General features: G+C 44.9%; 2 protein-coding genes across 3 annotated transcripts; one reads left to right on the top strand and one right to left on the bottom strand.

Annotated features, from left to right (window-relative positions):
* The first annotated feature begins 892 nt into the window (after positions 1-892).
* On the top strand, positions 893-44,861 carry SMAD9 (SMAD family member 9). Of its 2 annotated transcripts, XM_052812734.1 has the most exons (7): positions 893-994; positions 15,571-16,197; positions 22,798-23,055; positions 25,915-26,052; positions 27,868-28,089; positions 32,482-32,738; positions 37,106-44,861. In XM_052812734.1, the coding sequence occupies exons 2-7, from the start codon at positions 15,786-15,788 to the stop codon at positions 37,247-37,249; spliced, it is 1,431 nt and encodes a 476-aa protein (XP_052668694.1). In that variant the 5' UTR covers positions 893-994; positions 15,571-15,785; the 3' UTR covers positions 37,250-44,861. The 2 variants fall into 2 exon arrangements, with proteins under 2 accessions (XP_052668694.1, XP_052668695.1); XM_052812735.1 differs by lacking the exon at positions 893-994 and having other exon boundaries at positions 15,549-16,197; positions 25,915-26,025.
* Positions 44,862-45,881: 1,020 nt separating this feature from the next.
* Positions 45,882-54,246, bottom strand: RFXAP (regulatory factor X associated protein). Its single transcript, XM_052812413.1, has 4 exons — positions 54,016-54,246; positions 53,251-53,898; positions 50,495-50,602; positions 45,882-47,486 (listed from the first exon to the last, which is right to left on the bottom strand). The coding sequence occupies exons 1-4, from the start codon at positions 54,244-54,246 to the stop codon at positions 47,376-47,378; spliced, it is 1,098 nt and encodes a 365-aa protein (XP_052668373.1). The 3' UTR covers positions 45,882-47,375.
* Between the last annotated feature and the right edge of the window lie 6,702 nt (positions 54,247-60,948).

Genomic DNA, 60,948 nt, shown 5'->3' with positions numbered 1-60,948 from the left:
CGGGTGGAGAAGCCGAGGGCCCCCACACAGCCCGCTGTGGGAAGGCGCAGCCTGGCCCCCAGATCCCGGCACCTTCCCACTCTCTCCCCGCAGCCGGGGTTTGTCCCCCGCGTCCCAAAAGCCCGGCCAGCATCACCCAGCGCGGCGCGGGATGGAGGTGAGGATGCCCTGCGCCCCGCTGGGCCCCTCGGGCCGTCCGCGGGTGCTCGGAGGCTTGCGTGAGGGGCCACAGGCGAAGGGGCTGGCTGCTGAGGCGGCAGCGGGCAGAGGCTCTGCCCCGGGGCGGAGGGGGGGGGGGGCCTCGGCCGTCCCATACAAAAGCCTCGCCGACCCCGCACGGCCCCAGGCCCGGCCTCCGCCGCCGGCCTCGCCTTGGGCCGCGGCGGGCAGGGCAGGGCAGGGAGCGGGGCGTCCCCTCGGCGGGGGCAGAGAAATGGCGGCGCCCGAGGTGGCTGCCCTCCCGCGGGGCGCTGGGCTGGGGGCGAGCGTGCGTGTGCGGGACAGGGAGCGCGCGCGTGTGTGCGTGTGTGTGAAGGGTGGGCTGTGTGGGGACGGGCGCGCGTCGGCGCCGTGGGGTGAAGGCTGCGAGGGGGGGCGACGGCGACGCCCGTGGTGGGGGCGAGCTCGGGGGACGGGGAGGGGGGGGCCAGCGCGCGGCGGGGTGCGCGGCGCGCGCGGGTGCTGGGGGCGCGCTCGCGTGTGCGTACAAGCGCGTCCCCGTGCGCGGCTGCGAGCGCGTCCCTGTGTGCGAGTGTGCGAGCGCGGGGCGGCGCGGCGGGGGGGGCGCAGGGGCGGGCCAGCGGCAGCGGCGCTGCTGGCCGCGGTCCAGCCCGGCGCACTAATACAGCCTGGCGGCTCCCGCCTGACTGACGCCGGCCGGGGCTGCTGCCGCCGCTGCCGCCGCTGCGCCCTGGCCCCGCCGCCGCCGCCGCGCAGCTGCAGCCCCGCTCCCGCCCGCGGCGCGCCGAGACCCCCAGCCCGCGCCCGGTGGCAGGTAAGAGCCGGGGCTCCCGGCCGCGTCCCGGGAAGGGCGGGACGGGGGACGGGACGGCACGCGATCCCGCCGCCGCCCCAAACTTTCCCGCCGGGGCTGCCCCGCATCCTTCCCCGAGCCGTGCCGGGTCCCGGGGCGGCGGCGGCGGGCCGCAGCATTCCTCCCTCCCCCCCCCCCCCCCGGTGCGCCCAGCGGGGCAGCGGCGGCGGCCCGGTGCGGTCCGGTGTGCCCGGTGCGGTCCGGTCCGGCCCGGTGTGCCCGGCCCCGCGGCGGTGGGGCGGTGTGCGGGCGGGGGCTGGGGCCGGGGCTCCGGCGGCGAGATGAGACAGACCGACGCCAGGACTGGGAGCGAAAAGGAGGAGCGCGGGGAAGAAAACGCTTTTTATGGATGGCTAAACGCTGACAAGTCTTCCCGCTGTTAGGATTTCTTTCCTTCTCCTTTAAGGAGGAGGAAAAAAAAAAAAAACCAAACCAAACCACCAAACCCAAAAAACCAAACCAACCAAAAACCCACATGACACGTTTGGAAATACTTTTCCTTTCAGAGGTTATTTTCTGTTCAAGAAATCCCGCTCCTGGACACGCTCCCAGGCAAAACGGAGCAGAATTGCTGGGATTTGGGGTTGTATTCCAGCTACAAACCGGGACTCTTTTTTTTTTTTTGGCTCCGAAGTTAAAATGTTACATGTTAGCAAGTAGCCGACGTTTCCAAAAACGATATGGCAAATTATGAATTGTTGTAATTTTATCTCCATGCCCGGGCAGCTCTAAGGGGAGGGAATTCAAAGTTCGACTCATTCGTAACAATTCAGATGCTGTGCGGTAACTGTGTTTTCCTACTTTGATTTTATGGGTAAATTTATTTGATGCTAGCCAGGTCTACTTTAAAACAGGCATTAGCGGGAATAAAAATAAATGACACACACATGGATGCGCACGCACACGCATGTGCGCACTGTTAATTACTTGCGTTTTATAAATTAGTGAAAAAAAAATTTTCAGCCGAGAATGGTCGACTTCTCAGTGAATGAGCTCTCCTTTGGCAGAAGTGGGAAATGATGTGCAAGGCTCAGGAATGTGTTCAAGTTTGCGGCGATTTGGGAAGGACACTGCAGATAATGCAAGTTTCAGTACTTTGTATCTCCGATGCGTGGAAATGTGCATCTTTATATGTGCATGTGTTTGTGTGGTAGGAGTAATCTTCTCATCTTCAGGAGTATAAGCTGAAGAAAGAGCTGCAAAATTCTTCCCCTCAGCAATGGTAGGACAAATGTCATCACTCAAACAAACCTCATCCGTTTTAATCCAGCCAGACAACTCCCTTCTTTCAGATTTGATAAGTACCAGTGTCTGGCTGGTTTGTGTTTGCTTCCTGTTAGATTTTAAAGCAGAGGCTGGGGATGTTTGTGGTTTGTTTGTTGTGTTTTTTGTTTTCTTTTTGATATTGAGTTTAATTTGACATAGTAGCTAAAATAAACGTGCCCAAAAATAGATTTAAAGTGAGTTGTATCAAGAAGGATATCTTGTATTATATTTACTGAGTTTAGCAGTAGTTCCCATTCTTGTCTGTCCTTTGTGATGGAGTTAAAAACATTTTCTTCTTCACTTTGTTAACTCGCACATAAGCTGATAAACAGTAATTCTGCAAAAATGACTGGAATAAGGGTCAAGTGTATTTTATCATGAATCCTTATGATAATCGGGATTTGTAAATTGATACGAGTTGGAGATAGAAGCTTTCATTTACGTGCAGCAGCTGAAACGAATACGTGCAAAGCTGTCAACTACACAACTTTGTGAAGAAGTTGAGTATTAATATTTTATTAACACACTTGCCCAAGGCTAAGAGGCATGCACACACGTGCCAGATATCTGCAGAAGGTGGGGACGTGTGTAGAGGAACTGGGTAGCACCTCGGGTTTGGAAGCTGCTCTCACTGAAACTGGTAGTAGTGCCCCAAGTTGTCTTCAGTGGGTACAAGAGGAGGCCTGACTCACTAAAACAGGAGTGTAGAGGTGTCAGTATCATGTATCACGTTAACATCTGGACAGTTAATCCTCCTTTCTCTCCTTTTATTCTTTTACAGACTTTCTGCGTCTGGCATCTGAATCCTTAGCTATCTGCTGTTATCAGCCTGCGAGATAGTGTGTCATGTAATCCTCTCTCCTGAATGCTAAAGTACTGTAATTTTGATGGCCGGGCTAATCTGTTTCTATAAAGTTTTATTTTTCCATTGTTAAATTCAAAGGACAATGACTACTAATTACAAGTGACCTCTAACCAAAACACTAGCTACGGTTTATCACCGATGCTGATACTGGCTAAGAGTCATTCCAGCATCAGCAGTACTAGGGACCCCATTTCAAAGAAACTTAACAGAATAAGGGGAGCCAGAAGGGAGAAAATGTGTGTGCTCTGGGTAATTAGTCTGCTGCAAAAAAATGTAGTGGAAGTGTAGAGAGATTCCATTTGCTGTGCAATATACCCCTTACAAATAATAATTACAGGGATGGGGAAGAAAGAAAAAAAAACATCATAAATATTTTAACTGAAAACAGCACAGCAAAAACATACATAGGAAAGGTTGTTCTGGTAGACTGGCTGGTTTCCTGCTGCAGGCAGGTATAAAGAATCATTAGTGTTATTGTATATTAACAGCAAAAGGTAGTAGTAACAATGACAATTTGAGAGAATCATTGCTGTCCTATTGCTGTCTTTGAGAGCATTTGTTGTAAGGAAGCATTAGACTTTGAATACAGTATAATGAAATTAATTTTTCAAAAATATCCCAAATTATTTCCCATCTTATATTTTGTCTGTAATGTTTGAATGGTTAATACTGTGGAAATTTTACAGATGAAGAGGTGAATTAAAGAGTCTACGACCCTGTGTATTTATTATAGCAGCTGAAAACCTTGCTGTGCTTTTGCAGATGAGTGGATCTAATAGACTGCAGGATCAGAGCCCAGATGGAGATCCTGACTAATACATGTATGTGTTTAAATCGAAGCAGGTGAAACATCATCTGCCCAAGTTTTGTGCAGATACCTGTGATTTTTAGGCAGATCATTCTGCAGGACCGCTTGCAGGTTTCTGCAAGAGCTATTGCAACATCATAGACAGATGTTAAGGTTGAGCAGTTTGCTTTGAGGTTCAGCTCCTCTGGACAAGGGCACAGCAAGGATACGGTGGAGGTGGACATGGACTGGAGTCAATTTCCCCATTTATGTCGTCACCCCTACATAAAAACACAAAACAAAACAGAAGAAGAAAATCTGATAATCGATCTCTGTTTTTCTGAGACAGCATTAAGATCGAGGTGTGTTTCTGACTGGGAGGAGAAATGCCTTATCTTTCCCTCATCCTTCTCTCCAGAACTTGTTTCCTTCCCACTCTTCTTCCTTGTCAGTAGCATCACCATCCTCCCCTCTGCCAACCTTAGCATCATCTTTGCCTCTTCTGTTTCCTCACAGGTCTTGGTACTCCCAGATACCTCTTGACACTTTTTCTTCATGTTACTTCTTACATTCCTCCTTTCTTTTATCTGCAGCTGCCAAAGCATTAGTCCACACTGTGGCAACCTTCCAGCTTGATACTGCAACCTCGCGTTTCCCAACAAGCTCTTTTCTCCCACCTACATTCTGCTCCCAGTCAGCATGACCCCTGCCAAAATCCTGCGTCTTTTGCTTTTCTTTCTGAAACATCTCCATGCAGACTCCTGTTCTGGAGTCTCTCTATGCGCCTGGTCTTTGTTTAGGCTTTGAAAATGTTCCCCACTTCCAGAGTTCCCCAGAACTATTGGCCTCAAACTCGCTCCTCCACTGAAAGAGAGAAATGAGGAGGAAAGAAAATTAGCAAACCCTTGGGTCATTAACAGTTTGTTCTGCTTCAGGCTTCCTTTCACCCTCATTACCTGGCTACAACAGGAGCCAGATTGGCCATTTCTTGATAACGGTTACTCTGTGTTTGTTTGGTCTGGCGGTGTACTCGGTCCTGCAGCCGTGCTGTGAAGGACAGCAGGCAGGGAGCTGGCGGTGGTGGTACCCGTTCCAGAAAGTGGTGTCTGCTAATAGCAAAGCTCAGTGTAACGAAGAATCCTTTATAACGCTAATAGCCCTGCTGCTGAGGTCAATACATTTCAACAATACTTAATCTTTTTTTTTGTGTATTTTCTTGCTGTGCCTTTCCTTAACAAAAAAAAAACCTTTTTTTTTTTTTTTTTTGAAGCATTCCTGTGTAGCGTTCCTCGTAGAGTTTTACAAAGCCATCCCCATCAGGGTACCTGTATGACAGATGCAAAAATCAGGGCACCTGAGGGAAAACCATTTACCCAGCGGTCTGTGGCAGGATGCGATCCCACACGCTGCCCAGTAGGCGCAGAACTGACCGGAGGCACAAGCAGTTCACGTGGCTTTTTGAGACTCCCTTAGGGTTACTTGCTGGCCTGGCCTATCCAAACCTACTTGTCTCTGTCAAATTACTCTGGCCCAGCTGCCAACGTGCAGTTTCTTACCCTGCAGCACATATGAGGTAGCTAATTTATCTCTCCCTCATCAACAGATCTTGAATTACTTCACGCAGGGCATGAGGCCTCCACAGGGACACCTAGAGTAGAGAAACCAGAATTAATTCCTGTGGGAGGCAGAAGCCTGCGGCTCCCATGCCTGCCCTGCTGCACGTCCTACAGGACTGATGCTGGGACCAAGGCTTCTTGGTGGTAACCTGCTTGGGAGTCTTGGGCTGGAGGGGCTGCGTGAGGCAGAGCCGACTGCTAGGAGGGGAGAGGATGGGGAGAAACAGCCCTGAAGAGATGGGGTATTACTCGGACTCCTGAGGTGGGTTTGCAGAAGAGAGATATGTTTCTTTTAGAGACTCAGGGCCCTATTTCTGCCTTTTGCTCAGTGTTTTCTAAAGCTGGTTGTTAGCATGGCGTGTTATCTTAAATGCTAAAGAGAATCCAGCCTTCGTTTTATACTCCCAGGCACAAATGTAGGCATATGAATCCTGTTTAATCTCATAAGCAAGTGTTCTGGTTTACAGGGAAGCGGAGCACCCACATCTTCAGCAGAAGCCACTGGGAATGGCCAGCCATCTCCTCCTTTCCCCCCACAGGAGGGAACTAGATAGACAAGTTCTTGCTCCTTTTGTTCTTAGTCCTGTTGTTGTGAAATAACTTCTATAGAGAGTCCAAGCATGTACAGATACTTTTCATGGAGAATGCCTCAGTGCTGTTGCTTGGGAGCATTGGCCCCTTGTCCAAGGCAATCCCTGCCACTGAATCAGATCTTTACGTGGATAAAACACACTAATATTAGTGCTTACCTGTCCTCTACGCTCTTATTTTTTGCAGTTCTCCAAGATGTAGGGCCTGTGGATGCTCCACCCTTCCTCCCCCCTGCAGGGTTTCACAAGCCACTGAGGGCTCAATTAGCACAGATCACTGCGGGTGTTCATGCAGGAGAACCTATACGTCAATCTTCTTGCATTAGCAGTTTCCCACAGTGATGCACAATCAAAGCCTTTTAGGAAAAACAGATTTGAATGTGATATGGTTTGAACACAATGAAATGCTAATGTGATTCCATGGAAAACTGCTAACATGATGTATATGGAAAGCCTTTTGTGTGTGAAGTGTATCATCCCCCTGTATGCACTTGGCCAGGCTTTCTCACCTGGGGGCAAGGAGAGGTGGCCGGCAGTACTGCTGCCCTCTCTCCAGGCCTGCTGTCAGTCAGAGGGGAAGCTCTTCTGGACGTTCTTCCTTTTGAGTATTTTACTGAAGATCTTTATGATCTATTGATCCATATTTCACTTGCAAAGCTGCGTGATGCTATGTTTCTGCAAAAGATGACTGCTGCCTTAACACCGTAACTGAGTAAGTAACCCTTCAGGCAGACTTCCCGGGCGTCTGTCTCTCTCTCTGGGACCTTGGGTGTTAGGCAGGGAGCCTCTGTGCCGGGCTGCAGCCAGGAGCGTGGCAGCGGGTGCCCTGTCAACATGGGGTGCTGAGAGGCAACGGACTCCCCGGCTAACTCCCGGTGTCACAGGTCATCTCTGACTTTGTGGCATTAGGTACCTGGCACAGCTAGGCAGCAGGTCTCAAAAGCATGAGATGCAGACCTTGCATGGGGAGAACTAGGCGCCAGAGTTTCCATTGCCGGGATCAGACCTCGCAGATCTGCCAGCGGGAGCCAGCCCGTCAGTTCTCTGTATTTCCCCAGGAAATGAAGGTATTTGGCACCACGCTGAACCTCACCCAGCTGGCCCTCAAGTCTCCTGTTAGGTAGATGGGGTGTGCTACCATACAACATGAGAAGAACATTTGCTTTATCCTTTTGCCCTGTGTGCACTGTAAATGTACAGCCAGAGCTCCAAAAGTGCATTCCTTTCTAACAGCTTAAGACACTAAACTTTCAAGATAGGGTCCAAGACTTGAGTACCACATCCTTGGTGAAGTAATTGTTCTTTGGATGTATCCTTATTCACAACATTCTTAACATCTAACTCCAAGCAAATCCTTTTCCTAGAATTGGTGCATTGGAATAGCTCCAAGAATGCTAGTGATTGATAACGAGGATTACAGGATCTGATTAGTGTGGATATAAACTTTAGGCCCGCAATGAAGCTGAAATTCTTTTCTAGTCCCCTTCTTCCTTTGTGAAGTGTTTGTTCTGGAGGCACTTGGCTGCATGCTTTGTATTAGAGACGAGTCAGCGTTTATTTTAAAAGCAGGAATTCTATTTTTTGCGTATTTCCAACCATTCCATTTTTAGAAACACCGATGGGCTTTGCTACAGTTTCTCTGGGAATGGTGGGTATGTGAGGAATGCAGGACCGACTGTCTATAAAATGGGGATAACCAGAGCCATGAGAAGGCATTTTGGCCCCCCAGGGCAGGTTGATGCACCTCCCCATCCTACCCCACTGCCTCCTGCCTTCTCCCACAAATACATCCCCGGAGCTCCCCCATGGCATGTGTGCTCCTCCGCCTCTGGCTCTGCGGGAGGAAGGCAGCTGAGAGAGGGGCTCTTCCTCAGAGCTGCCGGTCTGAGCCTGAGCAAGGCAGCCGCAGGAAGGGATAAGGCAGGGACTGGGTGAACGGGTCTTCCTCCTGCCTGCGGGGAGCCGGGCGTAGGGCAGAGAAGAGGATGTGTCCCTGTGGGATTGCATCTCAGAAACTTTGGTGTGGCCCAGCCAGGGAACGCAGTGTGGTTCACTCCATATAAACATCGCAGTCGCTGGTTTCCTTTAAAAATTAATACCAAGGAAGGAAGTGCAGTCAAAGAGAGATCACAGTGATAAATTGGTCCGTTTTCATATTTTTGCACAGGCTTTGGTTGTGGTGATTTTGTGGGGTGCCTTCAAACATTGTGGGAGATTTTTCAAAGGCAAAAATCAGTGAGAACGTCCAGCCCTCTGGTTGGGGTTTACCCTGAGCACCAGGATGCAAGTAGCCCAGGGGCCAAAGCCAGCGTAGCCACGTTAGCCTGGTGCTGCCCCTGAAGAGGGAGGCTCTTTTGCTTGGTCATAGTGGAGGACATAGGGTTGGAAGGGCTCATCTCAAGGGATTTTCCAGTCTCTTCTTCCTCTCTAAGGCCAGCGCAGTTATTCTTGAAGAAAACTGCGTAACCTGTACTCATACCTCCGGCAGCGGTAACTATCCCAACACGTAGCTATCCTATTCATATGTTCTCCCTGTTTCTTCAAGTGGACATGAAAGGCAGATTGCCTCTGTCTTGCTTGCAACAGCCTTTTGCACATCGGCGTATTGTTACCATGTCTGTGCCCCTCTGTTCTTCCCATCTTAAGTCACACTAACGAAGCTTTGTTGAAGCATCTGTCGATGTGCTCACCCAGAGCGGTTCCACCGCAGGAGTCGGTATATCCTTTCCCAGTCAGGCATCATGGGCATACCAAAAATGAGCTGGGCACTTAATTTTCTTTTGTGGTGGAATTTATACCTCTTAAACACATCCACAAGTGTTTGGCCTGTGGAAATTTATGTAGCTGTGTTAAGGTGTGCAGCTTATATACTTGAATCTTTCCTTCTTTATATCAAATGAGAATGTGTTATTCCTGTCAAGAGAAGCTGAACAATGCTGAGTAGATGAGGTAATATTTGAGTGATTCCACAAGCTCAGAGGAATTATTTGGCTGTCCTAGATTTTTAGGCACTGACATCAAATTTTGTCCTTATTTTATCCTGGGGGCAATGAGTTCACTGAAGACTCCACAGTGTGGGTGAGTGGCCGGAGAGGCATGAAGCGCTGTGAGATTTGCTCTTTGATATTGATGGCTTCACCTAAAGTTCAGTGTAGGAGGGCTTTCAGAACAAACTTGAAAAGAGCCCAAGAAAATGAGTTTCAGAAGTTTGCATTATTCATTTAAGCTTATAGGAATAAACAATGAGGTGTTGCCAGGGATGTGTGAAACATGGAGGATAAATTTGAGTCCCAAGTACTTTACCTCCTATCATTGCAGCTGTTTTCAATTGGAGCAGTCCAGGGTCAAACCAGGAAGAAATTTAGTTAATTAAAAAAAAAGAACAACCTTCTTTACATGCCATTTAATTAAAATCCTGGGTGTCAGGTTCTGTGGTTGTGGAAGAACTTGGTAACATTGTAATGAATAATTCGTTCACGGTATTTTGTTGGGTGCAAAAGACTGTGGTTTCAGATAGGTTCATAACAGCACCCTTGTCTGGCGAGTCCCCAGCACGACAAGAAGCCCCAGGGGATCCCAAATGAAGCCATGGGCGCCACGAGTGGAACATGAGTCTTTTCAAGTGATTTACGTGCATCAGGATTAACATGTGGCCACCGTTCCCGAGCCATGAGCTGGTGACTGGAGCGGCAGCAGCGGTAGCTGTGCAGCTCAGGCGTACACTTCCACGTTGCTCTTCCCTAGCAAATGCACTTGTGAAACCTCTCGTGCCCAGCTCCCATCGGCTGTGCCTGCAAAAAACCCTGGTGCCAGGATTGGTGCTTCAGGCTCGGGGTGTGGGAGCAGGCCCAGGGCAAGGTTGGCGAGGTCCCAATATATAATAACATACTTGGTCCAAGTATTTGTAAACACACTTTTGTTTGTTTGTTTATTTTAAAACCCTTTCCCCTGCTAAGGTGTGGAAGATCCCCACAGCGAGTGGCAGTGATGATGTGACCTGGGAAGTTCTTGGCTAGCCCGGGTGAGCGCTGGCTGCTGCCAGCTGGGCATGTTTGAAACTAAATCAGGACTCAATTACACGGAGAAAACTTGCATGCTTCTCTCTTCCATAGTAGGTAGAAGTAACTGAATCAGTGCTAGGTAAAAATAACTAACCAAGTGCGTGTTCACAGCATTCCTCTTTATGTTGTTTGACTGAAGTAATTTTCTCCCTTCCAATTCTGTTGTGACTTAGCCACCGAGCGGCAGACTTCCAGCTATAATTGTCTCGCTACTCCATTTTCCAGCCGCATGCATCTCCAGGAACCGCACGGCTGATGTCTAGACGACCCTCTGAGAACTCTCCCTCTGTGGCCTTACTTAGCTGTTGCAGTGACACCGAGACTGATGATGTCAGCCGTTTTTGAGACCGATAGCCATCCCTCTCCCGGCTCAGTTAGCCCAGGCAGGCGCTCTGAGTGGAGGCAGCGTCTTGGAGCATTATTCCGAGACCGAATGCATACACACATCTGCTTACACACACGTGCACAGGTACGCTTTTGAGGGAGGCTGGACGCTGTGCTTTTATACAGCTGTGTTTTAAGCCTCTTTTCATTAGCATCCATGAGGTTTTCCTTTTTGACTTCTGCATAAAGCTTAGAGTGAAGTGTAACGAGGATTGGTACAATTCCTGAGCTGCGCCCATGGGAATTGAATTAGAGGGAACTTCATCAGCGTGTTAGCCTGCACAGACATTCTGCTGAGGGGTGATGCAAGTCTTCCCTGACCCAGTGGATCCTTTTTACATTAAATGCAATCTAAATTTCCCCAAAATCTTTCCATAGTGGAGGTGTCAGCATGCTGCCATGTGAGACACAGAGGATGGCACGTTTAATTTCCAGGAGCTATGGAACCCCCTCTTACTGACTTAAGCAGGACCTGGCTCCAGTTAGGAAACAGTTAAGCTTACAATGATGGTGTTTCATCTCCTTTTCTCCGCTCTTGGTGTGTCAGGCTCTTTAGTAGCACAGTGGAAGTTACTGCAGTGAAGTTCCTGGAGGAACACGTTTTTCGTATTGACCTAAGGACCTACAGGCTAATTCTACACTGGAGGGTGAAGAACAGGTTTAGGAGTACGAGAAAGTGTCCTCGTCCCTTTGTGTCCATGTTGCTGGGTCTTAGCCTAGCAGTCAATTCAGACTTGAGGTGAGACTCATCTTATCCAACATTAGCTGTATGCAGTGCCTGATTTTGCTTTTTTTTTTCTAGATATTTCCTTTTAGGTGGAATGGTCCATGCCACGTACACGCATGTTTTTCTCAAGTAGGTATTTAGGGACTTGAGGGTGAGTAGGTGAGATACGAGTGTCAACAATTTGGACATGTTTATGTGGCCAAGTAAATTCTACTGAAAGGCTGTTTCCGTACTAATAAATTAAACATGCCTAGTACTGTTCTTGGCCTTGAGGCCAACTGGGATGGAGAGTCTTACTTCCATGCAACTGCTGTCTCACCCTCCAAAACAAGGTGGCTCTATGCAGACTTCTTATTAGGAGTGACCCGTGGTCTCTGCTAACTCTTGTACTACACACAAGAGTTATCTGAGAGAGTGCTACTGGCACAGACCAAAGCCATTCCAGATACTGTAGTAATAATTTATGCTATTGATAATCAAGTTCCCGTGCCCAGAAATGTTCCTTAGTGTAGCCATAGCTAAGGTAGGCACCCTATATTTAGGGAGCATGGAGCCAGTGAACTGGGCTGAAGGATTTCTAGTCCCACCTTCCAGTCCCACCTTCTCCTGCAGACCACAGAAGCAAAAGGGTGGGTCCATGCTCACGTGCTACAAGTCTTCTGCCTCTTCTCTAAAGCAAGCTTCAGACCTTAGGCTAAACTCGGTGATGGAATAAAGATTTACAGCGTGGAAGATTGACCATGTTTGGTGTTGACCAGTCACTTACCTTACAGATAGATAAAGCCTTCCTTGTGGTCCCAGAGGAGGGAATCATGTTAGGGATGTGCCTTGAATGATACCTGACTCATACTCATGATAGCACATCATACTGTCGCTGAGGCAGATAGAGGTGACCAGACCAGAACTTCCATCATGGTATGGCCCAGGGCTTGGTACGTGCAGTTGGGATATGGATCAAAACTGTAACACTTCCCTCCCCGCTGCCACTCTAAAGCAATGAGCATTGAGAAACACGATGGATTATCAGCACAGAAAATACATCAAACATGGTTTTGAAACATTTCAATGTTGGAAGTTTCCTGTTGGGTAAGCAGGTTGCCTGTTACAAAAGGCATACGGCTTAAGCAACTGCTCTCCTTAAAGATTGTTAAAATTAAATTGTGAATTGACATCTCTATCATTACAGCCCTGGAACAGAGTGGCTGCCTAGGTATTTCATAATGGAGTGTCTAAACCTAGCAACACAGGGCTTAGTCTGCTGAATAGTATGCAGTATTATGTAATTTAATAACATTAAACTAGGATGTTCTGATAATAGTATTATTTGAAAGCTGTTTAGTTTATTTAATACCATTTGTATTTTGTATGTCAGTTGATTTGGGGGAAAAAAAGATTTTAGAAGAAACTGGGGGGAGCACGGTAGGAAATTGTGCAATGTACTTTTATCTCAGTCTACATCACATGGTCTGCAAAGCACGGCTTTTGCTTTTATATACATAGTCTTGGCGACTCTCCCACTAGCAACAATAGTGCTCAGACTCATACTGATGTCACTGTTGAGTTATTTAATTTGACTGAAAGAGATTAATGTGTTTATTTAAAACCTTGGTCAAAATGGAAAAGAAAATCTCAGGACAATACTTTTACGTGAACATGTATGTTTTCATATCTGATCATTGTAATGTTGCATTAACTTATCAGGAGCAGTTGTTTACACACGCTAACGCTCGAGAGACCCCCCCAGATAAGAAGTGTGAGCCATTTTCCTTCTCAGCCGGGAGCAGAGACTTTTACACCACTACTGGTCCTGTGGGTTTTCATCCCAGGCTCTCCTCACCTCCTGCTGCTGCTTTCAGAGCTGATCCACAGAGGTCCCGGCACTGTTTCATTTTCTTCTGCGAGGATGGGGTTTGGTGCCGCCGAGCAATGACAGCAGCGCGGTGGTGGATCCTCCCCAGGTTCTCACCGGGGCAGCGAGGAACAGACACTTCCACTGCACGGGATGCCTCGATGGGGCTGGCGCTGGGCTCTGTAGGCTGAGCTTGCTCCTGCGAAGGCTGGAGGCTGCTTGCCTAAATTTTATCCGCATTATGTTTTACAAGCAGCTTGAGGGTTTTTTCCTGTGATAAATCATTCTGAACTTATTTCATTCTCAAATATACCACTAAGTGTTTGGAATAGACTTTGTTTTTGACTAAGAGGCATTAGTAACTATCCAGCTAAATGCTCCAGGTCATTGGATTTTTACTAATATAGAGCGGGGAAAAAATCTGGAATCTGAAGTTTCTCTTTGTGTAGTGGGACAAGTTCGGGCAGTTCCATGGAATTGATCGTTGATTGCTGCATGGTGTGAGTGAGGGGATTTCTGCTGTGCTCTGTCAAGAGCCTCTCTTGACTGTTGAGGACAACTGGACATACACATAGTTTGATAATGTAGAAATTGCATAAGCCAGAGCTCAGTGCTGTGGTGGTTGCCTGAAGCAAAGTGTGCCTGCTCTTCCTCCCAGTTTTGTAGTCCCTCTGTTCATATTTTCATGCAGCCTCACGTTCACTGGTGCTTGGAATATGAATCTCTTGGGGGAATAGCAGCTGCTGCTGGGGCTTGTGACATGCCAAAGAGTCACTTTTGTGCTTTCTCTTCTGTGGGGCCAGGTGCTTCCATCTCCCTAGCTCTGTGGAAGGCTTTGGGGAATTTGAGCGCCTGCCCTCATCATTGCCGCTCTTGTGGAAGAAGGGAAAAAGCTCCTTATGTTTACGTGTATCTGCATTTCTCAGGGTGCTGGGCGTCGTAAAGGATAACGCAGTGGGGCAGAGGAATGGGCATGAGAACAAAACAGAAGGGCTAGGAGGAAAACAGCTCTAGGCGGTCACTGGTCCTCAGCAATCATTGCATGTTGTCCAAGAGGCTCTGATGCCCTGGGCCATGCGTGCTTACCCTGCAGCATGCTCCGGAGCTGTGTGGTGTTGAGAGGATCAGACTATGCCAAGGAACCAGTCTTTGGGATTGGACTGCTGCCTCAATATGTTGTACCTGTGCCTGCATTCGGTGTCCCCAGGTGCCCTTTGAACTCTTACAAGAGCTGTTGTGCATTTAAGGAAACTGCAGAATAACATGGTTTGATTGCCCCAACACAGGGCGATATCTCTCTGTCTCCTCAGTGGCTGCATATAAGCAGTGCTGAGGACTGTGATGTCCTCTGATGGGGAGCAAGAAGGACCCAAGTCCTCCCACAAGGGTGGAGTAGGGCAGTCATGGAGCTGCTTCTCTGGAGGCATCCGTTTAGAAGCTGCCCCCACCTCCTGCTCTAAGTGCCCTCTGTATAGTTCAGACCTTTGGACTTGGTATGCACAGGGGGTCCATGAAGTATATTTAAAGCAGTAAAGAGCTTGACATACAAGGACGTTCTTCCTCAGAGTTCCAGTCGGTGGAAATATGTCATTTTCAGCTAAAATTAGACTGGCTCCAGCTACATTAAAAAAAAAAAAAAAAAAAGAAAAACCCTCAAGAACTAAATTCTTTCTGTTGGACTTTGTCAGATGTAGCAAATCCTAGCAGAAATAACTCAGGATCCATCCAGCACAAACCATGTCCAAAAGTCTGTGATTTTCATCCAGAAAACTGTGAATTGTTGGAGACAGTGAACCAGGCTGGCGAGGCAAACAAGGTTTTTCTCTTGCACGTGAGAAAATGTAAATAAGCTTAGAGAATAGTGATACATCTTTCAAAGGCACTAAATGAAATCTGGAAGTAGTTGAATTTTAAATTAATTTTGCAGTTAATATTGCACAACTCTTGACAGTAGAGTGAGATAGGAGGGGCAGAGAGGGAGTTGAAATCAGAAAAATATTCTACGCATTACCTCCATAAAATTTGATATTATAGATTTAATTTCGTAAAAGATGCTTGAGCTGAACCTACAGCTACCAGCATTAAAAAAAAGGTACATTTTCTTCTGTAGTAAGTATAACCCCAACCCTGCAACAATTTGCCTAGTGCGTTAAACTCTAAACACAAATTGAAGTGACTGGACACTTAAATGCTTTCCGAGGTCCAACTCTAAAATGAGTGCGGGACGTAGTGTGGAGGAGAGGCTTGGACCCAAAATAAACAGCAAAAAACAAACAGAAAACCATTGAAAATGAAATACACATTTTGAATAATTTCTCTTTTGAAAGATTTTATTGAAGGAACAATGAAAGGAGTGTGTGAAGCCTAACTATGTATTGTGTTGTTATTCCAGGCTTCATCAGCAGTTTCTTGATGCTTGGAAAATTCTGACACCCACCCTGTTGGACTACTTGTAACCAGTGCCTAAGACTACAAAAACGTATGTGTGGAAGAACCTTTCCTTGAAGGAAGCGTCCATCTCAATACTGTAGAAACTCTGTGCAAGCCTTGCAAGGCAGGAGAGCAGTTCGTGCTTCCGTTGACGCTCGTGTGTAATCTCTGCTTCTTATGCACTCCAGCACCCCTATCAGTTCCTTGTTCTCCTTCACCAGCCCCGCAGTGAAAAGGCTGCTGGGCTGGAAACAAGGAGATGAAGAGGAAAAGTGGGCAGAAAAAGCTGTTGATTCCTTGGTGAAGAAGTTAAAGAAGAAGAAAGGTGCCATGGAAGAACTGGAAAGGGCTCTGAGCTGCCCAGGTCAGCCCAGTAAATGTGTCACGATCCCACGTTCCCTGGATGGGCGGCTGCAGGTGTCTCATCGCAAGGGGCTTCCCCACGTCATATACTGCAGAGTGTGGCGCTGGCCTGATTTACAATCTCACCATGAGTTGAAACCACTGGAATGTTGTGAGTTCCCATTTGGCTCAAAACAGAAAGAAGTGTGCATTAACCCCTACCATTACCGGCGGGTGGAAACCCCAGGTAATTATATCATCTGCAAATCATTCACATCTCTGTTAGCTCTTGCACTGGCAGGTCTAGTCTTGGTGCATCCCACCAAGTTGCGATCTGAAATCTCTGAAATCTGAAAAGGCAGGCTTCATTGGATGGAAGGACCCTGAGTCTTTCCCTGCATGGTGGCATCACAGCTCCGGCAGCCAGGAGTGAGGAGGGAGTAGGGAGCGCCTTGTCCCGTGGGGTCTGCGTCCCCTCGGACCCCCGAGGGTGCCCGGATCTTGTCCAGGGTTCTGAACGCGAGCTTCCTTTCCATGGGCGGGGGTGCTGGCTGCCCCCCGAACCCTCCCCCTGCAAACTGGTGTCCATCTGAATGAAGTCCAGGCACCATCCTAGACTTACCGCCCTGGCTAGATTTATGCCTCGTTGTCTGAAAACCGACAATCGACTCATTAATCCACAGGAAAAACCTATCACTAGCTCTGTCTTTAGAGTTGCCGTAAGATGGCTTATTTTGTGGTGGATATGAAACCAGGTCAGTTGATTCTTCCTAAAATGCCTGGTGGCCTGCCTTCAGTGGGACTTACCTAAATGGGTAGTTTATGTGAAATAAGTCCCCCAAGTTCCCATAAAACTTTGAATTTTTCCACTGGTGATCCTCTTTAGACTGGGCTTGGTCAGCACTGAAAACTTATGACCCCACTGAAGGGTCATTTAATTGGGCTTTGTGTCAATGAAACAGCTGTTAAAAAATTGTAGTGTTCAGTGTTGACTTCTATAGGCATCTTAGAAAGCAGGGCTGGCAGAGATCTTGAAGACTTGTCCTGCTCTCCGCTGCCCCGACTCCCAAACCAGAACAAATTACCAGGTGTGTTCCTGACAGATCTTTTTCTAATGAGCTCTAAAAATCCCATGTGATAGAGGCTCCACAACCTCCCCAGGCAAGTGAATCTATTGCTTTGCTATCCTTACAGTTCAAAATGATTTCTAATGTCTAACCTAGCTCTCGCTTGCTGCCAAAAATCACAGTAATTTAATTTACTAATGGATACAGTTGGTAAGTGTATACTTATTATTCTGTGATTACTCTTTGTCTGGCATGAACTTTACTCTGAGGTGACATTAGGATCAGATAAGTGAACTGTGGGATGTTTCTTTTCACGCAGATAAAATAAGGGAAGGACATTTGTTAACATTTGTTAAACAACAGGGGCTGCTCCCTTTTCTGACAGTCCTTCCACTGCAGCGGAGCTGTCATTTTGAAGTTGTGTCTGCACTGCTGTAAACATTGTCACAACTAAAATTTTACAGCTGCCGTGAGTAGTGCTTGTTGTCAACAGTTTTCAGTGGAAAGAGCTGATCTCCTGCCTTCCTAAAATAAACTCTTCAAGAATCTAAGAAAAGATGCTCATAAAATACCCAATTTTGTGTATCTTTCTCTTTGAAGGCTGCGGTCTTTAGTGTCTTCTCGTTTCTTCTGGCATACCTCCAGTGCAGTTAATGGAGTGTCCTCAGCGCAGCAGCTGATAGCACTGCACAGTGCTGTTTTCAGCCCCGGTCTTCTGCTCTGTTCAGTGTCAGCTAACAAATGCTAGTACTGGGATAGTCCAGCAGCTGCTAAATGGCTGCCAAACCTTGTTGTTCTGACCCTGAAACTCAGAAGGTTTCAGCTGTGAACATGTCTCTATCATTTGTCTGTGCAGCAGATTGGCTACATCTCTACTAGTAAATGAGACGGAGCCACGGTGCAGGTCTGAGTATTGCTGAATTGGTAGCGTGCTCCCAGGCACAGCTTTGACCCGTGCAGACTCACATGGAGTAGCAGTTCTCTGGGTGCAGGAGTTAGCCCACAGAAGGGACTTTGGGCACTTTGGATGTGACCACCTTGCTTTGTAGGTGAAAGGGAGCACAGCTGCGAGGATGCAAGCTGTGCCATGCCAGTTCTTCACAGAATTGTTCTGGGAATTGTTCTTGGGCTGTTGTATTCATCCCTACCGCTCTTCTTACAGGGACAGCTTAGAAGCTGAAGCTCACAAGTGAGTCACCTCTCTGCTAAAGATGAGGTGCAGCGAGGAGTACAACCTACTCGGGTGTGCTGGGGCAGCGGCAGGAGAGAGAACTTACACCACTGCAAGTGGCAGTAGTGCAGCTCCAGGCCAGAGGCAATTAGAAAGCAGTGCTGCAAGGAGGTGGTGGTGATGAGGCAAGAGAAGAAATGAGCTTCAAGAGAAAGTGGTAGCAGAGGGATCACCACAGAAAAGGCTGGGAGCAATTGGTCTAGGTGCCGGTCTGTTTAAACAACAGTCCTGTTAACTACGGGAAATCTTGTGCATCTTGGCTGTTGGTGATTTTAGGCTTATGTGAGATTCTCTGAGTCTCATCCTCTGGAGCTAAAGAATCCACCCACGCAATTAGTCAGCAGTGCATTTTTTTATAAGCCACAAGCCAGTATTATTTTCATACAAATGTCCATCCTTTTGGGGCTTACTTTCCATTGCTGCAGTCTGTCTTGCTGAGTCAACCACTCTGTGACCAGATCCATTAACTTTTATTCAGAATGAATGAGTTGTGTCAAAGATGGGAGAGCCTCACCCTTTCTTTAATGGCCTGGCAGATCCCTAGGCCTCTATTACTAGAGAGCAGCTTTAAGCTCTGGTCTGAGATTCAGGGGTTTCATTGCCTCTGCTGTGTCCTCAGGCTGCCCAGCCACATCCTAGTCTGTGCTGGCCAATACTGCACAGATTATGCATAGCTTTTATTGCTGCTACCAGTGTCCCCAGCGGATTTCTTCTCAGGTCTGCTGAGCAGCAGGCGTCATTTAGAAAAAAGCAGCAAGTATTTCCTCTATTTGTGCAACACCCACTGCAGAGAGGGGCTAGGCCACCTAGCCTAAAGGAGATAGGTATGGTGGTTAGGCTCTGCTTCTCCCTTCATTGCTTTGCCTAAAAGAGCTGGTCAGAAGTCTTGAATGGTTTGTTGTCAGGAGAAGCTGCAGTTTCAGAAAAATAGAGAAGCTGCCTAAACATGTACCCTGTTATTTTTATGTGAGATCATTCATGTGTAGATACTGCAAATTCTAGTGTGCACCATTGCTGTAGACAGCAGGAGCCTAAATGAACTTTTGATTTAGACTAACTGCTCTCATCAAGCCCGAGTAGGACTAAGATGTGGTAGCCTCCCAGTTGGAAGACCACCTGATGATCTCAGTGTTGGCCATGTGTTTGGTGTTTGTGAATGGGCATGGGCATAGGGAACAGATGGATCTCACTGCAGGGTAGGTCTCCAAAGGTAGTAAAATCTGCAAAGATGGGCTGATGTGTGAGAAATCGCAGTGTGGATGTTGTACCTGGAATTAAACTGTGAGGCAGATAGTTTGCTTGCTAGCACCTGAAGTCACAGGCTCTGGACACAGCCACGTTTCTGCAAGAACTGTTGCAGCTAAAGGGAACAGGAGGAAGCCTAGTGCAGGAAAGGTAGTGGCAGGACTTGGGACATGACCGTATGTGTCTTCAGTTGAACAAAGAACATCAACGCTTGGGCATGCATAGAAGGAAGGATCCGCCCCTGGCTCTCAGTGGGGAGTAGCAGGTAGAAGAAAACGATCCCATTGAGTGGAAACAACACAGGTAAATTATGAGGACAGACAGGTCCCAGTGTGCTCCGTCACTCAGTTTTGTGCCTCTCGTCACACTTCCCTCAGAGTGGTTGAGCCCTGGAGAGTGACATCTGTTACTAAAAGAACAAGGAGAACAAGGCCCTCTGGGGAATTTTTAGCCCCAAACAAGAAAATCTCTGAATTTCTCACCACCACAGAGGCTTTAGCCCTCTAGGCAGCCACAGAGCAGTCAGTGGAAAGATTGAGTGAGGTGGCAAAAACTGTACAGCAGAGCAGAAATTAAAAGTACCCTGGTCAGAGCTGGGAAGGAGTTCAAGGCTTGAAAATTCCTCTTGCTGACTCACTCAGGGCAAGTCAAAGGCTTTCCCTGGCAAGTGCTCTTCACACATCCAGATTCTCAGCTTTCATTTGGAGAAGGAGTTCCACTGAGTTCTCACAGGACTGAAGAAAGCCGCTTCCTTAGCGGTGGTACCCGCAGCGAGGTGCCAAGCTCCCAACGCTGCACGTCATTGCAGTAGCACAGCTGTCCTTTGCTCAGCACCTCTGCTGGGTGCAAAGGGATCACCAGTTCCCCGTTTTCTAAAGCTGCTGGTCAGAGCTGGCTGAGCAGCAGCAGACCTGGCAAGCATCATACCAGTTTCATGGAGCAGCAGAGGAAAACTCCAGAAGCAGCAGCAGCTCACAGCCTGGAGCTGCTCACGGGACCATGGGACTGGAGGGATCCAGCTCACCAAAACCCCATCTGCAGTGGCGGTACTGGTCTTGTCCCAGTATAGAGTAGATGAACTGACCAGTAAGAGAGTCTGTTTCTCTCCACTGGCTATGAAGAGATCCATGGGGGACTGGGCAATGCATCTCCGATGTGGATACCTGTGTGGCTTGTATGAGTCCTACCGGGAGAGTCTAGGAAATCCAAAAAGCTAAAGAAGTGGTAAAGAAGCAGAAATACCTTTCTCTACCAAAGGACTTAAGAGGGTGGCAATAAAATCTTCATCCCACAGGTAGCAGCATATCAGAGGCAGAAGGAAAGAAACTAGTCTCCAGAGCACCATCCTTGTGCTGGCCAGAAGCTAAATAGAAATGCATTGGGCCAGAAAAGGGCCTCCGTATAGGCTCTTAACAGGTATCCCAGTGCATGTGTTTCCAGGCAGGTAAGAAGATAACTTCTGCGGTGAACGCCCTGTCATCAGTACAATCTTTTGTATGTTTTTAGGGCTCAGTTCTCCAGTTCATGGGTGACTGGCAAATTCCCAAATGGTATATGCCACTGGACGGGCAGGAGTGTGGTTTAACCCTGCCCCAGCTGTGGCATAGCGCTACATCAAGCAAGAAGGTGTAAACCTGCCGTTGGTACCAGGCACTGCTCCTCCTCCTCCTGCTTACACTGCCCCAGCTCTCTGAGCAGTCGATGTGCACTGAGAGTGCACTCCAAGGAGGATGTTCCTACAGCCTCTTCTCATGCACATGTTTTGCATTGTCTATATATTATTTGCTTTATAGCAATTACTCCATTCTTTCAGTACGCTGGATAAACGAGAGTTTGCTGTAATTAAAAGGTGTTAGCTAACCTACCTAAAAAAAATTGGCCTTACCTAGACAGAGCTTTTGGGCCCAAACAATACGTTAAAACACGTTCAAACCATATATTCTTGTCAGCATTTATAACCAAGAGCGCACGGTGCTATTTGTTTCCATAAGCTAGTAAGGATAGACTGAAAGATTACATGCTGCTGGGTTTTAGGCCAGAGGAACTCTGGACACTAGGTCAATCAATACAAGCCTGCTGAATTGTTCCCAGTGTTGGGACAATTCATCCTTGTCACAATAACTCAAATTGCCTCCTTATCTTCTCTGGTGGCTTTTAGATCTGCATGATAGCAACTGGGGATTCATTCTCCCTACCTATGTTTAAGGCCTTAAGAGAATTAGGCACTATGTGAGCTAGTAACTAATAGAGAAATCTTGGGGTATGTGAATCGCCCATTGTAGGTGCTGTTCTCCCCCTGAGGACTATGGGGGACCCAGTTAAAGCCTCAAGTTGAACTCCCGTATGCAGAACTACTTAGCAAGCCCATTTGTATTCCAGCCTAGGGGCTGCATCTTCATAGGTAGCTCACTAGTCGTGTTTTCTGAAGTTTTGACTCTAGTTCTGCTCTCGCTCCTGATATGTCAGAATTCAAAATAATTTGAGTCAACTTTAGGTTTCTTGGTGCAGCAATGCTGTTAACAGCACTGACAGTATAAGATGTAAGTGAAGAGAGTTTGTGCAGAGAGGTTATATCTTCTTTAGGCCAATTTTTACATGGATGAATTTGGATTTCAGTTTTCTGACCTGTCTTTTTCATGTCTTAACTACTGACCATTGACATTTGCCTCCTCATGCTAGATCTTTTCTAACTATATTGCAAGAGCTAAATTAATACTGCTGCAATATTTGAATTGCCATTTACATTTCCTTTTAAAAATCCCACTGTCTGGCTGGCAGCCTTGTCAAGTATCTGAAAACCTTTTAAATCTGGTATCTAGCTTCAGGTCTGTGCTTCCTTTTGCCCATCTGTAAAACACTGGTAGTAAAATATGCAGTGTATTGCAGAACACTATTAATTGTTATCAAACTTGGCTGTGGTTTTGGCAAACCCTGGTGATAATATTTAGCAAACTCCTGACATGTTCAGTCTTTCAGGAAGGAAGGAATAGGTAATTTTGAGAGGGAGAAATGTGCCACTTGCATTTCTGTAAGAGAGCTGTGTGCGCATGCTGTACCTGTGAATTTTATGGTACCTTGCTCCAGTCAGGAATAAGTCCATATTTTGCATATGGAATTGCTGCAAATCTGGAAGAAAAAAGGTCCAAGAATCAGCTTTTGGACAGGTTTGTTGCCCTTAAATGACTTGTATATAGACAACAATATTTGGGCAGCATGGAATATGCCTTTTTTTAACTTACAAAGAGATATACTTTCAAGAGTGCAGTTTTAACCAGATTTTTTCTGTTCTTGTTTTTATTTTCAGTTCTACCTCCTGTACTCGTTCCAAGACACAGCGAGTTTAACCCTCACCTCAGCCTCCTCGCCAAGTTTCGCAACACTTCTCTGCACAGCGAGCCGCTGATGCCGCACAATGCCACCTATCCTGATTCTTTCCAGCATCCTCCATGCACCCCTTTTCCATCATCACCCAGCCACATGTTCTCCCAGTCGCCTAACAGCATCAGCTACCCCAACTCACCAGGAAGCTCTTCTGGACCAGGAAGTCCCTATCAGCTCATGGGTAAGAATGAGCTTTCAGACATCCTGACAGGCGGTCCAGGTTCTTGCCAGGGCCTGGGGTCAGGTGCCAATTCTGCGTGCTCCCCGCAGGCTGCAGCTACAGGTTGAACTGTTGGACAGGGCGTATTTGGAACGTGATTTCTTATGACTGTTTCTTAGTATTGTCTCCCAGTCCTTCTGACGGATGCTCAAGGAAAAAGACTTGTAGCCATCCCACTCCTAGAAGTGCCTGGATGAGATTTTGTGATTACTGTAAGGGGAGGGTTGAGGAGAAGAGCAGGTGTGCAGGGCCACATTCTGCCTAAAGCTGCCCATCCAAGCTTCTGATGCAATCCACAGAAAAGAGCATTTGCAACACCTAAGTTAGGCACCTCTAATAGAGATGGTCAGGGTAGGGACCTTTAGAAACTCCATCAAGAGAGACAGGATAAAATGGGGAAATTGGTACGCAGAAATATTTTTTAATGTATGGTGATCCCGCTGACTGTATAAACTTCAGGAAATAAAGGCGTTTAACAATCTGGCCCAATTCTTGGTGAAGCCACCAGGCAAATTCCTACAAGTTTGGAACGTGTTTCATCAGCTCCATGGTTCTGAGGTCGGCAGGGTTATGTCACTTAGATGGTTTGCGTTGTGAACTCCTTACTTAGTACTGCTCTAATTACCTGAGAATTTAACTATGCTTTTGCTGTTAAATATACCAAGAAGGTGTCGTGCAACACAGCTGAGAGCAAGCTTTAGTGTTGAAACATGGTTCAGATTCACTTCTGCACTTTGTTGTAACTCTCAAATAGTTTCAATGATCTCAGCTTTTTCACAAAGATTAATTCAGGTCAGAATCTTGTAGCTTAATGTTTTAATGTCTCAACTACAAAGCATTGAAATACATGTCCTTAATGATACGCCTATTTTGATTTTAAGTGCAAGAAAGGTGTTTATTTTTACAAGGTATTTGTAGTATTTGAACCTCCTTTTAAGCTGGACACTTTCAACACAGTGTGATGTTTTTCCTTCCCTCTCCATTCATTGAATGGACCTTCATTCATTTCTTCACTAGATCTGTACTTCAGATTAAAACATACATAGCAACATCGAAAGATTTCAGCAAGCAGTAGGACTTGTTTGTCTTCTCCCATCTTTTTCTTTCACCTCTGCGTAACCAAGCTGGAGCTGGTCCTGACAGGTAAATCAGGCCCATTCCAACTATGTAATGACTATGACTCGTGTATTTAACTGAACTTGGGACCTTGCAAAGCTACTTAAAAATGGCAGTGGCTCAACCTGAGCTTCAGTATATCACAGCACACGGCATGCTGATAAGCATAATTTGCCTGCGTAACAATCAGGGATGGAAGACTATCTAAAGCAAACTGGAGTTACATCAAGAACCTTGAGTGGGATTGGTGTGACCAAATATAGATGTCAACGATGCAAATTTCTACATCTCATGCAATTGTCTATACTCTCTCTGTAATCAGTGGAGAAAAACAGGCACTCCTAGAACAAGATTCATTGCATCTTAAGGTATATGTCTAAATTAGCCGAGATGCACTGTGTCTACAGGTGCCTATTTTTCTTTAGTGGGTATAAGGAGAGCTTATAGTGACTAGCTTAGGTATAGACATCAAAAATACCTGTATAACCACATTATATTCTTTTCTGTGACTTGTATTCTCTTCCACTCTTTCTTGATTTTGTTTTACTCTTCTAGCTTGTTGCATTTTCTATGGGAGGGTTATATCATCTATATATTAGAAATATCATAGAGTGTATGAAATTCCTAAATTCTGAACAATGCTTAAATAGAATAACATTCCTGTGCAGTACTTACTTGGAAGATTCAATGGTTGTCTTATGAGACAGTTGACATTTATCCACTCTACGTGAAGTTGCTCTGTTTTGAGGGCCAGCTAACAGACTCCGAACAAAAGAGGAAATTTCAACCTGGAACCAAGTTAAACCTTGGTCTTCTTAAAGAGACCCTTAGTCCTGCAAGCTTGTATATGGCTGTAATTTACACACAAGCCCACTGAGCATCTGTTCAAATGCGTAAAACTACATGCTTTTAGTGCTTAGGCAGTGAATGTTGACATATTCTAACACAAAAATGAAGTCCCTTTTTCTTTGGCTTTCTAAAGCCTCCTGTCTTTCTTGAGAATCCCCACTGTAGAGTCACATTCTGTCTTCTAGCTTACTGTGCCATAAATGAAACAAATCAGGAGCTGGGCAGGTTGTGAGTTGATACTTTTTCTCCGTACTTTTTTATCACATCCATTTCTCTTTGATGGGAGACTAAACGAACCAGAAGACAAGGGCCAGCCTTCCCTTGTAGGACAGAGGTAAAAAGGACAAATCTGGAGGGAGTTTTGGCAAGTCTGATTTTAGAGTGGAAAGGCTTTCCATAGGCATTTTTATAGTCTGTGAAGAAAGAGAGCTTTCTTCCAGAGGATCAATTAAAGTTAGCTTCTGCTCTTAAATCATCCTCTTCAAGTTTTAAATTTGTGAGAGAAGTCTGGAACTGAAGGATCAAACTACGTTACTTTCTTAGGGTAACAACTGATGTTAACAGAGAGCTTGACTGGACACTGGTCTAGGCCTGAGGCACTGTTGTGACTGTCCCTCTCTCTTTCAAGTGCAGCACGTCCAACATGACAGCCCTTCCTTCCCATCCTCCCTGAACATGTAATGGTCTTAATCTGGAGACTGAAGGGAGGTCAGGTTCAGATTTGTGCTCTGTTTCCAGCCCTTCTCTAGCTAAAAAATGCTGAAGAAGTTAAGTATTAACAGGAAAAGCCAGGGAGAATTTACCAACATATTGATTTAGGTGTCTCTCTTTTCTTTCTTTCCTTCTTTCTAATAGTGGAAACTCCACCCCCACCTTACCATGCAAGAGAACCTCCAGGAACCCACAATGGGCGGTCAATGGATGCAATAGCTGAAAGTCAACTAGTGCTGTCTTTGCCCAATGGAGGTAAATCTGCCGATGGAGAAGCTGAAAGTAAATAACCATTTGTACTATTCTTCAAAGAAAAACTGTTAAGCAAAAAAATTGTTATTTGAACAAGAAGGTTCAGTGATCTGTAGTAATAGGTTTCAGAGAGTTTTTCAGTAAGGCTGTGTACTAGACCCATCCATTAGCTAGCAGAATAGGTTGATTTAAGAATTCAGTGAATTATGTGCGAAGTTACAGAGTTTAAACCTTACTTGCATCCATGGACTATTACAGCTAGAAAGCTGTTAATGAAAGCAAACACTGTTATCTACATTGTAAAGACAAAGATAGCAAAGCAAGGGTGGTGAGGCAATATAACACAGGAGAGCACTATCAATATCGGAACCGATTTCTTTATCACCTTCAGTCCTGGGTTTCAAGTACTTTAAAGCCTTGTGGTCGGGACCTTTCTTACTGCCATCTTTGTATTAGTGTTATATATTGCTGGCTGGCTAGGAAAGAAAAGGACATGTTCCAGTGAAGTACAAAGAGATTTTTACAGAGGGCTGAACTCTTTGTCCTCATATAAGAATGCTTTAGTGGGAGAGGGCATGGGTGGTCAGAGTAGAAGGGTCTGAGATCCTCCTCGCTCCCCTCAAAGCAACTTCGACCCTCTCCAGCATGGTCTCCACTACCTCCAGACTAGTAGTGGCAGGTGATGCCTTCACCATTCAAAGCCCATTGCTGCAGAGCAGCAAGGGGAAATGGAGTTCCTCTGCTGGGTTTTCCTTTGGCTTCCTGCTACCGCAAAGGAAAAATCACCATCGTTCTTTTAGTCCAGCATATTGTAGTCCTAAACAAATGTCCTTTATGGCATGAGGACTGAACACTGCGCACAGACATGCACATTAAAAAAATAATGCCAGCCTTCTGAAACAGTGAGGAACACATGTATGTATCACAGAACTGGAGCAGAAGGAAGATGAGGGTGATAGCGCTAATTACAGATGGGTACACAGAATGGCCAGATAATAACTAGTTATCAGACACCAATACTTTTAAATAAATTGTCACGATACTTTAATCTCTTGACCATAGTTTACCATCCCTGATCACTGCCCTAGTGAATATTAGTTGGAAGTTTATTAGAGGTTATGCACAGAGGTGCTCTGGGGGCAGGGAGGCTCACATGCCTGTGGTGGGCAGGCAGGATAAGGTTTCCCACTAATTCCTGTAGGATGATTGAGGCTCAGAGATTCTGTTACATTTTTGAGTCTTTCTCTGTCTCTGAGTTAGAAAATGTGGGCAGGGGTAGATCCAAAAGAAATGACCTTGCTGCATTTCTGCTTGTGGTCCCACGTGGAAGTGAAAAGCCCCAAAGCACGCAAAAAAAATGGGGAGAGTGATTAATTACTTCTGAACTTCAGAGTTAGGTATTAGGCTGAAGGCTTGGCTCAGTTTTGACTTGATTTGAGCCCATCTGTCATCCCTAGCTCCTGTTGGTGTGCAGAGCAGATGTATCCTTTACTATTTTCAGTGTAGAGACTGGGCCCCGGTTCAGCAAGGAATGTCAGCATGTGCTTAATTTAATGCAGTGGAATTATCACTTTTAAGAACAAGTGGGACTCCTTGGAGGCTTACAGTTAAGCTGGTGTACCAGCCCTTTGCATGTTTGGGGCTTCAGTCATAAAATTAAGAAGAAACAGAAGCTGCTGTTGAGATAAAGCATGACATAAGTGACTGTTTAGATGAAGAGCTGGGGAGGGAGGGAGGTGGGGGGATAGAAGAGAGGGAGGGAGGGAGGGAGGAAAGAAAACAGGGAATGATTGTTTAAAAAATATTACTGAGACCTGAGCAGCTGATTAATTTTATTTCCTACAGACTTTCGGCCTGTTTGCTATGAGGAACCCCAACATTGGTGCTCAGTTGCTTATTATGAACTCAACAACCGGGTAGGGGAGACTTTCCAGGCTTCCTCACGAAGTATCCTTATAGATGGATTTACAGATCCCTCAAATAACAAAAACAGGTTCTGCCTGGGACTGCTCTCAAATGTAAACCGCAACTCTACTATAGAAAACACCAGGAGACACATAGGAAAAGGTAAGAGGAAATCCCTTCTCGGGAGTATTCAGAGCTTGAAAGAACAGTGCATTGCATTAACAAACCTAGCTGATTTGTCAGATGTGCTCGTCTTAAAATCAAAGCTCTGAGATTACTTCTGAAACAGAAGAAAAGCAGCTGATTCTTTTCTGACTGGATAACAATCAGCAGAGTAGCTCGTTACAAAAGCTATTTACTTGGCCAGCGAAGAGAAAAATGGTGTTTATATTTGTGTGTTCTAATTTAGCAGTATGTATTTTCATTTTATTTATTAGAGCTTCTGGCAACTGGGAATATTGCCATTGAAATGCCACTAAAATTATAATTGCTGGTGCCTCAGGGCTGGTTCTCCTCCCACCAAATAACAAAGGGAGATGGATGAAACAGTAGTTGAGTTACTTAGCTGAAGAAATCTACCAGAGTTGCCTTTGTAGCTTTTCCCCCCCCTACCAGTCTGATTCCCTGCCTTGTCAACTTCTCACCAGTAAAACTAAGTCTTGCATTCTCCCTCCAGCAGTTTTCCTTGTGTGCTCCACTGCTGGGGTATGTATACCCTGTGCATGCAGGATCATATGCTACTGGTGACAAGTACGAGGAGACCACACCTGGGCATGCCTGGCCACACACACTCCATCCCAGATCACTAGGGCTGCGTAGCACCTGATGTTCTCCCAGAACTTACTGCTGTTTGTGGTGGTGAGTCAGAAGCCCTGTACCGGCCACTTCTCTGTGCAGGCGAAGCTCTGCCTGTTCTGGTATATCCAGTCTAGACTCATTATCTTGCCAACCCAGCCTCTCACCAGTAGCTGCCTGGGAAAGGATTTCCCACTGGGCTAATTAACTCTAATTGTTCCACTCCTATTATCTTGTCAACCTCACCTCATTTCCCAGGCCTAGAGCAGTATTTTAATTGGCTCTTGATAGTCTAGTGTTGAATGACTGAATATGGGGAAGCTCTGAGACAAATGTGACATAGTTTTTACAAACAACAGTGAACCTGAAGGCTGATGCAGAATGTGTTGTACTTAGCTCTTGCACTTTTCTCCAGAAGGGACAGCACTTGTGTTGCACTGTGTCAAGCCAGTGTGATGCTACAAGTGTCTGTTGTAGTAGTTTGTTGTGAGGGGCAGAAATGAGTAGTACATCTAGTTCTAACTTACTCTGAAAATAAAGCAAAGCGACTCTATCAGCATAAGCTGTCAGAGGGGTGTAGATCAAAGCTGAGCCCGGCCCTAAAAGAAGAATGACAAAAGATCCCAGTCAAAGCTGTCATTTGAGGATGTTACATCCTGTGACTTTCTGCCCAAAAAGAGGAAGAGACAGAATAGGGAGAACATGAGCTAAATGCTAATGGTCCTCATCCATTCAAATCTGAAGATCTGTCTTCACTGATTAAAAGTCCTTTAAAGTCGTACACTAGGAATCTGCCCAAGGGAAGGGAGCAGGTTGTCGAGAGAGTAGCTTAGTATATCAGAGATCCTTAATTTTACTGCTCTTCTTCCCTATATATGCAAATCTTAAAAAAACATGTTCAAGTGGAGTAGAAGTGGCACCAGCACAGGCCTGCAGAAGAGCACAGAGCAGCTCCAAAAGTGTTTAGTTCAAAGGCATTCTGGACAGATGAAAGCTACTGAAATGGATACAATTGTCACATGTTAACAGGCGAGAAAAAAGAGTGAGTAAACAAGATTAGCTCAGTAGGATAAGGATATGTGATTGAATTGTCATCTAGTGTATCAGCGTGAAACGGTTTCCTGGAAATACCACATCAAAGCTAAAAACAATCCAGAACACAATGCAACATCTACTAGCAATTGGACCTGTTTCAGCAGTCAGACTTCAAGGGCAAAAAGGGGACTTCTGATCAGAGTGTCAAAAAGATGTGGATGCTTGGAGACTGCTGAATTTCCAGTTTCTGCAGAGAGCAATGAAATCCCACTAAAACATGCGGACCCCTGTTTTGGTCTTCTACAAATATGTATTCAGCTGCTTGGCTTCCTTGAGGGTGCTTGTCTCTGGTGAATGAATACTAGAAGAATGGAAATACACACTGACGTTTCATTACTGCTGTATTTATTGCTTTTAAAAAGTTCACCAGGAAAAAGCAAATTGTAGCCTCTGCTTTCAGAAGTGACTTTGGTGTTTTTGTTATTATAGTACACAGTTTGGGCTATGCCTTTGAAAGCATTCATTTTTTTCAGAAGTTGGGTTACTCAATATACTCCGAAAATCCAGCCTTTAAAATTTTTCACCTTAGCACCCAGAAGTGTGATCACCCTAAATCAGTAGCCACACCTGAAGATTTGAAACGTGGTGAACATTTATGTCCTTATTCTTCTCTCCCTACCCTGTGTTCTCACTCTATCTGTTTATTTCAGAAAGTTATATGGACTCCATCAAGGTCAGGTAGGACCTTCGTGGTTTTGAGTCCTTCCCTTTTGTCCATCTTCCACAGAAGGAAAGGAGACATAGGTCAAGGAATAGCAGTCACAATGTGCAACACCCCATAATGGCTGGTGCAGTTGAACTGGAGCTGACGACCGGTCTAATGGAGCTGTCACCTCACCCGTGTTCCCAGTGCAATACTAGTTAGCGTGTGCTCTGAGTCACACCCCCTGCCACTCACGTCTAATTTGAGATCTCGTGGGTGCATAGAAGTAAAAGTCAAGTGATGGCTTGAAGACAGACTTTAAGGTTCCCGTCTGAGTCACCCTGGAAGTCTATGGGAGAGTGTATTTTTCCCAGATTCCTTTCCCACTCAACCTGCTTTTCCCTGAGCCTTTCCCACTTCTGTTTAGAGGCTGGTTTTGTCCTAAGGATGTGCTGCTGCCCCTTGCTGTCATGACCACAGAATCATGAACAGACTGGGAATATGTAACCAGTCTTTTTTGCATGAAAGACAACAGGAATAAAACTAATTACAACTGAATTATTAAAGGATAGTTATCACTAGCTTTGCAGGCAGTCCACTGAGACTCTGAACATGTGCATTTGTATGTAAGGATTTGAATGTTGTACCTGGGAATAGAGAGGAGGATTTTATTTTTATTTAGTGGTGTTTTTTATGAGAACAGAGTCCTTCCACATCTTTTGGCCATGGGTTGGGAGGGGTTCATCTCACCTAATCTAGCCATGGGAAGGTGAATGTCTGGGCATCTTCAGAGGATGACTTGGCCTCCTTCAGGGTGTGATTTCATGCTCACGTTTAAGCAGTCTGGGTCCCCATTGCCACACTTGCACTGATGAAGATCTCACTGCAAACAAATCTTCTTTTGTTTTGTTTTGTTTGTTTTTAAGTTTATTAGCTGGTTCAGTTCCCCAGTCTGGATGGCTGCCCAATCCCCAGCCATTGCTGCCAGCATGAAAGCAGTTGTGGGAAGAAGCAGCAGGAGCAGGGAACGAGAGAGCCTTTTCAGCACCTGCACAGGCTTCCATCAGTTTAAGCTGGCACCCTGTAGCGGATGGAGTGAATCATCTGGTCACAGTGCCTCTCATCATCTATCAACTAGAGAAGGCATCTAGACAATTCTCTTACACGAGATCCCTAATTTTAAGGTTGCTGAATTGGGCTGAGATAAATTCTCCCACCAATTTTGGTATATTTTCATGCAAGCCCACATCCTGGGGGGGCAGAGTCTTTGAATGGGTAGAAATGCTCCCATCCTCATTTCTGCAAGGCACAGTAAAAATTTAAGAGTTAGTAAGTCACTTGAGCACTGAAAAGTCCAGAAGGAAATCAGCCATTTTCTTGCTAAAGGTCACTTTGAACAGGATCTGATGAGTAAGTCACGTCATGTAAATGCAAATACATGGTTCTGATGTGGTGGATAAAGCAAAATACAGACAAGCTATTTTAAGTACACACCATGCTGTGTTTGAACTGCAAAAGATAGGATCCTGTAGTAAAAAAATAGCGTGCAGTGAAGTGGGTCTTGGTCAGCATGCATGTGCTCAACAGTGAAAATATGTTTAGATGTGTAATGCATAACAGATTTGTCAGTTCTTTGACAGTTTTGATCCATGCTTTGTATATGGTTGACATATGTTTATGTGTGTGTGTCTTGTCATAAAGTACTATGCTGTTGGGTTAAGGAAGTAAACGAACCTTCACTGAGAAACAAAGAAAAACATCACATGCCGAGACTTTTCTCCTAGACCAGTACCTCGAAATAGTGTTTATGACCATTTCCTCTTAATGTCGGTGGATCCATTGTACAGATACATGGATTTGCACACAGTTTACTGTCTTTTAAAAGGCAATGTATAGGCACTGAGTGCCTGGAATGATCCTGGGCTTGTATGCCCACACCAGTAAAATACTGAAAGAATTACTGGTATAAACTGTGTTGTGAACAATGGAGAAATAATACACGTTATTTTTTCTTTTTCAAGGTGTTCATCTTTACTATGTCGGTGGGGAAGTTTATGCTGAATGTGTCAGCGACAGCAGTATTTTTGTGCAAAGCCGCAACTGTAACTACCAGCATGGTTTCCACCCAGCCACTGTCTGCAAGATCCCCAGTGGCTGCAGCCTCAAGATCTTCAACAACCAGCTCTTTGCCCAGCTGCTTGCCCAGTCAGTCAATCATGGTTTTGAAGTGGTGTATGAGCTGACCAAGATGTGTACTATTCGAATGAGCTTTGTTAAAGTAAGGATTCTTTGTTTTCTCTTGCATTTCTGAACAGGCGAATCCCATCACTTGCTAGCTTTGGTGCAGAACTGGAGCCCATCAAATCCTTCCCAAGTGGGGATTTAGACACCCAACTTGCAAATAGCAATTCAGACTGCCTGTTTTCCAGTGTTGCCTTAAACTTTTAGGTGCTTAAAATCAGTAGCTTTTGTGGTCAACCTGGAAATTTCTTAGATTCCAAAAATTAGGTATTCCATAGGCTTTTTGCAGAAAATAAGCAGAGATTGCATGGTGATGTTCCCCCATTGATTGCATAAAGAGCTCAAATTAGAGGGGCTTAGCAACATGTAAATGTTGTAGCACATATCTTAGGCAGTTGTGATCTCTCCTGTCATTACTGGTTTGCAATAGAGCGTGGTAGAATCGTAGATCTGAAAGGAATGTCTTTATGTCTCTAGACTAATTTACAGTCTCACCATGACTATAGATTGGTATATATGGTCTCAGTCAAGAAACACTGAGTCCTCCTTCAGCCCCCAGTGAACCTGCTAGGAATTGTTGTTGTTTGCCACCTGTCTGATCCCTGGCAAGAGATTGTCTTAATTTCTGATGACATTCACTCTGGCCAGCCACACGACCAGAAGGGCTTCTTGCAAGCACAATACAAAACCCAAAAGAACATGTGACCTTCCCCCTGTTATTTGGAAGAGACAGGAGGCCACCAAAGCCATTACTGTTTCCATGTCTTTCATATCTGAACTTTGCAGTCTGACTGCTCTGTGTGCGATGTATCAGTCTTTGTGGGAGTTTCTTAAATCTTCTGAATGGCCTTCTCACCAGAATAAGATCTCTTGACTCCCTTTAGCACTTAGGATTTACTTAGGTGCCTATTGCAGAATCTAAACCCCAGAGAATGGTAAGTATTTCAAGACTGTTTACAGATGTGCTGGACTGACTTCCTATAGTGCTGCTGGGGAGAGCTAGCAGCAATGTTCAGCCTGCAAACTAGAGAAGTTGCACCATTAGAAGCCAGTTGGTTCTGCTAGGTACCATAAGAAGTGGCTTGAGTATGTCCCTTTGTCTTGCAGATTTGGTTCTATACAAATGACTGAATCAATCTGATTGAATTCACATCTAAGATACTGCAAAACTGCTTGAGGCTCGAGCCCAGTTCCCCTACGTTCTGCAAAGCAGATGAGTTGAGTCCCACACAGCTTTCTGGTCTGACTCTTTCCAGCCATCCTTGGGCACCCATCTCCTTAACTCTCTGAGAGCATTAAGAGTGCCCTGTAACTTCTCCCAAGGGTCCAAGCCAAAATCTCCCTGCCTGTGACCACGCTGTTGCTTTGTTCTTGGGAAGGAACTGACATCTTGCTCACACACAAGCATTAGGGGAAAAAAAAGAAAGCAAGACACCCAACAAACAGCATTTTCTTTAATGGAAGACATGAATGGGCATGTTGTTTGTAAAGGCAGTGTAGCCAGTTACGCAGTATTTTCATTATCTCAGCGACTCAGGGGCAGTCTCTTTGATGTGTTATCTGCCTCCATGCCCAGCATGGCAGCAGAAATGGTGGTGTTGATGCATTAAATAATGCTGCTGCCATATTATCACCTTGCTTTGTTGAAATAATAGCAGCCGCTTAGTGCCTCAGGCACCAGAAGACCAGAGGGAGGAGTTATTTTGAACCCTTTCCCATGACCTTTGGAAAATGGCTATGCAAATCTCATCTAGGTTCTTCCTTCCTGGCCTGTAAAGACCCTTTCCTGTACTCAGTCTTCTCACATTACTTTTCTCCCAAGGCGTGAGCCCCGATGTGTCCAGTCTGGGGACAGGTACGCCCCTGGGTGTTGGGTATGCAGCGCACAGAGGAGCATGTTGTCTGTCAGAGCCACGCACCAAGAGCCCCAGGTGCAGAGCAGACCTGTGGCCTCTCCCCTGATTTGTGTCCAGATGCTGCTCGTTACCTACAGCCCATAGGGCAAGCAGAACCAAAGGGCTGGAGACCCTGCCTCCTACCCCACTAATGCTCGAGCTGTCAGCTGGGAGGCAGGGAAGGGTAGGAACTGAGATGCGAGAAACTTGCCGGGACTGTGTCATCTTCTGGACATGGGACAGAGGGAGGTGAAGGTCCTGTCCTCTCTGATACCCTTCGTGTGTCCACGGAGCAGCTGGGAGGAGCTCAACCCTCAGGCAAATGTGAGTGTATCGTCAGTGAGAGCAGACAGCAGTTTCCATCCATCGCTGCTGATAACCAAAGCAGGATGGCTGTTGTCCCCGCTCCACAGATGAGGCAGCTGAAGCACAAAGTGGAGAGACTGGAGAGTTTCTCCAAGCTGAGGTCTGAACCCAGCACCCTCCCTCACGCATTTCCCCAGGTCTTGGGGCTAAGGGGACGACTCAGCAGACTTGGCCGTTCCGCTACACGAGGCAGCTCAGCGCCCTGGGATGTGGCTGGAGAGACCTGTTGCCCACAGGAGCTGGGAAGGGCTGGCAGGAGCAGCAGGACCCCTCAGCTGATCTCCCCCATGCCAGAAGGCACATTACTGTTCTCCCCGTGGGGTATCAGTATCCTCTTCCCACCATCTACGCAAAACACCACCGCAGCTTTGCAAGTTGTTCCCATTTTATTCCCTCTTTAAGAGAGCTCCACCTCCAGGTTCGTTTCGGCCCGGGCATGCAGGAGGCTACCTGCAGCCCCAGAGTGATGTACGGGAGGCACAGGGGGTCCGGCCCTCCTGGCATTTCCCCTGCCGGGAGCTCCGGCCGACAGCCTGGGACGGCAGCACTGCGAGGGTTTGGGAGTTGCCAGCAGAAGGAGGTGGGCAGCCAGCCGCACGTGCTGCCAGGCTCCTCCAAATCGGGCAGGTTGGGCTTGCAACCTGTAATTCCTATTCCTCCGGATTTTCTGTCCCGCCAGACAGCAGAGGTGCACCGACTCCTCTGACACTTGCCTTTCTGGCCGTGTATCTTCACTGCAGCTGAGTACTTAAGACTTCACAAACTCAGAAGTCTGACTGTGCTGATTTAAGGAGTGGCATTTTACGTAAACATTTCCAGAACATTAATCTGAGGTGCCTACGAACACAGGCCCTTTCTAGCCTGATAAATTGCTGCCTCTTTAAAAGTACTCTTTGGGCTTTGGTGGGTCCATATCTTACTCCTCTGCTTTCTTCCCCCTTTTCTTCATTAAGTAGAAATGGATTTTACCCAGACCACTTATTATGGCATCTAGTTTTGGTGTCGATCCTAGTTTTGCAGCTGATCATCTAGAGAAATGGGTTCTAGCAGCCTCGGTTGTCCGAGTTGTTCAGCACTCTACGATTTAGGTACCTTTGGCAGGCATCAGTCTTAATATGCCTCCATGTCCTTTTTTCATGACGAGGATATCAACACACCTGACTAGCATAATGATAGGTAAGGCTCAGCTCTTCTGATCAGCGGCCCACGAACAAGGAGCGAGCCGCATCCTGCAGTGGGACCGTGTTTTGCATGTTGCCCTACGGAAATCCGAGTTCGGTTCTGGCAGTGAGACAGCCGGTGAGCTGCGAGACTTCGGGCTGTGACTTGGATGTCTTGTGTTGCTGTGAAATCAGGCTGCCTGCTTAACAAGCAGACACTGTGCCGGCTTAAGGCGCGGGGACTTCTCGTTCTCTTTTCTGCCTGCCAGTACCACATCCCCATCTTCTGTCAGATGCTCCGTACCCCTTATCGCCCTGACAGAGCTGGAGAAATTCCTGCAGGACTTCCCACTGCAGACAGCCAGGAACTCCCGTGGGAAAAGAGGACATGTTCAAGCGTAGAAAACCTATGGAAAATGTCTATACATAGGTTAGGTATGGTACATAGGAACCTCGCCAGAAGTTTCCAGAGGTTCAGACAAATACCTAGAACTTCTAGAGTCTCAGACTGGTAGGATGCATCTCTACCCATAAATGAAGCCGTGCCCAGGATCCTTCCCAGTTCCTGTTAAGGTGTTATGACAGGGCCTGGCCTGCTTTTCGTCTGTGCCAGACAGCAGTCTGGCAGACTTGCCGGGCATGCCTCTGGGGTGCGAACAGCAGGGACCGTTCCCCATGGGCTGTTTGCAGGCAGCCAAGTTTGGAAACAGGCCTTTCCGTGCCAGTCGGTCTCAGCATCTGGAAGTGTGACTGAGCATTTTTAATTTAATAGTATGGAGTCCCTGATAACTGTGATAACAATGACCTTGAAATGGAGAAAAGTTTCTAGAGAGAATTATCCCTAGGACAAAGCATTAAATCTTGGGAACTTGGGTGATGGACTACCTGTAGTTGTGTTAGACTGTCAGCACTGGAGTTGTGATTTAATTTAAAAAAAAAAAAAAAGCCAAACCTCACTTTTCGGTCCTTTGATGCTTTTATAGGGCTGGGGAGCGGAGTATCATCGCCAAGATGTTACAAGCACGCCCTGCTGGATTGAGATCCACCTGCATGGACCGTTGCAATGGCTGGATAAGGTGCTGACACAGATGGGCTCACCTCATAACCCCATCTCCTCAGTCTCTTAAGAATCATCTCTAGAATTCCCTTAGGATGGATGCTATTGCAGGCAGTGGCTTATAGGGTTTCCAGTGAACAGAAGCTTCTATATGTAGATGTATGTAGATGTAAATATATCTATACATAGTCTACTCTCCTTTTTCTCTTTTTTTCCATGTTACATTTTGTGGTTTCTAGTTACTCTGATGCCAGTACAATAAGTTTAGAAATTCAGGTATAGTGTTATCTGTTCTCTAGTACAAAATAAGCCAAATTCCTGCAAAAGTGTCAAACATTTCCTGTGAGCATCTTCATTCCCCAGCCAAGCCAATAAATGGTGCGAATTCTCAGCACTTTCATGCGGATTCAGAAACCTGGCTGTAGCTGTTCCTAGTAGGTGAAATTCACCCCTCTGCAGGCAACCAAAGTCAGATCTCTACACCATTTATATCCATTTTACATCCTAATTTCAGGACTAAAAGAGGACCTTAGACGGTGCACAGGACTTGTGCATAGAGATGACTTTTGTCCAGTGAACTGAAGGACTAAACTGCAATTCCAGTCTGTCTCCCTACTGCAAAGCACGATGGGGCAACAGATACACTGAGGAGCTGAGGCACCCCTGTCTCCCCTAGGATTTGGCAGGAGGAGGGAGCCCTCGGGACGCATTCAGCACTGGAGCCTTATCAGAGCATTCTGGACGCATCCGAGTAGTCTGATACTGTTAACACAGTAGCGTACGGTACTGCTGCACTGAAAAGCAACAAGCTCCTAAGGAAAAAAAGAAGAAAATTTGAAATATATGCCTATAAGTTTAAAAACTAATTAACTTCCAGTGCTTTTTTGCAAAGTACATACATACTTGCATATGTATCTGGCATGTAAACCGAATCCTATCCATTATACAGTATTGATGTAGTTTGTTTTAAAGTTAGGACTCTGTAGTTAGACTACTGTGCTGATATCAAGGGTACGTCTAAAAGGGACTTGAACTGTGATTCAGAAAAGGGAAATGAAGTGTGCATTGAAGAACCGAATAATTACTTTATCATTCGTCTTGGGGTAGTCTCTGTACTGGGAAGAGGAAGCCCCAGGCTCACAGGATGCAATGAGGAGGAGGTGGGAGGCAGCCACGTCCACCCGCTGTGCGGGCCAGTCCTCAGGATCTGATGGCAACGCTCGGGTCTGACAGCAAGGGCTTCCCTGCCAGTCACTTCGTACGTCCCCATGGATGGTTCCTCGTCTTAGATACAGGCTGCATCATTTGCAGTGCTTTTGCCTCACCTGCAGAGGATGGTGAGGCAGTGTAAGCCACGAACAAGCAAAGAGTGAATCTATGTGCAGAACCTTTTTTAAAAGCTCCTTGTCCGTGGTCCTTCTGTAAGCAGGGAAACCTATTGCCCGTACTCTCATCCACAGAGCCAGCCTTACAAAATGCTGTTCACTTGGTAACCTTTTCTGAGGAGGCAGGTGAAACTCTTACTACATTTTGATGGTCCCCCTTACCTTGCTGAAAGGGTAGAGGATTATTTCTTTCCAGGCATAACAGTCCACTGGAAATGGTTTTGCTTTAAGGGTCAGAAAGAGCGATAACTTCTCCAATCTCATTCCTCCTTAGAATACGCCAGAAGTATCCTGAGGGAAAAAAAATGTTTTACAGAATGTTTCTGTTCTTCTCACACAATATCTGGTGCTACATATTTTACTGCATAATTAGAAGAGGATGCCTGAAATCTTCAGCTACATCACATATGCAAAGGAAACACCATTCACTGGAAAGACTTTCCATGTGTTTTAGATGCTATGTAATACCTGTTACAGGGTGGTAATTATGAAGAGAGCAGAAGAATCAGTAAACTAGCAGGGTTGCTTGGTTTGAATGCATTTTCAGCTGCCTGAAGAATTTGTAGGGCACAGAAGGATAAATTATTGTTAAGTTTGAGCAGTAATAGGAAGTTGTATAGGAAATCTGTAAATGCGAAGAATCCTATTCTGTCACCATTTGACATCAGCAGTGTCACTGTGGGATAGGAAAAGCTTTACAGTCTCCCGCAGCAATTAAATCCAATAATGATGTTACACAGAAATGCCAGGCATGCCATGTACTGTTCAGAGAGATCAGTCTGGAAAAAGACATGTTCCTCAGCTCCTTCTGTCATCAGTGTCACTGTACCAAGGTACTGGTAACACCATTTTTAACATGTTTATTGCACCCTTTCGCCAGTAATTTCTCTGTGATTTTCACGTTGCTCATCCCTTTGCTTTCTTAGCAGCTAAGGACAGAGAAAATCACCTCTTCTGTCTAGGACCTAGCTCTGTCCTTCATCCTAGATTCTTCCTTGCCTTTTAGGCTGAAACCTCCTTCGCTCCTAATAGAGAGAGAAGCCTAGGGGTTGCTTTTAGACATTCCCAGCATTGTCATCTTCCTCGCAGAGAGCAAAGGTGGGCGTTCTGAGGCGCATCTGCTCTTGGGCAGCTCCAGAACCTGGTTTCCTGCTGATGCTGCGGAGGAAAACTGGATGGCCAGTGAAGAGAAGCAGGTTCCTCTGGGGCATCGTTCATTTCATCCTAAGGCAGGTATTTCAAGTAGGTGAAATACACTGCGCTGTGAGCACGCTTATGTCTTCCCATTGAGTATAAGGGGAACTCAGGGTCACTAGCTCAGATGTGGACTGCTACATTGGACATATCCAAAAGTAGGTGAGGTGGGCCCTAGGGAAGATGTGATCGCTTTCCTAGCCTAGTAATGATGCTTGCTCAGTAGGTGCCTAAATGTGTTTAAATGGAAGTTGGTAAATTCAGAGCAGTTTTTCCCTTCCTGTATGTCTACTTTTATAGTAATCCTCATACAAATAGGACTTGGCTTCAATGCAGTCCACACATGCATCTCATTAAAGGTAGTCACCTTAATATTCCCTTACTAGTAAGTAAAGAGGCATTTCTGGAGCATGATTTTCTGACCTATTTAAAATGTCTGCATTAGGATGAGATGAATTTCAGCAAATTTAGCTATTTGCTGAAAGTTGGATCGAAGCATCTGATTCTGAGCAATCAGCCAACAGCCACCTCAGAGTTGTTAGCCTTTGGGAAGGCTGGTATCACTGCGTGAACTATTTCCTACTTTTTGATGGCCTCTAGGGCCTTAGTCCACTGTACGAGATGCTGTGCAAACACACAGCAGCTGACAGCTCCTTCCCAAGAGAAGGGGAGAGCTCACATCACAAGGGAGAAGTGGTAACGGTGGACGAGGCAAACAAGTAAATAGGAAGATGAGACCTGCCTAGATGCAGTGATAAAAAGTAAGGCTAAGAAGCCATTTATTTCCCTTTCTTTTTGAACACTCTGTCTTATAGGCTTCTCTAGTGTATGTGAATTGAGCTCAATTAAAAATTCAGGTTTCTTATAATTCACAGCAATTTAACTTTGTATCTCACTCTAATATCTCCCCATTTTGGAAGGAGATATTTTCTGCTTAAAGGTCTTCATGAACCTATCAACCTATAGTCGATTTAAAGCCTTTAAATGTTCTCATTAATACTCAAGCTTTGGAGATAGGCTTCCTGAGAGATTTAAAACCACTTGCAGGGAGACTACGTAGTCCAAGACAGATTTTTATTTTTTTATATATGTTTTTTGAGCCATCAACAGTTCAAACCCTCTTGAAAGTCTCTGTGGAGAAGTATCATGCATCACCAGGCAACGGTGGGAGTTTGATCAGGTGGAGGCATAAAGCTTATTCATCATGGTACGTAGACCACTTGTTTTCCTATTAAATGGTCAAGAGAAGACAACTGCTTAATTGCTGCCCGTTCTTCAGCAGCACCAGTATTAATGTGCTGTTTGCATCCAGAGGTGAGGGGAGCAAATCTAGCACGCTGCCTGCATGGAGCCATTCAGTGGCACTGCTGCTCTGACGGCTCAGTCCCATAACCTTGCACTGTAACAGCTGATCAGGTACGGTATGGCAACGGCTGTGGCATTCAGAAGTGCGGCATGTGCTTTGCCTCCCCATCAGAGGCTACACCACAAATGTCTTTACTCATGAGAATTTCATGTTTTGGCATGCTCAGTCTGAAGGATAATGTGTCAGCAACACAAAGGGGAACTGTGGCCCCGAGTAACATCAACTGGAGTCGAGGAAATTCCTTCCGTGTCTCCGGCAGGTACTGTGTCAAGACTTTCACCGCCCTGAGCAGCCTTCTCTGAGTGGTCCCTGCCTTGAGCAGGGTGTCAGACTTGATGCCCTGCAGAGATCCCTTCCAATTTACATGATTCTGTGGTCTATGCAGAGATTCAGTGACAGCTGGTTGCCACAGGCAGGAGCTCTCTTAGCAGAGGTGGTTTCAAGATGAAGCATGTTTATCCTCAGCTATTTCTGCATGACTTCGGTGCAGAACAGAGTTACAAGGTATTAATGTTCCCTCAGCATAAGATCAACACTGCAAACATTCCTCAGTGTAAATATCATCTCCGCCACACAACTCTTAAAATGGAAAAAATCAGGCATTTGTGACTGTAACTTTATCTAATCTGCCCTTGTTCATCCTGGCTTCACCTTTGCCTATAAGCTCTGCGAATCAGAAAGTCTCACCAGCGACTGAGGAGTTGCACAAACAGCTGGATTTGAAGAGGCAGCTCAGGCACCGTTTGCTTCTTGGCTGGATGGAAACAATTTATAAAAAGAAGCCTGATCGAATTTAGTAATTTTGAAGGGATCTCAAGTATAAGGCCAATTTTCTTGGCTCATTAGAGACTTCTCTGGTGCAGCTATAGCTTTCAGGAATACTTGAGCACTACATGGTGCTCAGCACAGGAAAGAAACATTACATCCTCTATACTATTCACCTCTCCTCCTGGCTCCCCATAACCTGACTTCTTAGAAAAATCAAAACCAAACACAATGAAGAAAGATTAATGAGTCATAGGGCAGAGTAATTAAATACCATTTTTCAAAGTTGAGAAGTGCTGCCCAGAATATAGATTTATATCATCAGAAATGTACTGAATGTAACATGTCCCATGTGCTGTCCAAGCCAAAGGCGAGAGCTCCTTGCTCTGGAGAAGCCTGGAGAGCAGGCTCTTAGTTGGACATCTGAACCCCAGCCCTTCTGGGTGAGTGGAAACCCCACTGAAGGGGCTGAGAAGATTTTTCCAGAGGACTTATAGTTCATGGTTGGTTTCAGTAGCCAGAGATGCAGTGAGACAATGAAGGGACTGGGGAGGAGGTGCTCCGGGGAGCAGATACACTCAGTGGTCATCGCTAGAGGTATCAAGGCAGTACATGCTTGGGCAGCCATTGTGTTCACTGGAACTTTTTACATTCACATCTAAACTAATCGCCAAGACCTGTTTTAGGAGCAGCTTGGAGTACCACCATCCTTGACCTGGTGCTTCCTACACACACTGCCTGGCTGAGTGTGCCAGCTGCTTGGTTAAGCCATTAGGTATGTTGGGGCAAATGGCGTCCCATGTGATGCAGGGAGTAGGCTCTCCTTGCATCTGGAAACTGCACTTGCAAGATTAGCCTCTGCCTCGCTGCAGGACTAATGAGTTCAGCTTTGGGGCAACCGTTCAAGGACACTATCAGCACATCCAGTTTGTGCTCCTCAAAGAAAACTGCAGTCTGAACAGAAACTGCACGACTGAAAGAGACGGATCATATAGAGCGTCTGCCTGGGACCTGTAATAAAGCAACTCGCTTCATGCCTAGGTGGGAAATTGCAGTGCCCAAAGGAAGATGGAATCAGCAGGAGCTTTCACAGGGACTCCCGACTATGAAATTACATTTATAACAGGAACTAAGAATGGACAAGAAGAATGGCTTCCCTGAGAGTGACTAAGAGGTCAGGTTACCATCAAAAAAGAGCCTGATAGAGTTGGTTCCATCTTGCAGCAGGGAGAGATTATATGAGACTTTAGATCTGTGGATTAAAACCTCCTCAACCTGGAGGCTTCATTGCAGTGACTGAAACAGGGCTTCTTCGTAACGGCAGCTCTGGGCGGACCTTTCCGCAGGGTACAGAAAGCCTGAGTGGGCCTTTAGTCTTTGATCAGCAGAGAGAAATCGCTTTGTGTCTCTAGCGCAGACAGACACTTCTGCATGTTGTGCACCAGCACAAAACACAGCCTTTGGTTTGTACTGATCATCTACTCGTAGGAAGCTCCGGCGTGGCCAGGAGCAGCCAAAATCCTGTTACCTGTTCACCCCAGGGCTTTCCAAACAGCTTGCCCAGGCGTGCCTTACATTGTATTGCCATATTGATGCCACAGTATCCTGCCAGGGAGGGGAGGTGTACGAGAGTCCTCTCCAGAGGACACCTCCACTTGCACCTGGGCCGTGCTTGCAAACTTGATGCCTGTACAGATAATGAGTCTAATTTGCAGGCCACGTCTCTTATGCAAGGTAGACATAACCACTACGTCCTCCAGAGTCAGCTACTCTTCCCTTATAGCCAATGTGAACATTTGCAGCTAATTGTGAACGGTTTTTAGATCTTCAGTCATAGTGTTTTTATTATCCATGGATGCTGCTATTTTATATTCCGTGTTAGTATTCAAATAATATTGCATATGAATAGCATAGGAAGAAATACACCAACCAGTTAATAATTTTAAATACAGACCTCATCAGCAAAGAAAAGCTAGGAAAAACTTGCTAAAGCCTGACCCCTTGCACTTTCACAGTAGCGAGCACATCATGTTTTAAAGTGGTTTTTTTGATGCTAAAGTGTGTGTTAAATCTTATTCAGAGTTATGTCCATGAGGCGCTTTGCAAATGAGAGCAAGGGAACAAACGTAATGATGAGCAGAGATAATGCACATTCAGATACACTTTCTTTGCTTACTCAAGCAATTTGAGTTTTTAATTATTTAGAATACTTTTTAAGTACAAGTCAAATGTACCACAGCATACTTTCTGCAGAGAAATCAGTGTTAGCAGTTTAATCCCTCATTTCAATATCACCTCTGTGATACAAATGGGGCTGAGAAGCGAGACAAGAAAGTGAAGAAACAGGCCTTTTTGTGTGGATCAACAAAGCCGTAAGGTTGCAAAGTTCTATGCAGTCAAGGGGCCAAAATGGTGGATTTGAGCAAGGCGTGGGTTTTTTGCATTAAGTACGAGCTATCAGTCTGGTGCCGAAAAGCACCGTGAATCATACATAGATTTAATGGCGTCACTTGTGTCTATGAACAATTCTGCCCTCTCTTTTCCATCAGAATCAAAGCAAAACATCTGCACCATCCAGAAGAAAGTATTATTCACAGTTAGTGATACTCTGTAAAAGCGTAGATCGCTGTATAAAGAACGCTACTTGGACTCTTGCCTCTTGAGAATGAAAAATCTCAGACATTACTTAGTTTCAGGAGCCTGAGAGATCAGGGCAGCTCAGAGTCCTCCAGCTCTAGCCCATGCCCTGTTGTATCAAGAGAGATGTAACAACGGCTAATCAAGTGGACACTTTCACAAGCATTCCTCCTGCTGCATTTGATTTGAGGCATTCTGAAGTCAACGTACTTAGTCTGATGTTTGAATAATACACTTTTTAACACACTCCATTTTCTTTGGCTGGAATTATTCTATTGTAAAAGGGATTATTCATGTCTTGTGTTTTACTGTTAATAAAGGTATTTCTGATTTAAGAGCTCTTTCCCTTGTTGTCTCCCATTTTTCTCTTTGAAAGAAATTGGCCCTGGAAGGCTGTAGGTCCCAGTCTGATCACCAGCAACTTTGGTAACCAGAGCATTTAGAAAGCCTTTATCCATACAAGTCAGTCTTGGGCAAGAGGAATCGGTGATTTCACCGAGTGAGTGATGGGATGAAGCAACACTTCCAGCAGAACGGGATGGTAGACACTATAAAATGGACTGAAAATTAATACGGCATAAAAGCTGCATGTTAGAAAGTATGGGCATCCCTCACTATCCTGTGGTAGATTTGAAGATTCAAGGGAATGTTAGCTTACTTTTGAAGGAGGCAGCCCTGACCTGACAGGCAGTTACCGAGCAGTGGTGCAGCCCCATGACACAAGCCCTAGCTGTGGACCAGACTGACATTAGTGGGAAGACAGACTTGCAGCTGTGCAGGTCCCAAAGCGCTCAAGGAAAAAGGGAGATACAGTAAGAACATACTGTTAGAGAAGTCAGGTTTTAATCTTCCTAAAATTCAGATTTTGTTCTGCAATAACAGAAGCAAGGGAGTAGAAGACAATGGTCATGGAGCCACGCAGGCACTGCTGGGTTCGCACACGGCTCAGGAATCCCATCGGACACCCTGCCGGAACAGGACAGCCCCATTCCCAGCACATCTCCCAGCACCGGCACCAGCCTGTCGGGCACCGGTATCACACACCACCAGAAAGAGAGGACAGTGAGCTGCGCTGTGCTGAACATCGCTGTGCACATCTTCAGCAAGTTTTGAGGTAACCAACTCATTCAGCGCTGTCTTAACAAAGACTTCTACCCTGAGCGTTGGTTTGGTTTTTTAAAAAAGTTTAAATCAGACCTGTTCACCTAAATGCTGTCATAAGCTGACCATTTAAAACAAAAGCAAATACTTTATTCTACAATTTCAGCCCGTTATGTTTTCACATATATTCTGACACGCTGAAAAGAGTAATCTGATTTTACTTAAAGCTAAAATGACTTTCTATAACAAGAGCCTTGGAACACAAAAGTTTTAATGCCACCTAGTCAGAGCTTGCCATTTTAGTATAGGAAAAAAACATACAAATTTAACAGAACAAAAAAGAGCAGGCTTTGGTTTTGTTTTTTAAAGAAAAACAGATTTTACTCAAACACTTATTGGTCCAGAACTACTGATACAAAGTTTTTCAATTTCTTTTTTAAAGAACAACTTGCACAACACTAAATACAATAAATCCCTACTGAACAAGTTCTATACATACACAACGCACAGCTTGTAAGAATTCATAAGATGTTAACACACACTCCTGAAGAAATATTATTTAGCGGATCAAACTGCTGCAATATCAAATTAGTACTTTAATATGCACCTACATCATTCAGATAACCTCTGTTCAGAAGTGTGGTTTAATACAAAACTTTGTTTTAAAAACAAAATGTGGGATTTAACACTTACATAATACAGTGTTTGGATTCTTAACCCAATCAATTGCAAGTTCATCTGAATTGGCTGAAAACCTGAGAAGTCTAGCACTAGAGCTGATGAGATATCAGTTGTCCTAATAGAAGAATTTTAACTACAATTTTATTTTTAGAATAAAAAGACTACATAAAGGAAAAAAATGCACAATTACATTTTAGGTTTTGGACGCATTTGCTATTATGAGTTAAAAGCTTTAAAATTTAATCTAGTCGCTTAAAAAATGAGTGATATTCTCATCTGTAATTAAGTTATATTTCATGTATAAGAGGTTGGTCCTTACAAATAACTCCACAAAACAAGGTCCAACTCTCAGTTGCATACATTCCACCTGATTCTCCTCTAAAGCTTTTTGCCATTTATCTCTTTTGGAACTTTCAAACACAAATTCTTTTACATGCTTCGCACAGACAGTGAAGCATTTCAAACCTACTCAGCTTGCAGATAATGAACATATAGCAGGAGGATCGCCTGATTTGCACTTTTCTGAGCCACTGTATCAACTTATTGATGGCATGTTGTCTTTGTGTTTAGTGCAAGATTCTACTGGACATAAGTTTCTCATATCCCTGAGCAATTGCTGTTAGGTCATGCCACTGGACTGGCTCAAATTCAGGACTTTATTTCACAACTTCCATAGAAAGTAACAGACTTCCTTCAATGATTGTCATCAAAGAGTGACTTAACAGTAAATCTTTAGATAGAAAAATGTTAATTCAGTGGAAGACTTTGGTAGGGAAAGGGTCTACAGCTAAACATTACTAATATGAACAAATTTCTATTAAAAAATTAAACATTAAAATGAAGTTTTAAAAAGAATCAAAAACAGACTCCTCCAGATTTGCTCACAAGTTTGCAGACACCCAAGCAGCTCAAAACCTCAAAAGTGCAAACAAGAAAACAAGTAAAATACATAACAGCAGCAACTTCAGTTTTCCTTTAAACATTGAGATTCTTTGTATTGATATAAAATACACATCCTATTCCCCCTTCAGCACCCAACTCATCTGCAGGGCATTGATCTGTTCTGATTACCCAGGTGCTCCTTGAAACTGTTGCTGCCTTTGTTCCAAAGCCTGCTGACTTAACAGTTGCTGTTGTTTCTGTAGAAACTGCACTACTTCTGGACTCCTGAGTAGGGACTGCAAGAAAGAAGAAGTGGACTTTATTTTAAAGAACTCACATATATTAAGTAGCTACCATAGTGATTATATTTAGATTATAATATTCTTCCATTAAATCAATTTGCACATTACCCATTGTTGTGGCATCACACAGCCTCTTGCTCACTCCCCCCGCAGTGGGATGAAGCACTGCTCAGCAATAACTAAAACATCCCTGTATTATCAACACTGTTTTCACCACAAACCCAAAACATAGCCCCGTACAAGCTACTGTGAAAAAAATTAACTACATCCCAGCCAAAACCAGTACACCCATATAAATCGGAGTTCAATTAAATACTGAAGGATTATAAAACACGCTCACAAAAACATCTAGAAACTGTTTCAAGACATCAGCACATCACCAGAAGCAGCGTTAATACACATCCTGAAAGCAGATTCAGAATGTAAAGAATATACAATATCACAAAAAACATAAAGGTCGCAAACAGAAGTAATCTACTAACATACTGAAAAACACACTTTTCAATTCTGCTTCAGTTTTGAGCCAATTTCTACATTTCCCACTGCAGATAGCTAAAAAATAATAAATTAACTAAAATACTGTAATTCTACAGCAAAGCTCATGTGCCTGTCAGAGTTCAAGTGTCTGGACTATTCTCTTAGTTTGAGACTAAAAAAACCATGTGACTACATGGTTTAGTTTTAGGTAGTCCTGCAAGGAGCAAGGAGTTGGACTCAAAAATCCTGATGGGTCCCTTTCAACTCAAGATACTCTATGATTCTACATTCACTGAGTGTTTAATAATTTCCCAACACTTCAAAACAGCAGTCCAGACACAAGGAATGACTTAACCCCGCTGCCTTCAGTCAAACGACAAAAGTATCTAAAACTATTTGCATCTGGCTCCTGGCCTGAACAGTTGCAGTCCATGACCCAGCTCTGGTTATTCACTCCCACTCCTGCATGGTGGCAGCACAAGTGTTTGTAAGGTCAAATGGCAAATCAGGTTGGGAATGGATCCTTCCAAAAATTACTGGAGGAAAAAAGTTATTTTTCAGCTGAATTAATATTCTCTAGACTGCTTGCTCATTATGCATGGTCACTTCACAGATGCAACCAAAGAGGGACTGCAACTCTGTAATCAGATTTACATTCAAAAGGACCAGCAACTTCAGGGCAGGGTCTAGAACTTTATGCTATTGGGGGCAATTCTGCAGAGATTATAACTGAAAACAACCATTCTGCATGTAACTCACACCTACAGCAGCACTGGACAGGTAAGATTAGTGAATTGGCCACTGAAAGCAGTTACTAATAACAAACGGGCTCACTGAACAGATGCGCAGCCACCTTTTCCTTACCATACATTAGCTTTATCAAGTCACTTCACGGCACAGGGTAGTTCTGCAGTAAGTAGTTCTTTATCTGCTGCTGTTTTATGACCTTAAGGTGCTTCAGGCTCCCCATCCACAACTTGCTGCTTCTCAGCCCCTTGCCTCTGCTTTCTACATCTTCATCCAGTGCAAACTGCGCATCCAGGCACACACAGCCCACCACAAAAGCCTCTCCTCACAGAGATTAACCACATGCAAGAAACTCACAAGCAAGCGCAAAGCAACTTGGCACTCTAAGTGATAAACCTGCAGGCAGCTACCAGTGATATGCAGTAACTTTCACGTGCAGGAACACGAGGTATAGAACAGCCCTGGATGCAAGAGGCCATGAGAGATCTTTCTGGGTCGCCTCAGGCCTTGTGTTGTGTAGATACGCACAAAACAAAGAAGAAATAATGCTGAATGAGAGAGACTGAGTCAGAGGAGAGACAGAGAAGCAAGAACCAGATCAAGGAGAATCTGAATCTCACTTCACCAGAATACTTCAAGGAAACCTCAGTTCTTGAAGAGCCCTGACATAACTCTGCAAAAGCTCTCAACATCTATTTAAAGAGCTTCTGGTTGCTGTATTTCTAGAAAATATGTTTCATTAATAAGATACCTTTCAAATTTAATTAAAAGCCACATGAATAGAAACAGCCAGGAAGGAAAGGGGACAACAATTCAGTAAGCGGGGCATAAAGAACAACAGATAATGTGAAAAATAAACTCCATAGTTCATTACTTTTTTCTTGTAAAAACTGAAGAGCTACAGATACTCCTTTAAGTTTTAGACATAATCATTAAATAGGTGCTATTATCGAGAAAGAATTCAAGAAAAAAAATCTATATAGCTGTATACTTAAGACTGATACGATGTTTCTTTAAAGACTTTTCAAATTTCTGAACAAGCACTACAGCACTTTAATAAGGATTGTTAAATTGCTTTGCATAGCTAACAGAGAGAACAGGCAAACAGTCCCATTAGCTTTTGGAGAAAGGAGACTGTGAAAACCAGTAACATAGAAAGTTGTAACGAAGAAGTCGAAGGAACACTAAGTACTGAATTACTTCCCTTCGTTAGGCTTAATTCTTTAAATATACTTAAAGGAGCAACAAAAGCGTTTAAAAGCTTACAACACATGCCATTCATGCAGCCTGCAAATATTACAAGTCATACTGTTTGCTTACAGAGTTTGCTTTATCAACAAATATATACACAATTTTAAGTGTGATATGATAGGTCTACAACTTCTAAAACAAACACACTACAGTAATTAAAGCTTACATCAGACCTAAAGTCCATGCATTGTTCTATCTAAAGCTCTACAGAAAAGTTGGTTTAAGAAGTTAAAAACATCTCAGTTATAGTATAAGCACTATTTACCCTAAAGAAATAACCACATCTATTTCGTGCTACCACAACACTCAACTGCAGTTAACGCGGCAGTGATCATTAAATTTAGCCATCTTAGTAGTCTTCACAGAGGCTGAGACACATATCTGCTCTGCAGCACATTACGAATTCAAAAATATGCACATGTGGTGTACGATCATTAAACTGATTGTCATATTTCACACGGGTGACAGTTAAACATTGTTACACTGCCTTTATTTGAGTTCAAAGCCTCTAAGAAAACAAAACTTACCAGCCTCTTTTTATTCAATACTTGTTCTAAAAGAGTAGGTCTTGCTGGGCGATCTCCAATGGATCCTGTTCTCTGTTTTGTAACAGACACCGAACCTTCGACACTATCCTGCACATGAAAGAAAATTAAAAAAAAAAAAAAAGAGAGAAGTGTGACTATAAACCCTGATATAATGATACATTTACTTTTTACCACAGAAAGTCCCCAGAGTAAAGAATGTTTGCCTCATTAGTCTGCAGAGGAAAATAACAGCACAAGAATGCAAACTTATCTATTCAAGAATTGGCCTCTTTTCTTTCCATGTTATTTTCACTATCTATATTTCACTATCACATCAGTCACAGTGAAGCAATGCAGCTGAGTTAGTCTTCTAAACTGCAAAACTAACCACGTTACTATGGCTAGTTAACAGCTTGAATTTATTTGATTGCATTTCTTAAAAATGAAGTCATTCACAACAGCTCAATATCCAGCTTGTGGAAGTGAATGATACTTAACATTTGCAATTGGGTAGGAATGACAGCAATACTTTTAATAGCAAAACAAAACATACCTCAGAACACAATTATGAATTTGTCAAAGCCACAGGCAAGAGACAGTAAAATCTACAGGTTTTTTTTTTTTCTTTGAAGTTTATTCTGTTCCTTGTACAATCGCCAGTCATACAAATTACGACTGTCTTCTAAACAACGCGGCTCTACAATCTGCTGTAGAGAAAACATTCATGGTTTGGAAAATTTCAACCAACGCTGAATCCTATGTGTATTAAATTCACAACTTACTGACAATTCCATTTACCTGAAAGGGTTCAAGCAAGAACAACAACAACAAAGTATCCCAGTATCTTTCACTTCAATCCTGTCCACAGAAGTGTAAAATGAAACTTCTATTAGGAATCTAACTCTGACCCCACAAAACAACAGTATCTTGTGGGGCCTTGATAGACACCACTGCAAAAAAGCACACTAAGTTTAGCACTAAATATCTCACTCTCTTCTGTAAGCTCAGGCCTTAATTTCATAACATTCAAAGCAACCTGCATGCGCAGAAACTGGGAGGAGCAAGCCCGCTCCCTTCCAACATGCAATAATCACTATTTCATGTTACAGATCAAAAATTCTTAACCCATCACTACATGAAATGCAGCAATTTTACCCTTCTCCCATCCTGTCCCCTTTTCTGAACTAGCACAAGTATTTGTGTAGACACATCATGAACTGAGCACGATGATTTATTAGGAAAGGAAGAGAGAAGAGGGGAAATCATGCCGGTATATAAATCTAGAATTCACCCACATCTTGAAACAGCAGTTTCTGTTCTCTCATCTAAAAGAGAAGCAGCTACTAGAACTAGAGAAAGTTAACAGAATAGCAACAAGGATGATAAAAGTATGTAACAGTTTAGTTAGAACAAGCATGCTATGCCTTTTCACTGTGGGAAGGAAACAACCTAGAGGCATGCCTACCAAGTAAGTGTCACAAACTGAACAGGAATTAGTTGTTCACTACACCTTCTAGTGTAAACACTAACTGGCAAATTAAGTTAATAGCAGCCAGGTTCAAGAACAAGGAGATCACTCAAACCAGGTAGCAGACCTGAAGAAACTATCAGAATGTAATGGATGCTGAGAGTTTACGAGGATCCAACAAAAATCTGAGAAAGTACATGGAACAGACATCACTTAGAGTTACAAAAGACATCAGAAAACCCACAACTATCTCAGCAAGTCCTTTGAGCTGAAAGAGAAAGAAGCTGGGAGAATATTCCCTGGCAGCATCTCACATACACTTGCCCTTTTCTTGTGAACCTGCTTCATGGCAGCTTTTACAGCCAGACAAAAAAAAGATTCTTTGGTGCGACACCCAGTACGGTTACTATTATATTTATATGAAGAAAAACAGAAAAAGGAAAAGTGTTTTGATGGTTAGTTTGCAGTTAGATCAGTTCCCAGTCACACAACTCCAGAGACAGCTGTGCTGACAAAAAAGGGTTGCTTTTAGCAGGAGTGCCAGGTAAGATTTTTTTTTTTTCTTCTAGCAACCACTATTTTACGCTCGTCCCTTCAACCACAAAGTAGCCAGCATCTTCAAAAGCAAAACCACTTCCCCCTTCCTAACTCATCTAAATACAAGATCTTAAATGCTAACTGTTATCCTGGCTGAATCACAAACTGTAGGAAAGAAACTATCTGAAAAGTTGAACGTTACTCCCACTGACAATATTTCCCCATCTAAACAACTTCCCCACCTATAAGCAATACATGTAAGTTTATGAGAGTAGGTATGAAACATTAGTGGTCTAAACATTTAACTGCCATTTAAAATAAAAAAAAAAAAAAAACCAAAAACCGACAAGTATCTTGAAGAGCCTACACAACCTTCATATGCACAATTTTTGTATGCAATATAACCCGACGGCCTCTGTGACCCCAAGACCCCACGTTTCAGCCCCAACTGGGCAAGACGACCCTTAGCTCTATACTTTCATCCCTCCTCCCGTGAGATAAGCACACGCTGCACGGCCTTTCCCGGACCCTTCGCTACGGCTTCTACCGGCGAAGAAGAACGAAACGGGGTTTGCTCTGGCACCCAAGAGCGAGCCCCAGGGCTGGCCCGGACTCCTCCCCTTCCCCCTGGGCAGAAAGGTCCCGTTCTCTCCGGCAGCTTTCCGCGGCAGCCCCCCCCCGCTCCCCGGGGACCCCCACGGCAGCCGGCCTCGCCCGCCGGCTCCCTCCCCCCGAGGGCCCGCCGCCTCACCTCGGCCCGCGGGCCGCCCCCCGCGGCGGCGGCCGCCCCGCCGCCCCCCAGGGCCTGGTCGTTCTTCTTGCGCTTGTACTTGTCCTTGTAGATCTTGTTGCGGTGCCGCTTGCACATCCAGGGCTTGCGCTGCTTCACCACCTGCGTGGTGGTCTCGCTGCAGCCCTGGTAGGTGCAGCTCTTGCAGCCCCCCCCCGCCGCCGCCGCCCCGCCGCCCGCCGCCGCCGCCTCCTCCTCCAGCTCCTCCGGGCTGGCCGTGCTCTCGCCGCCCGCCGCCTCGCCTTCCTCCCCCGCCTCGGCCTCGCCGTCGCCGGGACCCCCCAGCTCGTAGAATAACATCAGGCCGCCGCTACCGGAGGGCGGCAGCGCCGGGTCGGTGCCCGCCAGCGGCGGCGGCACCCCCGCCGCCGCCTCCTCACCGCCGCACGGCTGCATCACGAGCAGCGCCAGCGAGGCGGCGGCGGCTGAGGCGGCGGCGGGGCCGTCCCGCAGGGCGCCGGTCCCCGGTCCCGCCGCCACAGACGCCCCCGTCCCCTCAGCCGCCCGCCCCCCCACCCGGCGCGCAGGCGCAGATGCCGCCACCGCGCATGTACCGGCGGGCCGCAAGACGGGAGGGGGGGTGTGGAGCGCGCATGCGCGGGCTGAGCGCTCCGGCGGGAAGCGGGGTCACGTGCCTGGCGGTGCTGAGGGGAAGGGGGCGCGCGCGCGTGTAATGGCGGTGCAGCCTCCTCGGTAGGGCTCGTGGCGCTTTAGCCTTGAGGCAACGCTAGCGCGAAGCAGCTCTCGTTTCTTCCCAAGCGCGGAAGAACCCTTCTTGTGGCCACGCCGCAGGCACCGGCGTGGCCCTGCTGCCCTCCCGTGAGGGCTGTCGGGACCCAAACTGTCCTGCCCCTGGTCGTCACAAACGCCGTCGCTGGGCTGTGCTCCTCTCCTTGCTCGCCAGCCGCTGTCAGCTGGAGAGTGGGGACGCGGTCTGGCTTCCTCTCCCACAGCCATTTTAGGGCCTCCAGCCTGCTCTTGGCTTTGTAGCTTTTCAGCTCGCTGCTCCTTCCCCTTTCTTCCCTTCGTGGGGGTATCGATTCTCTCTGTGCCTCACTTCTACGTGGCTCTTCGGATGCTTTTTCCCTATCACAAGCTTCACCTGAGCAGCTAAGGCCGTCTTCACCCAATTCGTGCCATTACAAATACATTATTCCTAAGTAAACTTCTTTATTCTGCAACGCAGGCGAACTCTGTATCTGTAATCTTAGCCATTCTTTCACTCCCCAATCCAGTCCTTTTTCCTGCAAAGGTCTCGCGTTTTATTCCAAGCAAAAAGCTACTTGTAATGCAAGTACCACGCCTACCTTCAGTTTTCCTCCTGCTCCCTCCTCCTGTGTCAGTCACTGGATTCTCCTCGGAGAAGTCCAGCCGACCTCCGTGTCCTTGACGCCTGCTGTTTGCACCCCTTCGTTTTCCTTACCTCCTTACTCCCCGCCGGCTCTTGCCTTTCTCGTTGCACATGTCGGTTCACCCCATATTAAGGGAACGATGCTGACCCCATTTGTTCTCTGGCAATTACCACAGCTCCCTTTTCCTGCCGTTAAGGTAAATGATTACGCTGTTTACAGTTGTAGCCGTTAGGTTTCCCCCTCGATCGCGTTGTAATACAGTTCTCCCTCATTTGTCAAAATAGCTACTGATGTGGTGTAGTCCTAGACAAATCAGGGCGAACTGAGTAACTCCGACCTCATCGCCTCTGACCCACCCGTCACCTTTAACATGGGCGAGATGACTCCCAGCTCTGCTGTTTAAACTGGAATTACAGGCTATTTCTTTTTTTGCCAGTGGAGACTTACTTTCCCCACACCTGCCTCAGTCTCTTTTTTATCTCTGCTGCAGCCATGCTGGGACGACGCACAGGACTCTCTTTTTAGGACTCAGCCTTGCATCTGTGCCAGTCGTGAAACGTGTAAAAATTACACGTAGCCTTGATGTTCTCCTGCCTCTTACCTCTTGAGATGTGAGCTCCTTGAGGCAGAGGTTGTCAGTAAATGTTTGGGGGTTTTCACATTAAAATTGAAATAATTTCCATTGAAATAACTTTAGTTTATTTCTTTTGCTTTAAATGCGTCTTGAAAGAATGCCTACTTAAAATTTTAAATGCTCCTGGCGTTAATTAAAATAAAATCCCAAGTAGTAGTGAATCAAAAACAACAGCATTTTTCTCCAGCCACGCTCCCTGCACATATCCACACCGTAACGAATTAAAATGCCAGTAAGAAATGGGAAGCTGATACCCTTTAAATCCCAGGAAGAAGAGTTGCTTGTGCCCTTCCCCACCACTTCTCTGAAGCCTCACTGAGACAGCTAGCTTTGGCATGGGCCAGTCACACCAGTAGACTGAAGCAGTTCAAGGCTAAATGAGAAAATTATTTCTGGAGTGAAGGTTTCCAAGCAAATGCTCTGCTGAAAACTCCCTCTCTTTTTTGAATCGGTTGGATTCTACCTCAGTCACCCTGGTAACACACGGGGATCTCGTTAGAGAGTGTGCCTGGAAGCATACTTCAGATCCTTAGTTCTTGTTTTCCTCACCTCAGGAAAAAAGAACAACAAAAAACCCCAGAAAACTAACAATACCTTACAAAGATATTGAGGGGCTTAATTAATTAGCAAATCGATTTGATATTTAATGAGCCTATTACTGGACTGCAGTGTGAAGTATTATCCAATTCTTTTTACTCTAGAAGCTTATCATCTGCTTGCTTGAGGGCATGGAAACATAAACAGGAATTAAATTAGTGACAGCTAACAAATGAAGCCCTTCTTAAAAAGCTGCCATTGATGGTTTTTTTTCTGCCTGATTTGCTCAGAAGAGAGAAACATTGTGATGGAAAAGAAATCGAGCAAAGTATTAGTTTCCTTGGGCTGCACTTCTGGCAATCCAGCTCTTGGGGAAGGAAGGTCATGTTTGGAAAATTTTGTCACGAGTCTGTACATCATTGCCATCCAGCCAGGAGCAGCTGCATCATGTTTTGCCTTCCCAGGTGCAATTAAGAGGACATTCCAAATGTGATTATTGAAATCTAATAAGTTCATTTGTCCTTAGGCTGACAGCTTGTTGTTTAAATAGATTCTGTAATTTTCTGCTGTCTCTTTCATTTGTGTTTGTGAAATAGTTCATTTTAATGTTCTAGATTTCTGTGCCAGTTGTTAATACCCAGTTCTTAATTGCCTTGGGAAGCAACATGTATTAAAAAAACAGATACAGGATAAGATTCAGGAAGGTAATCATCATTGGAGAGGCTGATCTGTCCTACTTACAGACCAAGATAGTACTAATGATTATAGCTGCAGTAATATTTTCAAATTGTGAAAGTTATTTCAGCATTTTCCCGTGAGTGATGATATGAATTCTGTTCACTCGGTATCTGTCTGTGTGTGTGTCTGTCTGTCTACCTATCTTTTACACAAAAGTGCATTTGCCTTTATCATGTGTTTTAAGAGCACAGGCCATACTGAGAACTTCTGTGAGAAGGGGGACTGTGAAATTCATACATCCAGTGTTGTGATATCCCTACAAAGAAAATATAATCTAAATGCAAATTGTAACCTTATTGCTCCGTTATAAAATGAAAAGGTCGAGTCAAGGAGAGCATTTGGGTTTTTAAAACAGCTATGAAAGGTACTTGAAAGATACAAGGGAATGAAAGACTGCTGGAGGAAGCTGAGAACTAATAATTTTTAAAGCACATCTCTTTAGAAACACATAATTTGATGAGGGAATCAAAATACGAGTATATAGTCAACAGAGATTTTTCTGCTTTATTTTACCTCTTACTGCTTAGCAATCTCCCAATTTATTCCTCCTACCTGCTGTGGGTGTTCACAGTGATACAGTCATGGAAATGTTCAAAAGCTCAGCAGCCTCAAAACAGGTCTCCCCTCAAAGGAAGGCGAAATGCAGAGTCATCAATGCTCACTGTTACGAATTTCCAGGTGACAATGAGTGCTGAAGTCTTCCCAAGAATAGCAAGGCAAATGACTTTAAGCTACTGTACTCAGTTTGTTAAAACTTGGTTTTCAGATAAGTGTACAAAAGTTTGATGCCAATTTTATCAAGTCTTATAAACATCCCTTTTTACACTAATCGAGTATTTCTGTTTCCCAACAATACTAGGAAGTCAGAAAATTATTAGGCTTTATGAATTACAGACGAATTTATTTTTGTAAATCATGGAAACAAAAACCTAAATAAACAGAAGTTTGATTTGCTTTATGGATATGTATTCTGGTTTTAGTATACGTATGACATAAAATGGCCATCAGAAACAGGTTTCTTTCCCCAGGCCCTTCTCATTTTGGATGGTTACCTTTGTCCTGTGACAACAGATAAATTAAATAAGTCTGCTGAAAGTAAGTCTCCTCTTTCATCTATTTACATTTAATTAGACATGAGTTAGTCAGCTTATAAATAAAAAACATCCACAATATAGTAAAAACAATCAAAAATAGAGCTGAATAAAAGTGTGCAGGACAGGAGTTAGAATATGCCTTGAACCTCACATCGGACATTTATTAGCCCCTGTGCTCTCAACAGCTTTAATTACTGGAACACTTCTAAATCTCAGAACAGGGTTTCTTTGATGCCCTTTTCAATTGCTGAAATCGACCTTATCTGGAGCCCATTTTGTTGGTCTAGGTGATTTCCATTCACAGTGAATGGATGGGTTATTATTGCTTTTAGCACCTGAGCAGGATTAGTGGCATTCTGGGTGTTCTCCCCCCGTGCAGAGCAAGCATCCTCGAGTGTGTCTTGAGGCGTCTCCTGTTCTGTGTAAATCATGACATACGCCTTTGTGGTATGGAACAGTTGTCACCTTGGCAGAGGTCAGTATCTGCTAATTCTAGTTACTACTGTTTCACACTTGATTCCTTCTCAATCTAAATGATCTGATTCAGGCCTACTTTAAAATAACATCTCTCTCCTTATAGCCAAGAAAGTGTGAATAACAGAGAGGAAAATTGCTTACCGCAGCAAAACTAGGCATAGTCACTCTGCTTAATGAAGCAGTAAGCATAAATAATGGGATAAATTTACAAAAATTAAAAGAAAGAAGAAGTAATGAGCTCAGTTTTAGACTATGAAATATTCTCTTCCAGTAGAAATAGGGAGAGCCTTGCTTATTAAGAAAGTTAAAACTAGATGGAAGCAAAGCTCTAGATAAGGGAAGCAATCCTCTGTTGGCAGGGAAATATGTCAGATTAACTGCTGCGTCCGATGCTAACATCTGTGTCTCCCAAATACAAGCAATACATACCTGTATCTGAACGTCAGCATCTTTTCCTTCCTTTCTTATAACAATTGATAGCATTGCTCATGTTTTTTGACCTTCATGCTGACATTTTTTCATGATCTTAGGGAGTCGTGCCTTGGGGTCACTCCTACCGTTGAGTTACTCGCACAGGTTGTGTTCTGAGCAGTCTTTTCTCACTTAAATCAAACAGTGAAGTTTTTCCTGCATAGTTCTCACAAGTAGGTTTTACATGTCATTTCAAGCAAAAGTGGGAAGATTTACTTCTGGCATAGTTATCTGGACAGCAAAATTTATATTTTCTATTTTTGGCTTAATGCCACACATTTCTCACATATAAGTGTTATCAAAGGTGTCTAGTTTTTCTGAGAGATGTATTTCGCACTTGAGAGTCCCCTTTGTGCATGAGGATGGCTCTAACCCATTAACAGGAATCTCTTTCTTGAACTGGAGCTATTTTTGCATGCTTTTCTATCACTTCATTGAAGCCGTGAAATAGCAACTTTGCCAATTCTTCTACAGAGTCACAGAGGTTTTTCTGTTTTGTTTTTCAATATGAAGCTGGGGATTTTTGTTTTTATTTGTTCTGTTTAAGCCACCATTCTTTAAAAAGTAAGAGAATCACAATCCCTTTGTCTTCTTTGTACTGCAGTGATGGAGAAAGCACCCATTCTTGGAGAAAGGGAAGGACAGAGGCGTAGAATGTTCCTGACACAGGAAAGTCAAAATGCCCTCGTTTATGAAATTGCATGTTGAGAACTGTCAGTTAATAAGATTTGTAGGCTCCTCATTTACATGCTTTGCTAGCCCACTCTTCTCCTTTACAGAAAGCCAGGGAAAAAGCAGTTGAAATCTTTTGTTGTATTCTGCTCAGTAACTTATTCCTGTTCTCTTTGAAATGCTTGGCAAATACAAGCACAAAGGGAGTTCATCTATAGAGACTTCAGTATGATCAGATGCAGACTATCAGAGTTTGAAAGGGACTCATTTTTGCAAGAAAGAGGGGAAGGAATTAGCACTCTGCAGGACTGAAGCATGGCTTGATCCTCAGAAAATAACAAATCTGTGCCTAAGAAGCTATTTCTTCTCTCCTTTCTCAGACTGGTGTTACAAGACTTGTATATTTAGAAACAGGAATAACATTTTCTAGACAAGTATGCTGCCTTTGTACTATGTGCATACAGCTATTCTCTGCCTTTCATCTTGAGAACCAAGAACATGTCTAATTTGGCCTGCCCGCTAGCATCCAGGATTAACAGCCTCTTGGAAAGTCCTTGGGGACCCACCTGTTTTCAAAGCCACTCTATTAAAGCTGGATGTTTGAACAGTTTCATTCTGGAGGATGCAGGGCCCAGATTTCCAACTGGATCAAGTTGGTTCCAAATACAGGAACCTAAGACCAGCCCTCAGAGAGCTCAAAAGAGAGTCATTAATGGGCCACAGAGCACTGCTTAGTCATTTGCTTATATCTCTTAATTCCGATTGCCTGTATCCTTCTTCAGAGATCTAGCGTCAGCTCCTTGGTTAGTTACTAGGTGCCCTGGGACTGCTACTTCACATGAAACATTTCTCTCAAACATTGAGTTTATTGGTCCCATCACACCACCTCACCTCAAGCATTCTTATTGATTTACAGTCTTTTTACCACATTGGCATTGCAGCTACATACACCTGACGCAAGTATTTCTGGAGGCACGTCACAGACTTTGTTGTACTTCAGCATCAAAAGCCATTTCTAGGCAAAAGAGCTTCATGTATTTTTTCAGAAGCTTTCTGTGAACCCAGAAGTCCCTGTAGCCTGCCAACCCATTTGGCTGAGACACATCTGTTTCTGCATAATTCTTATCCATTCCAGCCAGAAGGATAAATGTTGTGATTCATGGGCTGAACTTCTTCCAGTTGGGATCAATGGCTTGTACTATTCAGTAGACACTCAGACTCTGTCCAGATCCTGATTATTATTTTAGAAGCAGCTATTGGCATACTGAAAACTAGAAGTTAATTTGGTCACTGCAGACTTAATGGCTCTGCTGAATAATGCTACTGGTTGCATATTCTGGTACAGGCAAATTAGTGAAGATTATATTGCTTTGTACATTGGAGATGATCAGCGTCAGATCCAGAATTTTTCCAAGAAGCCGCAGATATTCATGGAGCTTTGTGAAGAAGTTACTGTGTTACTTCAAGTCATAGCGCTCAGGGGAGACCACCTCCTTAAAGAAGCAGAGCGCAATGTTCCCCTTTGAACAGTTCCACCCTGACTGCTGCAGATTTTCAGTAACTGTGCAGCACCGGAAAGTCAAGCTGTTTGGACTGCAGTGGTGGAGTGTTGTGTAATGTTTTTTATGAATTGACGATAATAAACATTATGAATGGTACAGAGTAAGTGACTTGCAGAACAGTA

Source organism: Harpia harpyja, chromosome 17 (assembly GCF_026419915.1).
Source record: "Harpia harpyja isolate bHarHar1 chromosome 17, bHarHar1 primary haplotype, whole genome shotgun sequence".
Classification (NCBI taxonomy): Eukaryota; Metazoa; Chordata; class Aves; order Accipitriformes; family Accipitridae; genus Harpia; species Harpia harpyja.
This window is presented reverse-complemented; position numbering and strand designations above follow the sequence as displayed.

Bases quoted from the DNA above. Each gene is read 5' to 3' on its own strand.
- SMAD9 (XM_052812734.1), top strand. From the start codon at position 15,786: ATGCACTCCAGCACCCCTATCAGTTCCTTGTTCTCCTTCACCAGCCCC. The intron at 16,198-22,797 runs GTAATTATATCA...TTTTATTTTCAG, and splicing joins CCGGCGGGTGGAAACCCCAG to TTCTACCTCCTGTACTCGTT. The intron at 23,056-25,914 runs GTAAGAATGAGC...TCTTTCTAATAG, and splicing joins AAGTCCCTATCAGCTCATGG to TGGAAACTCCACCCCCACCT.
- RFXAP (XM_052812413.1), bottom strand. From the start codon at position 54,246: ATGGCTGTGGGAGAGGAAGCCAGACCGCGTCCCCACTCTCCAGCTGAC. The intron at 53,899-54,015 runs GTTGCCTCAAGG...TTCCCGCCGGAG, and splicing joins GAGAGCTGCTTCGCGCTAGC to CGCTCAGCCCGCGCATGCGC. The intron at 47,487-50,494 runs GTAAGTTTTGTT...TCTTTCTTGCAG, and splicing joins TATTGAATAAAAAGAGGCTG to TCCCTACTCAGGAGTCCAGA.